Source organism: Aquarana catesbeiana, linkage group LG10 (genome assembly GCF_042186555.1).
Source record: "Aquarana catesbeiana isolate 2022-GZ linkage group LG10, ASM4218655v1, whole genome shotgun sequence".
NCBI lineage: Eukaryota > Metazoa > Chordata > Amphibia > Anura > Ranidae > Aquarana > Aquarana catesbeiana.
The window spans coordinates 47,323,974-47,396,062 of record NC_133333.1 but is presented as its reverse complement, the minus strand read 5'-3'; the positions used below and the strand labels follow the sequence as shown (position 1 = coordinate 47,396,062).

General features: G+C 43.7%; 2 protein-coding genes across 2 annotated transcripts; both read right to left on the bottom strand.

Moving 5' to 3' along the window:
• Nucleotides 1-22,555: 22,555 nt before the first annotated feature.
• On the bottom strand, nucleotides 22,556-27,859 carry LOC141110025 (trypsin-3-like). Its single transcript, XM_073601270.1, has 5 exons — nucleotides 27,684-27,859; nucleotides 26,129-26,294; nucleotides 25,392-25,651; nucleotides 24,358-24,494; nucleotides 22,556-23,047 (listed from the first exon to the last, which is right to left on the bottom strand). Exons 1-5 carry the CDS (start codon nucleotides 27,832-27,834, stop codon nucleotides 22,898-22,900), a joined length of 864 nt encoding a protein of 287 aa, XP_073457371.1. The 5' UTR covers nucleotides 27,835-27,859; the 3' UTR covers nucleotides 22,556-22,897.
• A 9,819-nt stretch (nucleotides 27,860-37,678) lies between these two features.
• APOC2 (apolipoprotein C2) lies at nucleotides 37,679-65,800 on the bottom strand. The gene is made up of 4 exons (XM_073602139.1): nucleotides 65,728-65,800; nucleotides 56,035-56,119; nucleotides 42,676-42,835; nucleotides 37,679-37,930 (listed from the first exon to the last, which is right to left on the bottom strand). The coding sequence occupies exons 2-4, from the start codon at nucleotides 56,087-56,089 to the stop codon at nucleotides 37,843-37,845; spliced, it is 303 nt and encodes a 100-aa protein (XP_073458240.1). The 5' UTR covers nucleotides 56,090-56,119; nucleotides 65,728-65,800; the 3' UTR covers nucleotides 37,679-37,842.
• Nucleotides 65,801-72,089: the final 6,289 nt, after the last annotated feature.

Below are 72,089 nucleotides of genomic sequence, written 5' to 3'. Positions count from 1 at the left end.
GGGAAGAAAAGGACGCAAATTTCGTTTGGGTACAGCATTGCATGACTGCGCAATTAGCAGTTAAAGCGACGCAGTGCCAAATTGGAAAAAGACCTCTGGTCCTTAGGCAGCATAATGGTCCGGGGCTCAAGTGGTTAACCACTTGACGACCGCCTCACGCCGATGTACGTCGGCAAAGTGGCACGGACAGGCAAAATCACGTACATATACGTGATTTGCCTTCCGCGGGTGGGGGGTCCGATCGGACCCCCCCCCGGTGCCCGAGGCGGTCGTCTTTTGTCCAGCGGCGATCCGTGATGAGGGGGAGACCATCCGTTCGTGGCCCCCCCCTCGCGATCGCCGCCGGCCAATGAGAACACTCCTTTGCTGCTGTATGCTAAACAGCAGCAAAGGAAGTGATGTCATCTCCCCTCGGGTCGGTATTTTCCGTTCCGGCCCGAGGAGAGAAGACATCTATGTGAGTGCACAACACACACACACACAGTAGAACATGCCAGGCACACTAAACACCCCGATCCCCCCCCCGATCGCCCCCCGATCCCCCCCCAATCACACCCCCCCCCCCTGTCACAAACTGACACCAGCAGTTTTTTTTTTTTTTTTTTTTTTTTTCTGATTACTGCATAGTGTCAGTTTGTGACAGTTACAGTGTTGGGACAGTTAGTATTACCCCCCTTTAGGTCTAGGGTACCCCCCTAACCCCCCCTAATAAAGTTTTAACCCCTTGATCACCCCCTGTCACCAGTGTCACTAAGCGATCATTTTTCTGATCGCTGTATTAGTGTCGCTGGTGACGCTAGTTAGTGAGGTAAATATTTAGGTTCGCCGTCAGCGTTTTATAGCGTCAGGGACCCCCATATACTACCTAATAAATGTTTTAACCCCTTGATTGCCCCCTAGTTAACCCTTTCACCACTGATCACCGTATAACCGTTACGGATGACGCTGGTTAGTTCGTTTATTTTTTATAGTGTCAGGGCACCCGCCGTTTATTACCGAATAAAGGTTTAGCCCCCCGATCGCCCGGCGGTGATATGCGTCGCCCCAGGCAGCGTCAGATTAGCGCCAGTACCGCTAACACCCACGCATGCAGCATACGCCTCCCTTAGTGGTATAGTATCTGATCGGATCAATATCTGATCCGATCAGATCTATACTAGCGTCCCCAGCAGTTTAGGGTTCCCAAAAACGCAGTGTTAGCGGGATCAGCCCAGATACCTGCTAGCACCTGCGTTTTGTGCCTCCGCCCAGCCCACCCAAGTGCAGTATCGATCGATCACTGTCACTTACAAAACACTAAACGCATAACTGCAGCGTTCGCAGAGTCAGGCCTGATCCCTGCGATCGCTAACAGTTTTTTTGGTAGCATTTTGGTGAACTGGCAAGCACCAGCCCCAGGCGTCAGGTTAGCGACAGTACCGCTAACACCCACGCACGCAGCATACGCCTCCCTTAGTGGTATAGTATCTGAACGGATCAATATCTGATCCGATCAGATCTATACTAGCGTCCCCAGCAGTTTAGGGTTCCCAAAAACGCAGTGTTAGCGGAATCAGCCCAGATACCTGCTAGCACCTGCGTTTTGCCCCTCCGCCTGGCCCAGCCCACCCAAGTGCAGTATCGATCGATCACTGTCACTTACAAAACACTAAACGCATAACTGCAGCGTTCGCAGAGTCAGGCCTGATCCCTGCGATCGCTAACAGTTTTTTTTGTAGCGTTTTGGTGAACTGGCAAGCACCAGCCCCAGGCAGCGTCAGATTAGCGCCAGTACCGCTAACACCCACGCACGCACCGTACACCTCCCTTAGTGGTATAGTATCTGATCGCATCAATATCTGATCCGATCAGATCTATACTAGCGTCACCAGCAGTTTAGGGTTCCCAAAAACGCAGTGTTAGCGGGATCAGCCCAGATACCTGCTAGCACCTGCGTTTTGCCCCTCCGCCCGGCCCGGCCCAGCCCACCCAAGTGCAGTATCGATCGATCACTGACACTTACAAAACACTAAACGCATAACTGCAGCGTTCGCAGAGTCAGGCCTGATCCCTGCGATCGCTAACGTTTTTTGGTAGCGTTTTGGTGAACTGGCAAGCGCCAGCGGCCTAGTACACCCCGGTCGTAGTCAAACCAGCACTGCAGTAACACGTGGTGACGTGGCGAGTCCCATAAGTGCAGTTGAAGCTGGTGAGGTGGCAAGCACAAGTAGTGTCCCGCTGCCACCAAAAAGACAAACACAGGCCCATCGTGCCCATAGTGCCCTTCCTGCTGCATTCGCCAATCCTAATTGGGAACCCACCACTTCTGCAGCGCCCGTACTTCCCCCATTCACATCCCCAACCAAATGCAGTCGGCTGCATGAGTGGCATTTTTATGTCCTCCCGAGTACCCCTACCCAACGATCCCCCAAAAAAGATGTTGTGTCTGCAGTAAGAGCGCGGATATAGGCGTGACACCCGCTATTATTGTCCCTCCTGTCCTGACAATCCTGGTCTTGCATTGGTGAATGTTTTGAACGCTACCATTCACTAGTTGAGTATTAGCGTAGGGTACAGCATTGCACAGACTAGGCACACTTTCACAGGGTCTCCCAAGATGCCATCGCATTTTGAGAGACCCGAACCTGGAACCGGTTACAGTTATAAAAGTTACTTACAAAAAAAAGTGTAAAAAAAAAAAAAAATATGAAATAAAAAAAAAATAGTTGTTGTTTTATTGTTCTCTCTCTCTCTATTCTCTCTCTCTATTGTTCTGCTCTTTTTTACTGTATTCTATTCTGCAATGTTTTATTGTTATTGTTATTGTTATTGTTATTATGTTTTATCATGTTTGTTTTTCAGGTGTGTAATTATTTACACTTTACTGTGCTTTATTGTTAACCATTGTTAACCATTTTTTTGTCTTCAGGTACGCCATTCACGACTTTGAGTGGTTATACCAGAATGATGCCTGCAGGTTTAGGTATCATCTTGGTATCATTCTTTTCAGCCAGCGGTCGGCTTTCATGTAAAAGCAATCCTAGCGGCTAATTAGCCTCTAGACTGCTTTTACAAGCCGTGGGAGGGAATGCCCCCCCCCCCACCGTCTTCCGTGTTTTTCTCTGGCTCTCCTGTCTCAACAGGGAACCTGAGAATGCAGCCGGTGATTCAGCCAGCTGACCATAGAGCTGATCAGAGACCAGAGTGGCTCCAAACATCTCTATGGCCTAAGAAACCGGAAGCTACGAGTATTTCATGACTTAGATTTCGCCGGATGTAAATAGCGCCATTGGGAAATTGGGGAAGCATTTTATCACACCGATCTTGGTGTGGTCAGATGCTTTGAGGGCAGAGGAGAGATCTAGGGTCTAATAGACCACAATTTTTTCAAAAAAGAGTACCTGTCACTACCTATTGCTATCATAGGGGATATTTACATTCCCCGAGATAACAATAAAAATGATTAAAAAAAAAAATATGAAAGGAACAGTTTAAAAGTAAGATTAAAAAAGCAAAAAAATAATAAAGAAAAAAAAAAAAAAAAAAAACCACCCCTGTCGCCCCCTGCTCTCGCGCTAAGGCGAACGCAAGCGGCGGTCTGTCGTCAAACATAAACAGCAATTGCACCATGCATGTGAGGTATCACCGCGAAGGCCAGATCGAGTGCAGTAATTTTTCCAGTAGACCTCCTCTGTAAATCTAAAGTGGTAACCTGTAAAGGCTTTTGAAGGCTTTTAAACATGTATTTATTTTGTTGCCACTGCACGTTTGTGCGCAATTTTAAAGCATGTCATGTTTGGTATCCATGTACTCGGCCTAAGATCATCTTTTTTATTTCATCAAACATTTGGGCAATATAGTGTGTTTTAGTGCATTAAAATGTAAAAAAGTGTGTTTTTTCCCCAAAAAATGCATTTGAAAAATCGCTGCGCAATTACTGTGTGAAAAAAAAAAATGAAACACCCACCATTTTAATCTGTAGGGCATTTGCTTTAAAAAAATATATAATGTTTGGGGGTTCAAAGTAATTTTTTTGCAAAAAAAAAAAACTTTTTCATGTAAACAATAAGTGTCAGAAAGGGCTTTGTCTTCAAGTGGTTAGAAGAGTGGGTGATGTGTGACATAAGCTTCTAAATGTTGTGCATAAAATGCCAGGACAGTTCAAAACCCCCCCAAATGACCCCATTTTGGAAAGTAGACACCCCAAGCTATTTGCTGAGAGGCATGTCGAGTCCATGGAATATTTTATATTGCGACACAAGTTGCGGGAAAGAGACAAATTTTTTTTTTTTTTTTTTTTTTTTTGCACAAAGTTGTCACTAAATTATATATTGCTCAAACATGCCATGGAAATATGTGAAATTACACCCCAAAATACATTCTGCTGCTTCTCCTGAGTACGGGGATACCACATGTGTGAGACTTTTTGGGAGCCTAGCCGCGTACGGGACCCCGAAAACCAAGCACCGCCTTCAGGCTTTCTAAGGGCGTGAATTTTTGATTTCACTCTTCACTGCCTATCACAGTTTCGGAGGCCATGGAATGCCCAGGTGGCACAAAACCCCCCCAAATGACCCCATTTTGGAAAGTAGACACCCCAAGCTATTTGCTGAGAGGTATAGTGAGTATTTTGCAGACCTCACTTTTTGTCACAAAGTTTTGAAAATTGAAAAAAGAAAAAAAAAAATGTTTTTTCTTGTCTTTCTTCATTTTCAAAAACAAATGAGAGCTGCAAAATACTCACCATGCCTTTCAGCAAATAGCTTGGGGTGTCTACTTTCCAAAATGGGGTCATTTGGGGGGGTTTTGTGCCACCTGGGCATTCCATGGCCTCCGAAACTGTGATAGGCAGTGAGGAGTGAAATCAAAAATTTTCACCCTTAGAAATCCTGAAGGCAGTGATTGGTTTTCGGGGTCCAGTACGCGGCTAGGCTCCCAAAAAGTCCCACACATGTGGTATCCCCATACTCAGGAGAAGCAGCTAAATGTATTTTGGGGTGCAATTCCACATATGCCCATGGCCTGTGTGAGCAATATATCATTTAGTGACAACTTTATGAAAAAAAAAAAAAAAAAAAAAAAAAAAAAGTGTCACTTTCCCGCAACTTGTGTCAAAATATAAAATATTCCATGGACTCAATATGCCTCTCAGCAAATAGCTTGGGGTGTCTACTTTCCAAAATGGGGTCATTTTGGGGGGTTTTGTGCCACCTGGGCATTCCATGGCCTCCGAAACTGTGATAGGCAGTGAAGAGTGAAAGCAAAAATTTACACCCTTAGAAATCCTGAAGGCGGTGATTGGTTTTCGGGGCCCCGTACGCGGCTAGGCTCCCAAAAAGTCCCACACATGTGGTATCCCCATACTCAGGAGAAGCAGCTAAATGTATTTTGGGGTGCAATTCCACATAGGCCCATGGCCTGTGTGAGCAATATATCATTTAGTGACGACTTTTTGTAAATATTTTTTTTTTTTTTTTTTTTTTGTCATTTTTCAATCACTTGGGACAAAAAAAATAAATATTCAATGGGTTCAACATGCCTCTCAGCAATTTCCTTGGGGTGTCTACTTTCCAAAATGGGGTCATTTGGGGGGGTTTTGTACTGCCCTGCCATTTTAGCACCTCAAGAAATGACATAGGCAGTCATAAACTAAAAGCTGTGTAAATTCCAGAAAATGTACCCTAGTTTGTAGACGCTATAACTTTTGCGCAAACCAATAAATATACGCTTATTGACATTTTTTTTACCAAAGACATGTGGCCGAATACATTTTGGCCTAAATGTATGACTAAAATTGAGTTTATTGGATTTTTTTTATAACAAAAAGTAGAAAATATCATTTTTTTTCAAAATTTTCGGTCTTTTTCCGTTTATAGCGCAAAAAATAAAAACCGCAGAGGTGATCAAATACCATCAAAAGAAAGCTCTATTTGTGGGAAGAAAAGGACGCAAATTTCGTTTGGGTACAGCATTGCATGACCGCGCAATTAGCAGTTAAAGCGACGCAGTGCCAAATTGGAAAAAGACCTCTGGTCCTTAGGCAGCATAATGGTCCGGGGCTCAAGTGGTTAAGGACCGGGCTTATTTTCCAAACTTGTTGTTTAGTGTAGTTAAAATCATTTTTTTTGCTAGAAAATTACTTAGAACCCCCAAACATTATATAATATATATATTTCTAACACCCTAGAGAATAAAATGGCTGTCATTGCAATACTTTCTGTAACACCGTCTTTGTGCAGCGGTCTTACAAACGCACGTTTTTGGGGAAAAAAATACACTTTTTTGAATTAAAAAATAAGACAACAGTAAAGTTAGCCTAATTTTTTTTATATTGTGAAAGATGATGTTACACCGAGTAAATTGATACCCAACACGTCATGCTTCAAAGTTGCGCCCGCTCGTGGAATGGAGACAAACTTTTACCCCTAAAAATCTCCATATGCGACATTTAAAAAAATTCTACAGGTTGCATGTTTTGAGTTACAGAGGAGGTCTAGGGCTAGAATTATTGCTCTCGCTCTACCGATCGCGGCAATACCTCACATGTGTGGTTTGAATACAGTTTTCATATGCAGGCGCTACTCACGTATGCGTTCGCTTCTGCACGCGAGCTTGGCGGGACGGGGTGCGTTTAAATTTTTATTTTTTTCTTTATTTTACCTTTTATTTTTATTTTGTTTTACACTGTTCTTTTTTTAAAAAAATTTCACCTTTATTCCTAATACAAGGAATGTAAACATTCCTTGTAAGTGCCGGTTCACACAGGGGCGGCACGACTTGCAGGTCGCCTCAGCGAGGCGACCTGCAAACGACTTCTGAGGCGACTTGCAAAACGACTTCTGTATAGAAGTCTATGCAAGTCGCCCCAAGTCGCCCCCAAAGTAGTACAGGAACCTTTTTCTAAGTCGGAGCGACTTGCGTCGCTCCTATTAGAACGGTTCCGTAGCACAGAACGGGAGGCGACTTGTCAGGCGACTAGGTCGCCTGACAAGTCGCCCCTATGTGAACCGAGCCTAAGACTCCTTTCACACCGAGGGTGTTTTGCAGGCGCTATAGCGTTAAAAATAGCGCCTGCAATCCGCCCTGAAACAGCTGCTCCATTGTTTCCAGTGTGAAAGCCCAAGGGCTTTCACACTGGAGCGGTGCGCTGGCAGGATGTCAGGAAAAGTCCTGCCAGCAGCTTCTTTGGAGCGGTGTGTTTACCACTCCTCCACCGCTGCTCCCCATTCAAATCAATGGGGCAGCGCTGTGATACCTCTGGCAAAACGCCGCTATTGCGGTGCATTGCGGGCGGTTTCAACCCTTTCTCGGCCGCTAGCGGGGGTAAAAGCGCCCCGCTAGCGGGTGAAATGCACCGCAAATCCGACGGTAAAATGCTGCTAAAAATAGAAAGGGGTTTAATAGAAAAAAAAGCATGACAGGACCTCTTAAATATGAGATCTGGGGTCAAAAAGACCATAGATCTCATATTTACACTAAAATGCAATAAAAAAAAATATAAAATAAAAAAAATGTTGTTTAAAAAAAAAAGTCCCTTTAAGAGCTATGGGCCCTGCAATGGTATGGAGACGGGTGGGGGCCATCTTCCCCTCACTCAGCTTCATACCACAGATGGGAGCAGACACGGTCGCCCCTGCCGGCGGTGGATGGCACCGTAACACGGTGGGAGGGGGGGGGCCCTCTCCCGCCGCCGATAAAAGTGATCTTGTGGCGAATCCACGGCAGAGACAACTTCTGTCTGAAGAAGAGGATACCAGGGTTATGGCAGCTACCTGCTCCCATAACATGCTGGCTGTTCTCAAAATCAGGACCAGGACTAGGGATTTCATCCCACCCGGATCTCTCAAAAATCCCCGAGCTTCAGGTCCCAAAGTGGACTTTGCAAAACACTGAGGAAACTAAATGGCCAGTTTCCTCTTCATGTTACAAGCTCCCTGGAGCCCCTCAACCCGTCCAGTTGACAATTCTGGGTCACAACCTCCTTCTAGACCCTGGCAGGACAGCGCTCTGCCACAATATATATAATACCGACTCAACTTATAATAGAATGGGGTTCCCAAAGCCATGAAAATTAGGGATTAGAAAATTAGAACCCCCTTCCTTGGGACTTTATAGGCAAGAGCCACATGTAAATAGATCAGAAAATATATTGGAGCACTGGAGAGCGGGGTGAAGCTTGGACGGAGGTTTTCTCCTTTACATATGGATGTCCAATATTAAATGACTTGAGGGTGCTATACCTGGATAAGAAGCCATATTGCGGCTTCGGATAGCGTCAGCCCCTTATATCCACAGACCTTGCAGTTGGCAATCTGCTACATATGATTCCCTGTGATCACCAGGCAGAAGAATATAGGCAAGCTTTTCTTTCTAACACTTCCGTGTGACACCGGTGCTCCTGGTGGGCGCCTATTGGCACCCCCCCTGACAGTGCCTCGTTTATCTGTTTAAGTTGCATGATGGAACATTTGGCATGTAAGACAAAACTATGATTGTACATACTCTTGTCAAATACCCCTGATGAAGGTGCTTGAACCAGAAATGCGTCGGGTACCGGAGAGTAACACATTTTTTATGTCATGCAAACCATGTAACCTGTTGTGTGTTTTTTTGTCTTTTTTGTGCTTTTTTGTAATATGTTTGGATATGTCTTTTTAAACCAATGATCATTTCATGATCGAACGATTTTATGTACATATAATAAATATATTTTCAAATCTATTTACGTGTGGCTGTTGCCTATAAAGTCCCAATGAAGGGGGTTCTTTTTTTCTAATTACATTAGGGATGTGGCAACAACGCACTAGTCTGACACAGTGAAATAGCTTTTTTGTCATGAAAATTAGGAATGGGCGAACGGTTTGGCCTGAGCATAAGTTCGGGTTGAACTTTGGTTGTTCGGACGTTCGGCGAACAACGAACAATATGCATACATATGCCAGTGCACAGGACCAATGATAATGCAATATACGATGCAATTCAAAATACAGCAAGATAAGGATAAAACTGTAATTACTGAAGGTTTTTTAAAAAGTCCATGACAATTAGTCGATGTGGTTAAAATAACTGGAATGTCTCTGTGTAAAAACCGGCGCTGAGGGCAAGCTTTTCAGGTGAGCGAAGTCAGCTCTATAGATAAACATGGTAAAAAGACAAGAGAAAAGCGCCTCTGAGTGCAGGTATTTATTGGTAACAAATGCAAATAATCCACACTTACAGGAAGGTAAGAGAGGAACAACTCAGAAAGGGGACAACTCCTGGATCAGTCTCGGCATCCATAGCGTGGATAAACAATAGAGTAACTCCGTAGGGGTTGCCGCGGTCCCCCGCGAGGAGAAACAACCAGCTGGACTGGATCACTTCTGTAATCCGACAAGGCGCTCGTTGGCGTGTGATGTCACCGGAGTGGAAAGGAACATAACGCCTTTCAGAGCATGTGCGCTGCTTTTTCAAGTGTAGGATGAACGGAGAAGGAAGGAGACTTAAATAGCTCTGCATAATGGGACAAAACACGCTACAGCTAATAAAAGACAACTAATAAACTGGCCCGCTAGTGTAAAAAGCAAAAGTGTAGCTAATTATAAAAATTCCATCAGAAAGCTACTGAATAAATATTTAAAAACGAACCATAAATGGTAATAATGACTATGAATAAAGGATACAAATAAATAGTAACAATGCCTGAAAAGCTAGATTATTATATCATACTGCATAAAAGAAACAACCATATTGAAATATTAATGTATCATATACCAACATAATCTGTCTAGATAATAGATAGTAAATAAAATAATTAAATGATAAAGATAAAAAAGTATTTAAAATATGAGTTAGAATACATTACAACCAAGAAGGAGATATAGCTAATAAAAAACCACTACTGGTGACAATTGATAGTATGTGACGGTAAAAATAATGGGAATGTGAATGGAAATAACAATAAAAAAAATAATAAAATAATAAAAAAACAATAAAAATAATAAAAAATTATAAATAATAATAGTAAAAAAAAATAAATGTTTTATATAAACTGAAAAATATATATATGTATATACATAATAAAATTACATACGTATGCACATATACATACACATATATACCCATGCATACACACATACAAAGTAAAATCATATCTGTATGAGTTCATGCCTAGTAATGTACAGACACATGCAAAAAACTAGAAGGGGGGGGGGAAATAGGGGAAAGGGGGGGTTGGAAGGGATATAAAAGAAGAGACCTAAAAAACACCAAAAAAAGAAGGGAAGTATAGTGAGGTGCTATATTATAGTGATCCCCTGATGAAGTCACGTGATTGGTGACGTCACGCGTAGGGACGGAATGGGCACTTCATACTGACTGAGGCTAACGAGCTCGCCGCTCGTAGGAGATAGGCACCGGTCTGATACTTTTTAATGTGAGTACCTGTATCTGTTTTCAATAAAGCTCTATCCTTTAACATACTACACTATCCGGTACCCCCTTGTCCTTTATTATTGGTTCACCCACATTTGAGGCACGGAGGCGGAGATAGGACCCGCGTTGGTCCAGGACCCCAACTAAAGACCACAGCCAGCTGTAATTTTCTGCGGGTTACCGAGCACCGCCAGGCGTGGAGGCAGGGACAGAACCCGTGCTGTTCAGGACCCCAAGTAAAAGACCACAGCCACCTGCAGTCACGTCTTTGCAGTTGACCTAGCACTGCTAGGTAAGGGGCCACTGCTTACTTTAGTGTGATATATACATGTAGAGGACACAGATTTTATTATTTATTTTTTCCCTGGTACCCCACCTTTATTGTTTTGACCACACTGAACTCTTCTTATTGCACTGTAGAGGACATTATCACTATTGTATTGTGGACGTTATCACTATTATACTTTGTGTTCCTTCACTTATGCACACAGCTGCATGATATTTGGACTTTCTTTTGCAGCAGATTATATAAGAATACATACTGCTGATACACTGTGTGATTCAATAGAGTGTTTTAAGGTCACTCAGCACCATGCACTTTTCATGCGTTTTTGCACGCTCTAACTGAAAGTTTTTACCACATTGAGGTTGCACATTTATTTTGTTGATTGTTAGACTGTATTACAACCGTTCCAGTTCATGTTTGATTATTAATTTGATTGGGTATATGCATTTATTTATTTGCACAGGATTTATCCATTTGTTTATTTCATTCATTGCACGCATTTGGTAGATTTTGTACTTATGGATGTATAATTCGTAATGGGGATATCGGCATGATATTTGGTTGACATTTCTGATACTGATATTCCCCCAACGATTTGGACCATTTTTTACAGCAGTCCTCTACGTAGATAACTTACAGCAGCATTTCTGGTTACCCCCCTGTCTATATTATAGTATTAACTTCTATTTCTTCATTTAACCTATTGGGCGCAAGAGTGTCTAAGGTGTATATCCAAAAGGTTTTGCATTCACATAGCTTAGAGAAGCGTTCAGCTTCAGACAGGTTGCGAGGTATCGATTCTATAACCCACACCTGTAGGCCAGCAGTGGATTGGTTATGGTACTCTAAAAAATGGCGAGGAACACTATGTTCGTCGCAACCTGTCTCCACAAACCGGCGATGTCTACCAAAACGTTGTCGTAGTGGACGGATGGTGCAACCAACATATAATAATTTACATGGACATGTCAGACAATAAACTACATATTCTGTGGAGCAGTTATAGAATCCATCTAGCTGATATGTCTTATCCTTGTTTTGAAAACTCTGTTGTCCGTGTCTTACAAAGACGCAAGTTTTGCATAACAGTTTGTTGCACCTGTACATACCTTTGAGAGGGATAAGGCACAAAGGGTTTTCAGATTTGGTACTTTTTAATTTGCTAGGCGCTATCTTATTTTTCATTGTAGGGGCCCTTCTATAAGTGACCTTGGGTCTATCACTAAAACTAGTATTGAAAAGGGGATCTTGTTTTAAAATGTTCCAATGTTTGAGAATGTATTCCATTTTCTTATATTTGCCGTGGTATCTGGTAATAAAACGCACAGTATCATTTTCGGGCGTTTTTTTGGTCTTAGGTTTTTTGCCTGAAAGAAAGATAGTATAGGCCTGATCTACTAGTTTATCGGGATATCCCTTTTCTAGAAATTTATTTTTGAGGTGCACACTTTGGGAAAAGTAGTCAGAGTCTCTGGTACAATTTTATCTTAATCTACAAAACTGACCTCTAGGGATGTTGTTAACGCACTGCAGGTGATGGCAACTATCAAAATGTAAGTAGGAATTCCCAGCAGTGGGTTTAGTGTAATTGCGTGAAAAAATGCGATTATTATCGTGAAAAAGTTTGAGGTCTAGAAAGGATAGACTTTCTTCATTATGTGCAGATGTAAAAGAGAGACCTAAGTCATTGGTGTTGCAATGAGAGACAAAACCGTCAATTGAGGACGAGGGGCTGTCCCAAATGATGATAATATCATCTATCTGCCATAAAACACCAAATGTTTGGCAAAAGGGTTATTGTTCCATATGAACCAGTTTTCCCACAACCCCATAGTCAAATTGGCATAGGATGGAACAAAATTGGTTTCCATGGCAGTACCATGGGTTTTTAGGTAAAATTCATCCTCAAAATGAAAGTAATTATGTGTTAGGCAGAAGGAGGTGGCTTCCGTAATAAACACAGCTTGTTTAGCGTTAAGTAAAGGATCTGAAGACAAAAAATGTTGGACTGCCGAAAGGCCTATATGATAGGGTATAGACGTATACAATGAATTAACGTCAATAGACAGCCAAGAATAGCAGTCTTGCCATGTATAGGGAGTCAAAAGTTCCATCAAGTGTATGGAGTCATAAAATTGAAGGTTCTGAGCTAAGGGCTGTAGAAAAGAGTCAACATCTATTATCAATAATCTGCTTTTAGGCGATTTCCAAAGTGGTGAAATAGCCTCCCACTCCACAGCCTTGTCTTTTTCTTCTTTTTTAGAGAGGGGCCTACATCGCAAACAACGTCAAAAAAGAAAACACACAGACGAGGATGTAGAGGAGGACGCAATAAATCCAAAGACAAACGCCAAACTACAGAAACAATAAAATTATTCAGTTTATCCTCACACCTATTATCCTCCTATTATTACATTGATTTACATCGCGGGACATTTTTTTTTTAAGGACTTGTCCCAAAGTTGTCATTTTTACTATTTTTGACACTTTTTTTGTGAATTGGTAGGGGTACAATGTACCTGTTACCAATTCACATGGGGGGGCCAGGATCTGGAGGTCCTTTTGTTAAAGGGGGCCTCCAGATTCCGATAAGCCCCCTGCCTGCAGACCCCCACAACCACCGGGCAAGGGTTGTGGGGATGAGGCCCCTGTCCCCATTAACATGGGGACAAGGTGCTTTGCGGGTGACTCCAAAACACCCCCCCATGTTGAGGGCATGTGGCCTGGTATGGTTAAGGAGAGGGGGGTGTACTCGTTCTCTTGCCCCCCCTCTTTTCCTGCGGCCTGGCAGGTTGCGTGCTCGGATAAGGGTCTGGTATGGATTTTGGGGGGACCCCTACACCATTTTTTTTTACATTTTGGTGCAGGGTCCCCTACGCTATTTAAAAAAAAAAAATTGGTGCAGGGTTCCCCTTAATATCCATACCAGACCTGAAGGGCCTGGTATCGATTTTGGGGGGACCCCCATGCAATTTTTTTTTTAATTTTGGTTCGGGGTTTCCCTTAATATTCATACCAGGCCCAAAGGGCCTACCCCTACCCAAAGGGCCTGGTAATGGACTGGGGGGTACCCATGTCGTTTTTTTCAGTTTTATCTATATTGCTGAGACCCAACAATTCATTACAGCCACAAGCAGTTTTAACCACTTGCCGACCAGCCGCCGTCATTATACTGCTGCAGGTTGGTACAATCGCGCGAACCCTCATAGTGGTACGTCAGCTCCTTTAAGTGGGATAGCAGGAGCGCGTGCCCGCTGCATTGCGGGGGGGCTGCCGATGCTCGTGGCCAGCAGTCATGCGCACAAGAGGCAGAACAGGGACGTGTGTGTGTGTGTGTAAACACACAAATCCCTGTTCTGTGAGGAGAGGCAGATCGTGAGTTCCTATAGTCAGTCCCCTCTCCCCACAGTTAGAACACACAGTCAGGGAACACAGTTAACCCCTTGATCGCACCCTAGTGTTAACCCCTTTCCTGCCAGTGACATTTACACAGTAATCACTGCACTTTTATAGCAATGATCGCTGTATAATTGTCAATGGTTTCAAAAATGTGTCAAAAGTGGCTGATGTGTCCGCCATAATGTTGCAGTCCCGATAAAGATCACAGATTGCCGCCATTACTAGTAAAAAAAAAATAATAATAAAAATGCCATAAATCTATCCCCTATTTTGTAGACGCTATAACTTTTTCGTAAACCAATGAATATACGCTTATTGCGATTTTTATTATCAAAATATGTAGAAGAATACATATCGGCCTAAACTGAGAAAAAAAAATAGTTTTTTTTTTTTTTTTTTTTTAAATGGGGACATTTATCATAGCAAAAAGTACAAAATATTGTGTTTTTTCAAAATTGTACCTTTTTGTTTATTTATGGGAAAAAAAGGACGTCAATTTTGTTTGGGTACAGCGTCTCATTGTCCGTTAAAGCGACACAGTCCTGAATCGCAAAAAATGGCCTGGTCACTGAGCAGTCAAATCTTTCGGGGCTGAAGTGGTTAAATTAGATGTGTCATTTTGCTGCGGTACTGTTCTAAACACGGGAAAAATGCACCACTTTACAGGGATACTATAGACACCCCCCAGGCATGATATTTAAAGAAATATTTCGTTTTTTTTGTTTCACCTTCATCATTATTATAATCACTGCTCCCGAAAAAAACGGCCATTTTTAAGGCCCCTTTCACACGATCGGACCGTTCAGATCCGCCTGTCAGTTTTGACGGCGGACCTGAACGGGCGATCCATGTTAGCATATGGAGCGTCGGATGTCAGCGGAGACATGTCCGCTGACATCTGACCCCGTCTGATCCGCTAAAAGCAGATGGATGGCTCTACGTCCAGGTCCGTCGCTATCGGATCGGGTGAGATCTGACAAAAACGGATACGCTGTCCATTTTCGTCCGATCCCTCCATAGGCGGCAGCGGCGCCTGACAAGCCCCTCCCTGCTCAGTGAGCAGAGAGGGACCTGTCATCCGCCGGCTCAGCGGAGATCAACGGACTGATCTCCCGCTGAGCCGGTGGACTGAGGTGGGCTCCGTAGAAACGGAGCCCGCCTCGTGTGAAAGGGGCCTAAAACTTTTTTTGCATTGATACATGTCCCCTGGGGCAGGACCCGGGTCGCCAAAAACTTTTTATGGCAATAACTTGCACATAAGCTTCATCAGCAACGAACACAAATGGGAGACCTTCAACATTGTCCTCTGGAGGTGGCAAGTCCAAGCTGCCATTCTGGAGACGCCTGTAGAACTCCGTCTGGGCGATCACTCCACCATCGGACATCCGACCATTCTTCCCCACGTCCACATACAAGAACTCGTAATTAGCCGACACCACCGCCAACATCACTATACTACTAAACCCTTTGTAATTATAATAGTACGACCCCGAGTTGGGTGGTGGGACGATGTGGACGTGTTTCCCATCAATTGCCCCTCCGCAGTTAGGAAAGTCCCACCGCTGGGCAAAGTGGGAGGCCACAGTCTGCCATTCCTGTGGCGTTGAAGGAAACTGTTGAGGAAAAAACAATAAACATTACTATTTTTTCAAAGATACATGGCAAGCAGATTAGACACAAACATTATGGGGCAACCTCCAGATAGCATTTACTAAGGGGAATTTAACAAGGCCAAAGTATAAGGTACACCTATCATATTCCCCCTCCCCCCTCTCATGGGCCATTTCTAACATTATGGGGGGGGGGGGGGACTCTTGGACAGGTAACCCTCTTCACTTCATTGAGAGATGAATGCCTAAATACAGGGTATTACTTGTAACAGACCCTCCTTAGTTACACTATTGGCAGCCCACTGGACAGGTAAGAAGTGTCATAATACAAAGATATAAATACACACAGTACACATTTGAGGACATTTGGACATTCTGCTATTACCTATCAAGATAATAATAGAATAACAAAACTTTAAACAGTACCATTGGAAAGTATACAGGAAGGCCCTTGCACTACATGCTTTGGGGAATTCATCCATACATCTGACCAGTAAAGAGATGGGTATAGTGTGTATGGGTTTGGCAAAGTCAGCAGATAGATGATTGAGGATAGAGAATTGGGATCAGCTGACTTAGCAGTTGGGGGAGGGAGGGTTAAAAAAAATTGGGGGACACCACAAAAAAAACCCTCTGGCACTCTGCCTGAATTGAAATCAAAAATCACATTTCCAAACATTTTAGGGGGTGTTTGGGGTAAAGCACTACTATAGAGCTGATAAAATACATTGTTAAGTGACTACATGAGGTGAATAGGGATGAGCTCCGGCGTGTTCGCATGGCGCACGTGCCGAGCCCGCCAGGAAGTCGGCACGGGGCAGCGCTAATCACAAGCAGTGAGACATTTCCCGATGTGCGGCTGCAGAGATCGTGAAATGTCTCCCTGCCTGTGATTAGCGCTGCGCCGTGCCGACTTCCTGGCGGGCTCGGCACGTGCGCCATGCGAACACGCCGGAGCTCATCCTTAGAGGTGAATATAGGGCAGGAGACACCATGCTGGGGAGGTTATTGAAGGGCAAATATGTATGAAGGACCTAACATAATAATTACATCACAATCCAGCATGCATGAGGACAAAGGGGACATTCACAGCATATTACAATCATGGTAATTAGGGAATGAGGGAAGAAATACAATATATTATCAAACATTCAATACAATAAAATGTGATATAAAAGGATAAAAATCTTACCTTCATATACTCCTTCTGCAGGACCTGGATGATGGCAGAACAGGTCTCTGGGATGATGATCCCCAGAGCCTGGGGGGAGATGCCTGTCGAGAACTTTAAGTCCTGCAGACTTCTCCCTGTGGCCAAATACCGCAAGGTAGCGACCAACCTCTGCTCCGGAGTGATGGCTTGCCTCATGCAGGTATCCTGCCTGCTAATATAGGGGGTCAGCGAAGCCAACAGACGGTGAAACACGGGGTCCGTCATCCTGAGAGAGTTCCTGAAATCATCAGGATTATTCTCACGGATCTCAGGGAGCAAAGGCATATGACAGAACTGGTCACGCTGAAGCAACCAATTCTTGGTCCATGAACTCCTCCCCACCCTGTTCATGGACTGGACTTGTGTCAAGGTCAGGACCCCAACAGCAAGCCCCCGCACAGCACGAACTCTACGAGGAGTACGCATACGAAACATGGCTAGAAAACAGTCGGCTGCTCAGAACGAAGTAACAGAACGCACTGAAGAACAGCAAGGCCTGTGAAGAGCGACCTGCAAAACAGCAACGAGCGGGCAAGATCGCACAGATACGAACTGACTGCACGCACTGAAGAGCAGATACAAACCCACCAGCACAAACTGAACGGCAGAAAACGATCTGAAAGCCACAAGTCTGAAAAAGCGCGAATCGTCTCTCACCAAACTTTTACTAACATGAGATTAGCAAAAGGAGCCCAAAGGGTGCCGCGCTTGGTTCTGAACCGGCCTTTTCTAGTCTCGTCGTACGTGGTGTACGTCACCGCGTTGTTGGCGATCGGAAATTCCGACAACTTTGTGCGACCGTGTGTATGCAAGACAAGTTTGAGCCAACATCCGTCGGAAAAAATCTTAGGATTTTGTTGTCGGAATGTCCGAACAAAGTCCGACCGTGTGTACGGGCATAACGGGAGGCTTGATATAGAACAATGCAGGTAAGTCTGTCTCTATCACAAGCAAGGGATAGAATGTTCAGTTTGCTTATGTCAGGTGACTGATCAGATCAATCAGCTATCAGGTGAACACAGAAAAGGGAAAAGCAACAGCCAACACTCGGGTGCTGGAATGAGGAACAGGGGCACTAAGGTGTCCTTTTATGAAAGTGCGGTAAAATACCGCTTTTCAGTTCTCAGGCATTCTCAGAGGAGATCGCTCTCCTCTGAGTGCCTGTTTATGAAAGTGTGTAGATCGCTTCTCATGTTGAGTTGAGGAGCGATCTACAAACGCCGGGAACTCCTGAGAATGGCTCCTCTCACTATAATCTCGCGTGATATAGCGGGATTACAGTATGAGGAACCATAAAATACAAAAGTTTAACACAATTCAGCACACATTATTCCCCAACATATTAATAAAATAATAAAGTTAAATTCCCCCTACACAATATACATTAACCTAATTATAAAAAAAACATTGTTTTTATCAATATTTAAAGATCATACATGTCCCTATTTAAATGTGAATGGTGTATAGTAAATGAATGTAATGCACATATGTAATGCAGCTATACACCGTTCATATAAATGCAAAATACATTTATAATCATTAAAAAAATAATTTTAATAAAGTATACAAGTATAAATATTTATTAATAAATTAAAATAAAATATATTTCATTATAGATAAACATAAAAATTGATAAACTGGTGCGATGCGAGAACACTGCGAATCCACTGCGGGTTCGCATGTCTGTTCACACTGCCATATGCGAATCGCTGGGGAGTGTCAATACATTGTTAACGACACCCCCAGATCAGCTTGCATATTGCACTGTGAACTGACAGTTCAGACATGAATCGGATCGCATATGTGTGAACACACATGCGATCCGATTCTGGTCCGAACAGAAAAAAGGGTCCTGTGCGTGTTTGCACCGAATGCGGTGCGATATCAGCCATACTATCTGTACAGCTGATATCGCACCGCACAGACATCGCATGTAATGTGAATGGCAGTGTGCTGCAAATAACATGCGATGCCTGTGCGATGTCCGGCATCGCACAAGTGTGAACTGGGCCTAAAAGTTAACAACACCCCCAAATCAGTTCGCATATCGCAGTGCGATCTGCAAACTCGGACAGTAATCGAATCGCATGGGTGTGAACACCCATGCGATCCGATTCTGCTGTGGACCAAAAAAAGGGTCCTGTAAGAGTTTGGTCCGAGGGCAATGCAAATTTAGCAATACTATCTGTATGGCTGAAATCGCATCGCACAGAGATCGGATGTGATTTTGCACTGCAGTGCGGTGCGAATCACATCCGATCTCGGACACCGCAGCAGTGGGAACTGGCCCTAAATCATATTGCATTTGCACCAAAATGGTACAGGACCCTTTATTTGGTCCGCACTGGAATCGGATCGCATGGGTGTGAACACCCATGCGATCCGATTCCTGCACCATTACATAGTTCGCACTGCGATCTGTGAAATGATCTGGGGGTGTCATTAACTTTACATTGACACCCGCAGTGGTGCGCAGATGTCAATGTAGGTGCGATGTCAAAACCCGCACAGGAATCACGCTGGTTCACGCATCGCACAAGTGTGAACCCAGCCAGAGACGTGAACATCTAAAAAAAAATATATATATATATCTATATCTAGATATATCTAGATATAGCTATATATAGCTATATATATAGCTATATCTAGCTATATCTAGATATATCTAGATATAGATATATATATATATATATGTGTGTGTGTATATATATATATATATATATATATGTGTGTATATATATATATATATATATATATATATATATATATACACTATAAATTCCTATCCTGCTGGTTTTGGGGTGTGTAATGGTGGGGAAGGTGTGCTCTGACTGTTTGATGAAAGAAAGAAGTCAAAAGACTTCTTGCTTTCTCCAGAATATCAGCCAGTTTCAGGCTTCTCACTCTGATTCTCCACTTCTGAAATGGTGAATCAGAAAGTGAGAATTCTGTCACAGATCGCCAGTGAGGTGCTGAGATCGCACCTTCATAAACTGGCCGTTTCTGTGAAGTCAGTTACAAATTCTCACTGTGCTGAGATAATCAGCCGAGAACATGTTCTCCGCTGATTATCTCAGTTTCATAAACTGGTAATGAGCTGGATCAGCGGTGAGACTCGGGATCGCCGCTGATCTCAGTTTCATAAAAGGACACCAATGTGATCATGACAGTATCATCTCTGGTATATGAAGCTGCCCCAGCCGGATGATATGCAAACATATGCGATGCATGTTCAGTGATCTAAATGACGGGACTGCAGCGTCCCATAGAAAAATCTCACCCACCATTTTGTTGGCTTCCGCTGTCCGTACGTGACCATAGGGTTGATACCAAACGGCTCCTCAGATCTCCAACAAGCCGGTCTCAATTCAGGCAATTGAAGCAATCATCCAGGTATGTATTGATTCAGATTTTCCTGGCTGTAGATATGGCTGTTGGATATAGCTCTGATATACACTGGTCCTCAGTGAAGCCCTCCCCCGCTCCGTACAGTGAGGAGTGGAGCCTGGATGGAGGCTACATATGTGTGTTCGCAGGGCCAAGCTGCCAAACACCTTGATGTCGTATTATGTAACATGTCATTAGCAACCATTTATAGCTCAGTGTAATTTTATATTTAAATTAGCTAAACACATTGCAGTGGCATCAAAACAGGAGTACATAGTCTTACAGTTTTTCTTTAGAAAGCAGCCACAGCCTGAGTAGAAAAGCCTAACCTAATGGCAGCATGCTGTAGAGAAGAATCATTTCTCCCTGGGTGGAAGCAGCTGTCTTTCTGTAGTGGTCCAACATATCCCTTCATGTGTCAGACCTAAAACTCTGTTAGGAGAAAAATGTGTGCAGCTTATTGGAGGGATTTAGCTCTAACTCGGCAGAGGGTGTATCAGATCTCTGCAGAGTCAACTTCTTCCACATAGAGAGCAACAGTCCCAACTCTAGAACTTGCTGACTGGGGAACAGGCTTTTCTACTCAAGCTGTGACTGCTATTTAATGAACATGAACCATTAGACTTTCCACATACTCCTGCAATGTATTAGGCTGATTGAACCTAAAAGTTCAATTGTGCTTTAAACAGAAACTGCTATGGTTTAGAGTTGGTTTAATTTGACATTTTTTGGAAATCTGTGGTGAGGAAGCATTGAGAATAAAGTGGTGGCAAACCTCTGAAATGGAAAATGAAAAAGCATATCCTTCTACAGTGTATACTTGCCCCAATCCATAACATTTAGTGTGCATCCTGTCTATTGTCTCCTTCCTCTGCTATATGCATGAGTCAATTCTGACAGGTTGTGCCAACTCTAAGAGATCCAGGGGGGTGGGGAGGGGAGCTCCATCACACAGCCTGTGATTAACAGCCTAAGCTGTTAATATCCTGAGGAAGACTTGGTGATGAAATGCGTCTCGCTGAAATGACGTCATATGCAGGAAACACAAGAAGTACCAGGATTCATGCCTGAAAGATAGGAGCTGGTGTTTATATTGTGTTATCAGAGTAAAATATGTTTTTGATGGTAATACTACACTATGGGAGCATTTTTGTTTTATACAGTATGTCTGTCCTATATTGAGGAGTGGTGGAGGAACAATGGTGGGTTTTGTGGACTACAACTGAAGGAGGAGATTAGGAAGAATGGAGGATTCTGGTTGATCCTATTTTGGAGAATATAGGGTGGGAATCCTAATGGAAAGAATAGGAACCTGGATGTCCTATGAACCATATCTGCATAAATAAGTGGTTATGGACATTTGGTGAGCCTTTTATTTTTAGGTGAAGTGTCACAGACTTGTGGTAATTTTTTCATGATTTGAGCTTGACAGTTTGGAAATTAGGCTCCGATTATTTCTGTTGCATTTTATAATTTATCTGTTGTCTATATGGGAAATTTAACTTGGATGTACGAAGTGTGACAGATATGTGATTTTTTACTGTTGCTATAACATATGTTTTGACTGTGTTACAGCATTTGTTGGGTTTCAGTTTATCATTTGCTTAATATTGATATAGCACTAGTTCACTTATACAGTCATACTGTTCTGTTCTCTTTATTCCACTCTAAACAACAGCTGTATCGCTAAACAGTTACATGGCTGTGGTAAAAATATAACATCTTGGTGACTCAGACTTATCGGTGTTCAGTTATGCACATGAGAGCCCTAAAAACCACAAGAAAAAGAATACTACACAAATAGACAAAAAAACGGACTTTGTAGGCATGGAAACAATGGAGAAGTGAAAAAAAAATAAATTCAAAATATTTATTGAAAAAAGTACAATATATAAACACTATGTTCAAAAAGAGATAAAAAACCCAGAGTACAGCACCCGGCCATCTCCCAGGGGCATACGTGTATATAGTCACTTTCACGCATTGCATACTGTTAAAGGCTGTATTTTATGCTTGCCAGCAGTGCTCAATCTCACCAAGGCTTACTGCTTTTTTGGGATGCTGGACACCTCAGCACCATTGTCCTGATGGTCTCCCCTCCTTTTGTCACAAGACATATGCGGGCCCCAGCTTGAGGATATAAAAGATATAAAAAATTTAAATATTTTCCACCACGGGGATTTTTATACGAGGCCTACCAAATCAAAGACATTGAGACTTGTTCTCTGTTTCTCTTTTGTTACGCCTTTGAACCTTGATCGTGTCCTGAAGAAGCCTCACGCCGAAACGCACAGACGCACAAGGGCTCACTGTACTAATTGTATCAGCTTTATATTTTTTATCTCTTTTTGAACATAGTGTTTATATTTTTCAATAAATATTTTGAATTTAATTTTTTTTTTCACTTCTCCGTTGTTTCCATGCCTACAAAGTCCGTTTTTTTTGGCTACTTGTATAGTATCCTTTTTCTTGTCTACATATTTTCGGATGTGGCATTGTAGTGCTACTTCTTCCCATTTTCCCTAAAAACCACAGTTAGAGCAAAGTAATATAGACACTGAGAAAATGTGCAATGCTTTAATATACATTTGCTTTGGTGTAACGTTGACTTCAGTATTTCTCAATAACATTCTTAATCCAGTCAAAATAGATGCAGACTTTGGTATAGACACCAGGATATCCACTTTGCGCACATCCTTGACCCCAGGAAACCACTCCATACAGCTTTCCATTGCAAACCAGTGGTCCACCAGAATCCCCCTGTTGAAATAGAGATACATCAGTGCACGGCATTACCAAAAGCATAAGGAAATATATGGAATAAACCACCCTCCAGTTTCTAAAAGTATGTATTTACCATTCTACCTCAAAGCCAGAATAAAAAAGTTATAGATGCTGGCACATTTAATTTATAAAAACACTTAAATATCATGTTTTGGTACCAAAATTTGTAGTTTAATTTTAGCTGAACAAGACTCAGTTTTGGCAGGGATGGAGCTGGAAAGTTAGTAGGGCTCGTGATTGTTTACTTGGGTCTCAAAGACCTCCTATACAGATGGCATGTGGGCAAACCTATTATATCACCAAATAGTGGGTATCAATCAAGCAGGAAAAAGGTCCAATTTCAAGTGCCAAATCTAGTCTTATGTAAACACCTGACCATTACTCCCACCTGGCATTTAATACTCCCATCTCCTCTATTGCCTGTTGCACGATCCCAACTTTCATACTTTAAGTCCTCTAGATCCTGTAAACAGCTAATTACCTCAAATCCTTGTCTGCAGCCATACTTTTGGCATGGAAACTGAGGCAAGAACTGTCAGGACCTGGTTCTGAACCTGCACCCTCTGCTGTGTCTGGTGATGTCTCTTCTTGCTGAACTACCTGAGATGCTTACAAGCACCCTGTCTGATCCATTGGGCAGTCCTGCCCTGTGCCTGGTTTCTGCTGAACATTGAGGTCCTTGCTCCTCCAATGAACATCCTACTTAGGCTATGCCTTTGCACTTTCTGTTTGTAAGATTATTGTGCTCTCACCTGCCAATATCTCGCTCTTGTCACTCATGCTGCTTTCCTTGTCTCCGCTACCACTCGTTACCAATCCTTAGCTTGTTCCTGTTGTTCAAGCTTCATTGGTGGCTGCAGCAGTCGGAATTACACTGCCACCAATGAAGCTTGGGAAAAGGGGGTTACAATTACACTGTAACAATGTAACTATAACCCCCTTTCTTCAGCTTCATTGGTGGCAGTGTTAATAATTACATTACTCTTGGGAGGCGATTACATCTCATCTCCGAGTTCTGCACTTGCCTTATACTCGCAGGGAGGAGGGCAGTAACAGAGGCGCAACACTAACAGCCGCAGTGCACAAGTAACAGAACAGTGAGCATCAGACAGACATTACGTAACACAACTTACCTTCTGATCCTGACCAGGCCACCCCTCCTGTCCTGAATGGTAGTTCCACCACTGGTTACAGCAGTCATATAGTCTGCTATGGATTTGTTTACCATCCAAGTAATGCAGTATAATTTATGAATATTGATATTTCTATTTATCTTTAATACTCACCTGGCATGAGTCTTTGCCACCTTCTAGGTAACCAGCACAGAACATATTGTCAGTGATCTTATTTGGATAAGCAGCTTTACAGCTGGAGTCCGACAAAACAGGGAGGTCAAGACACTGTAAAACTTCAGGATACTGTACTAAAAAAAAAAATAATAAATAATAGATAAAAATAAGTAAAACATATTATCAACTATAATGCAGTGTATTTTAAAATATGGGTGATGATCTACACATCAACATTTTTTCATTATCATTTACATTATTTTGGGAGATGAAGAGAGCCATTTTTCTTTTCAATGAGTATTTTAATTAAAATTGCAGTTCCAGCTAAAACAACTTTGCCCCATTTTGCATAGTGTGAATGAGGTTAGAACCTGTGCCAAGCTTGTATTTAGTTAGGTTTGAGTCACCATTTAAGTGATTTCCCCCTCACTTCTTTCCCTGGTGACCACAAAGAAAGTGAAGATTATCTTCCAAAGGGAAACAGACAGCAATAGAGACCTGACAGAATACAGTTGTGCTCATAAGTTTACATACCCTGGCAGAATTTATGATTTCCTGGCCATTTTTCAGAGAATGTGAATGATAACATGAAAACTTTTATTTCACTCATGGTTAGTGTTTGGCTGAAGCCATTTATAAATCAACTGTGTTTACACTTTTTAAATCATAATGACAACAGAAACTACCCAAATGACCCTAATTAAAAGTTTACATACCCTGGTGATTTTGGCCTGATAATATGCGCACAAGTTGCCAAGATGCGGCCAAGAAATTATAAACTCTGCCAGGGTGTGTAAACTTATGAGCACAACTGTATATATAACCTTTACCCATTCAGCTAAAATTGTGGAAAAAATTATAGCAGAGAAAGTGTGAAAAAGAGAAATACATCCTTGCTTTGAAGCCAACCTGTGCTTTGCAGGGCAAATCAAACGTTTTTCTTAAAGTATGTGTAAGCTTTAACTTTTTTTTTTTATATATAAAATTCACAGTTAAAACAAATATTTCTAAATCCAAGAAAATGAATTTACCTCCAGAGGTCTTCAGGTTTCCCCAGCCTGACACCAGGCACTGACTTCCATCAGTTGGACAGGACGTGGCTATTGGGATGGGTTGGACATACTGGTTAAACTGGGCAGGCTCAGCTAGTTTGACCATCATGAAATCATGATCTATGTAATACTGGTTATAGTAGAAGTACTGATAAGCCTTTTCCACCTGGATATGCTGCTCTGTTCCTTCTTGTTTAGTAGTATCATGTTCCCCAAGGTGAGCAACCAGATACTTGGGCCTGTGCAAGTTTGGATATAAGAAAAAAGAGGAACTGTAGATATCAAAGGGTTACTACAAATAATGTGTACAATGGTTTCTGTTAAATATTTCTTACTCCCAGAGAAAGCATCATCTCATCCTGCCATGTTGCAAGGATGTTGATAAGATACTTCCAACTATTACCGTTCATCCCCATCACAAGAGCGGACTCTGAAGAAAAAAATAATAAATGCACATTTTTTTTTACCTGCAAAAAAAATTTTGCATTTATTTATTTTTTTTAGGTGAACTTTTTTAAGGGGAATCATGCACCGAACAGTAGTACAGGGGATTCCCACTGGTCTAACTGTTCAGACAACTACAAATCTAATTGTTATGGCTAGCCCCCTCTGATCATTTTCAGGGATCCAAGCCATTTTGACTTCAGGCCACTGGATGGTTTGTGTTCAGGATTCCCAAATATTACCAATCTACAAAGAAGAATCATAGAACTTACTGCTTATAGCAATGAGCTGCAGATATGATCCACCGTGCTGTGATCAGGGAGCCACCACACCAACGTTGTCCATTATAGGTGAAATAAACCTGCCAAGGTTGGGAATGGAGGGCACACTCATAGCCATTGATGATCTTATCATCATCATCATACCGAGGAGCAGCAGCTTCAAAGGAACCAAAAAGAGTTTACAAATACTTGGTGGAACAGAGACCCAAAATTTGCTGCCAACTTTTGGGAAAATTAAAACTTTACTCCCACTTCCCAAGAGCATAAATTCATTTTCCATTTGCTCCACCACTGCTATATTCAGCCAGCAAGAGCAAACAAAATATTTCCAGGTACTTAAGGTATTGATGCTCATGCACACTGACTCTGTGACCGCACTGGATAAATCACTGACACTAGAACTATCACATGGGCAGAGTTCATAACCGTGGGTCAGCTTTGAATGACTATGTGCATTGACAGGGCAGCTCCTTTTGTTCCCGGTAGCTAAATGGGGTGAATGAAGGGCAAGTTTGTGCTTCTGGCGGAGGGTGGCTGCTGTTGTGAATGCAGCATCACAATAGGCATCATCCAGCCTCCAGCTTTGCAACAGAGATTTGTGTAGACAGGTCTGTGTAGAATGCAGGGCCAGGTCACCAGACATACAAAAGGGGACAAAATGTAGGCCATTCATGCTGAAAAAGTGACATCATCGGACTTCTATGGTCTATAGTACTACGTGCCTGGAGTTCCCCGTTCACCACCATAGTTCTAACTGCAGAGAAAAGAGACCTACCCACCTGTTTTAACTAATTGAGTATTTGAATGATTGAAAATATGTTTGAAAAATATATATTTATGGTGTATATAGTGTATGTATATATATTTATATATACTATCTCTATCCTTGCTAAAGTAATGAAAGGAAGAAATGAAGAGACTCCTAGGGCTTCTAAATATAATAACTTCTATTTTCTCTGGTGGACTTGTCATCTGTTTCTGAGACTCTTAACATAAAAAAATGCTACACTAATAGGGTTTTCAATTTATATTATCTTGTATTTACTCTATTGAATGTGTCATCTGTATCTAAGACTCTAACATCCAATAAATGCTATACTCTCTGCAAAAAAGAACCAGGGTTGCCTGGAACTTGCTTGAAGGTTTCCTTCTACACCTTTCCTTTTCCCATTATTATATATACTTTATATTATTAACAACACCCCCAACTGCCCAGGATTCTGTGAGACTGTCCCAAGATTTAAATAAAAACCCAGGATCCTTCAGGTCCTGGACATGTTCAGAGTGCTGGAATTTGTTCCACTGGCCAGCAGTGGCGTCTCCAGCTTTCAAATTTAGGGGGGGCACATGGGGGGACAGGGACAAAAGTAGGGGGGCAACTATAAAATGTATATATATATATATATATATATATATATATCCTGGGGCCCTTTACTACGACCCCACAACGGGCCCTTTCACATGTTCTGCAGTGAGCAATTATCTTTTCATGTTACAATGCAATCATCTGAGCTGCAACAGAAATTATATGAGATGGTGTATTTACCTGCAAGCCCCAGGAACATCCATATCCAGAGATAGAGCATTGCGAGCTGTTGGTAACACTTCTTGGACGAGTTGAAATGTTTAAAGGACCATGGCCAGATCAAGACAGCATTTATAAAGGTCTGCATTATGAACAGATTGCCCATTTCCATGGCTCATCTCCAGGCACCTGACTTTTCCCATATTAACTGCAAAGATATTTCAGCTAATTCCAAAAAAAAGTGACTGTTAAGTACATTTGTCATAAACTTGTTTGGTTCTCATTTATTTGGGGTAAATTTTTATACATAGAGTTGGAAAATATTTGGTGAAGCAAAGTTAAGCCTGAATCACTTTCCAGTAACTATAATGATACAGATGACATTTTTTTTTTTAATCAATTTATAGCTCCATGGAACATGCTATTTAGATTGTTATTAAAGTCTCATTTTTTTTAATTAAAGAAATAACAAACATGTCATACTTACCTGCTCTATGCAGTTGGTTTTGCAGGGAGCAGCCCAGATCCTCCTCTTCTTGGGTCCCTCTTCACTGCTCCTGGCCCCTCCCTCCTGTTTGAGTGCCCCCACAGCAAGCAGCTTGCTTGGGGGTTCCTGAGCCGAGCTGCAGCTCCGTGTATCCATTCGGACATGGAGCTGTGGTTTAACCCCACCCCCTCTCTCTCCTGATTGGCTAACTGACTTTGACAGCAGCGGGAGCCAAGGGCACTGCTGTGTCTCAGCCAATCAGAAGGAAGAGGTTGGCCGAGGGACTTGTTACGAAAAGTTAATGAACCTAATGAAAATTTGTATTTCGTACAAATCCAAATTGAATTTCGGACACGAATTACGATATACGAATCAATTCTAATACGGAATGGAACGAAATGAAATGAATTTGACGGCGCACATGTCTAGTTATGAAACCACTCTGACTTTCCTGACTGGTATGTTTGCCCTGAAATGGTGTTCCAAAATAATTAAGCCAATGATAGCCAGGAAACTATAATTTTCAGATCAACAATCTCCATATTTCACTTAGTACAGACTACCTTTAAAGTAAACCTATGATTAAAGAAATATTGGGGCTGCCATTGTGGACTTCTTTCTAAATATGTTAGCTGTCTGGTTGTTACTGATATGAAGTAAATATACAGTTCAGAAAATTCAGAAGTCCTGACGTGGCCTGTTTTCTCTGGGACTGGTGACAGTGTGTATGATATGGGTGGCTCAGTGCCTATTAGCAACCAGAGGATTGAGAGGTTGTCTTTTTGACCTCTTGAAGAAGTCACCATGTAGTAGGTGTTCAGGTTCACCCATCCACTGTAAGTACCAAATATTGTTCCAGATAGCAGCTAATTGTGCTGCAAGTTTGAAAATGTCTTGCTAAGCTCTTGCTAGACTTGCCAGGCTTCACAAGTTTGTTGCACAATTGCAGCAAGTCCACATTCCATGACTCCAGATCAACTTTTTTTGCAAACATTCTGCAAGTCTGCCGCAAGTTCTGGTTCAGTTATGTTGTGTAATAGTCATCCCACCACAGGGATCGCTGTGGCTGAATTGTCATCATTGCTCCCTGCTGTGTGTAAGGGTTTTCTTTAATTGGTGCTGGAGCAGCCATAGAATCACTTTGGTAGTGGTGTGCAGAGAGGTGAGTGGTAACCATGAGATCTAATATGGAGTTCAGGGAGGCAGCAATCAAGGAGTGACTAACCTGAATATCCCATTGGTGGAGCATAATTTGGAATGTTTTATTTTTCCTTGTGTTATATGCTGAGATTTAGCAGAAAATGTGTGTATTTAACGAGAGGTGGAAATGGAAACCTCAAAGACTTGGTGCAAGAAACCTGGTAGTTCCACCACCGTATAGAGGACTACAAATGCCAGCGATACAGTAACAATGCAGAATACCACCAGCTATAGGGGGTGTATATAGAGAGCAATGCATTGTATATAGAGAGATGACTGCACTGTGCTTTGTTGTAAAGAGATCCATGTACTGTACTGTATACAGATAGACCCATGCATTGTGCTGTATACAGAGAGATTACTTTCATGGGAAATAGGAAAAGGTGGACAGTTTTGTCATCATCTTTACCAGGCTCACCTCAGAGGCATAACTAGAAACTTCATGGGCCCCGGTGTAAGAAATCATGAAGGCCCCCCCCCCCCAAAAAGCATTGGTGTCAGGGGTGCGTTAATTTAAGGAGCTATGCAGCAAAAATAGACAGACATGCACGAATGACTATCCCTAATTAAAAAAAAATGCAGTGACATGCAATATTGTTGTGAAACAATGATAAAGTGCACTAATTCAAGAAGCTATGCACCAAAATAAACAAATATGTATGAATGACTATCCCTCATTAAACCCTCCCCCAAAAATGCAGTAATATGTGATTAATATGTGAAACCGTGATGAAGTGTGCTAATTCAAGAAGCTAAGCAGCAAAAATTGACAAATATGCATGAATGCCTATCCCTAATTAAAAAAACAAAAAATACAATAATATGCGAAACCGTAATAAAAGTGCTCGAATCAAAAGCAGATATATTATTTTTTATGTAAAATCAGATGAATATCTGCTTTTGATTCGAGCATTTTTATCATTATTTCACATAGTTTTGTATTTTTTGTTTTTTTTAAATTAGGGATAGTCATTTATGCATATGTATCTGTTTTTGCTGTTTAGATTTTTTAATTAGTGCACTTTATCATTGTTTCACAACATTATCGCATATTACTGAATTTTATTTTTGTTGTTGAAATTAGGCATAGTCATTCATGTATATTTGTCTATTTTTGCTGCATAGCTTCTTGAATTAGAGCACCATTTTTTATTATTATTATTACACAATATATATATATATATATATATATATATATATATATATATATATATATATATATATATATATATATATATATATATACACAAATACACAGGGGATCCCATGATGGGTATTGTTGTGTTTTCAGATCGAGGGGCAACAGATGCATAAATACAGAGATTGCAGAGAATAGCCAGCCAGGAATAAAGGTACAGAAGTCGTCAACAGAATGTAAGAGGGAAATGGTAGACATTGCACACAATGTAGGAGGCAAATCTAGCCATTTATAGACCAACCCCAATACAGCACAATAGAGAAACCAGTAGTGGGGGAACCCTCTGCTCATCTCTCTGCTTTACTATCAGGGATATAAGGCATGCCTACACCAGAAAGGTCATGTGACATGAGACCTCTGTAGAGTGAGGTGAGCCTGGTATAGATGGTGACAAAAGTATCCACCTTTTCCTATTTCCCATGAAGGGGATCTCTCAGTATACAGTAAAATGTATGGGTCTCTCTGCATACAGCACAATAAATGGATCTCCCTGTATACAGTATGGTACATGGATCTCTTTACAACACAGTACAGTGCACTCATCTCTCTCTCTATACAATTATAGCACCCTGGGGTTTAGTCAGGTAACTCCTCACCAAATTCCTTGTCAGGAGTAGCTACTGTAGTTAATTACTAGGGATCCATTGACTTCTCCCTAAGTATGGCCTGGTTGTACTAGGTTGAGAAGGACAACGCAAGGTCAGGTTATGAGTATATGGGGTATCTCAGCCAATAGGCAGGGATTTTGTTGAATCCCTTGGCCTGCTGGGAGAGCCTATATATTTGGGTTAGGTCAGGTGATCCACGTTCTTGTGTGCCACCCAGACTGCCGTCGATGTGGATGTGTGTCCTCCCCCCCCACCCCCCGGGCTGCTAGGCCGGAGATTGGGCCTATCTTGGGGGCATTAGGCTGCCAGGCTGTGTGAGGGCCTATCCAGAAGTAAGAGGGCAGCGCAGGGTTGGGACTGCGGCTTGCAGTCCAACCAAAAGTGATGGTTCTGCCAGCCGAAGAATCTGTCACTGATCGGAGGTAGAAGGGAAGCTGTCGCCATGAAAGGACCTATCGCCTTTACCAGGGACCACAGTGAGTAACTGAAGCAAGTACCGGAGCAGTATTCTCACCGAATGGGCACGGTGGAGAATCGGGAAACTTCAGGCACTGATCAAGTCAGGGACCCAACCAGTGGAGCTGACGCTTGCAGAGCAGCCTTGTGTGTCACGCTAGGGACCGAGCCGGTCATCAGGGGTGAAGCTTGAAGGTATCCGAAGTACCAAGCTAGGGACCCAGCAAGGAAGTGTGGGTGACGCTTGAGGGAGATACCACCCTCAAAAGCCATGAGGAGCTCATGGGATTCAGAGTTAGTGAATCAGAGGGTCCAGTGAGAGACCAGGAGCTCAAGGGGCTGAAGAACTACAAGGAGAAGTTATAGTACAGCTGAGAGAACTGTTACTTTGAGCTGGGAATTGTTTAAATACTGTTACCATAAGAGACAGCAATCCTCACGTGCAGGAAGGAGTGGCACCTTGCTGGGGCCTTTCCCTGGACAGCTGTTCACCTTTTGAAGTCTCGGAGTCTGCCATCAGAAATTGCAACTACTTAAGGGTGTCCTGGCCCTAACCCCCTTTCCCCTACAAAATATAAAAAGGACTGTCAAAGAAATAAACATCTTTTACATCCAAAAAGTGTCTGGCGCCCAATGACTTTTACCACCTTTGCGTCCACTATGCCTCACAACCCACCCCTCATTGAAGGATTTCAGTTATGTTTGTCCTTGAAGGTTCCCATTAGACTGGAAGAGGTCAGAGATTCTGCTACACAATGCATGGCTCTCTATATTCACCCCCTATAGCTGGTGGTATTCTGCATTGTTACTGTATTGCTGGCATTTGTAGTCCTCTATGCAGTGGTGGAACTACCAGGTTTCTTGCACCGAGTCTTTGAGGTTTCTATTTCCACCTCTCTTTAAATATACACATTTTCTGTTACATCTCAGCATATAAACAAGTAAAAATAATACATTCCAAACTGTGCTCCACCAATGGGATATTAGGGTTAGTTACTCCTTGATGTCTACCTCCCTGAACTCCATATCAGATCTCATGGTTACCACTCACCTCTCTGCACGCCGCTCCCAAAGTGATTCTATGGCTGTCCCAGCACAAATTTAGGCCTGGTTCACACCTATACAGGTTGCAGTTTGCACATTCCAGGTGCATTTTGAGCTTGTCAATACACATTTTTGATCCATTGAAGTCTATGGAGCCAAAAACCAGAAAAAAGCCCCTGGCCCTTTCAATAAAATGCACAGATGTGAACATGACCCATAGGAAACCATGCTGAATGGACTGTAGTGTGTTTCTGCAAAACTGAAAATGCACTAAAAAATGCATAGGTGTGAACCAGGCCTAAAGAAAAAACCTTACACGCAGCAGGGAGCAATGATGAAAATTCAGCCACAGTGACTATACCTCCCAACATTTTGAGATAGGAATGAGGGACACCTACTAACAAATTTATGTAGGCATAGGACACGCCCCCTTAAAGGAGAATTAACCAAAAAAAAGGTTAATTAAATCCACAAGGACTTTTTTTATTTTTTATATTGGCTTTTAAAATGTACAAATGCAGCAATTTAGAAATTTGGTGAAAGGTTTAGGACTGGGAAACACTTTTTGAAAGATAAAAAGTGCTTTTTAACTATATAGATCAGACCAAAATGAGGGACAAATGAGGAGGAAAGAGGGACAGAGGGACATTGTTCCAAATCAGGGACAGTCCCTTGAAATCAGGGACAGTTGGGAGGTATGACAGTGACCCCTGTGGTGGGATGACTATTATACAACATAACTGAACCAGAACTTGCAGAATGTTTGCAAAGAAGGTTGATCTGGAGTCATGCAATGCAGACTTGCTGCAATTGTGCAACAAACTTGTGAAACCTAGCAAGTCTAGCAATAGCTTAGCAAGTCATTTTCAAACTTCCAGCACAATTACTTGCTATCTGGGTTGTTTCATAGAAACAAATAATTTTTGTATGATAGAATAATTATTTTATGCAATGACACAGGGTTTATCATTATATGTGATTGTTGGATTGAATTATTTCACATGTGTACAGTAAAGGATTAGGTTAATAGCAGTGGGTTCACTATCACCAGGTTGTGGGATTATAGATTTACGCTTCTTGCTTGCTTTTTTCTTGCCAAAAGAGACTTGCATAAATCTGGCTGTAGACTTGTGGGGCTCTTGCTGTAGACTCACCACTGCAATTTCGCTCTTGCTAGAGACTTGCCACGCAAATTTGCTACAAATTGGAAGTGTCAACTAGAACTTGTGCTTCAAGTGCTCTGCAAGTCTACAACTTGCCAGGGAAGATGTGTAGTAATTTAACAAGACTTACAATTCAATACTGCCACAAATCTGTGGCAAGTTATACTTGCTATCTGGGGTACCACTGAGAATAAACATTCCAGTAAACAGAACTTATATTATTCAACAAGAGGAAGTTGAGTGGACTCCATTCCCTCCAAATGTACCATAAAGATGGCCGTCATCAGGAGTCATTAATACACAAAGTGCAGGGGTTAGGAGTAAGTAACACACAGGTCAGACTCTGCCTTATCTTCTCATTTTTCCAGACCACTTTGGTTTTCTTCTGCTCCAACTTAGCATAATTTTTTTGTTTTCAGTCACGTGGCAGGCTGGCAAAGGGGAAGGTTACAGTGTCCGTTGCTGAGGAGGTGTAGTCTGCACTCTTTTAGTGCTGCCTGCATCCTGGCAACCAAGGACATTAGGCAATGTGAGCTGTCTGTCCAAGGATGCCACACAGTGTGAGCGCCTGCATCCTAGCAACCACTAGGTGGCATGAGCCTCATGACCTCCATCTCTCACATCTAGAATTTATTTATTATGGGTTGCACCACTTCCCTGGAATACTTTCCTTCAGTTTATCATTAAATTCTTTAAATGTGCCATAAAAACAAATCTCTTTAGGAAATCATATGATGTTTCCCAGTCTCTTTCCTCATATTTTTCATGTGGCGATTGTGCATACTTTGTCATTCACTTCTCCCCTTCTTGGATTTATTTACTAATCCCAAACAACTTTTCCAGTTGAGTTCTAGCTGTCCATAAGTCATAATGTAAATGTTCAACCACCGAGTGGTGTAAGCCGCTTGCAAAGGTTGCTAGGCAGTGTAAGTCATCTGTTTCCTAGCAATCAAGGGTGCTGGGCATCCATTTGCTAAATATGGGTGGTCCTGGCAGTGTGCACTGTGCACCATAAACTTGAAGCCTGCACTATATATACAATAAATATACCAGACCCCCACACAGTGTGCACTACATACACCTGACCCATGTGCTATGTACATTACCCACTTCTGGACCCTTTACTCTATATGTTACATTCTCTTGACACCTGAACTCTGTGCATTATATACACCTGACCCCATGTACGTTACATACTCCTGAAACCTGCACTATTAAGATTGCATACTAATGACCCTGCACTATTTGTTACATAATCCTGAACCTGGCACTCTGCGTGTTATCTACTCCTGACCCTTGCACTATCTATGCTGGGATGCTTGTAACATACTACTCACCTCTGCACCCTATATGCTGAGCTGTACAAATATATTTACTGGTTTATCTAATTTGTAATTTTGGCAAGCCTTTCTTCTTATAAATGGAAAAACGTACTCACCCCAGACATAAAACCTTTAGATTTTTAACAGCTCTGCAGAAGACAGCACATGATGCTGCAGCCAAGAGAGACCATAATCGCAAATGTGAGAGGTGGAAGGAGGGTGTTTTGGTGGTGGCATAGCTGACTGCTTTAGGAGGGGGGATCATTATGTAGCACCCTGATCCTAAACAGGGCTGCTCATGAATTTTGTTTGTTAGGTGGTAACTAGCCTGGCTAATTGTTAAGGTGATCCACTGACTTTTGCACTAAGCCTGGATTTGGTGCACCTCGCTCTTCTGTCATTAGGTGGCATTGCCGCCTGTTGCCTTAGAATGAGAAAGGCATAGTGAGTTTGGGTTAGGAGTGGATAGGTTGTCCCAGCCAATTGGTAGGAGTCTCTTTGGCCCAATGGACTGCTGGGAGAGCCTATTTATTCGAGAGGTGTCAGGTGATCAGGGTTCTGTGCCACCCGGATGGCTGTCTGGGTGGACGTGTGTTGTATTATCCCGGTTGTTAGGCCAGAAGCCTAGCCAGGGAGTACCTGGCTGCTAGGCTCTCTGAGGCCTATCCAGGACTGTGAGAAGCAGTGCGGGGTTGGGGTTTCGAGTCGGGAGCCTAACCAAGTTGCAGAGGTTCAGCCGGTAAGCTCCAGGGTAGCAGGGACTGATAATATAAGTGATAATAATAATAAACTTTATTTTATATAACACCTTTATATTACATCCATCGACATCCGATCCTATCCACTAAAAACAGACTGATGGGGGTTCTGTTCCCTATCGGTCTGGCAGATTGGATCAGATGACAGTTGGATGTACACGGACAGGCGGTTTATTTACATCCGACCGCCAATAGAGGAAAGCAGGCTGTGTCTGTGTCCGCTCTGCATATGTGGAGTGGACACGGACCTGTCATCTGCATGCTCAGCGGGGCTCATAGAACAGATTCCCTGCTGAACAGGCAGATCTGCTGGAAGTTTATTGGTTACTATGCACAGCTGCACCAGATTTTGCACTCTCCAGTTGAACTACTTGCCGAACACCCACCACATATGTACTGCGGCAAGGTGGCTAGGCTGCGCAAATCGCCATACCACTTCGATTGGCTCCCCCCCGCCCCCACTGGCCAATCAGTGGATCCGGCGTAATCGGTGTCCGCCGGCCGCACGCGATCGTTCCCCGCACAGATAGAACGGGGATCTGCCGAAGTAAACAAGGCAGATCTCCGTTCTGTAAGGGGATGGCACTGAGATCTGTCTTCTTGCTAAGCAGGAAGATGGATCTGTGTGTTTCCCCAGTCACACATACAGTTAGTAATCACAAACAGGGAACACATTTAACCCCTTGATCGCCCCTGATGTTAACCCCTTCCCTGCCAGTGTCATTAGTACAATGTCAGTGCATATTTTTAGCACTGATCACTGTATTAATGTCACTGGTTCCCAAAAAAGTGTCAAAAATGTCAGTCAGGTGTCCGATCTGTCCGCCGCAATGTCGTAGTCCTGCTAAAAATCGCTGATCGCCACCATTACTAGTAAAAAATAAAAATAATAATAATAATAAAAAAGCCATAAATTTATCCCCTATTTTGTAGACGCTATAACTTTTGCGCAAGCCAATCAATATACACTTATTGTTTGTTTTTTTTACCAAAAAAATGTGGAAGAATATATATTGGCCTAAACTGATGAATAAATTCGCTTTTTTTAAATATACAGTGGAATCTTGGTTTTTGAAAGATGAGCAACTTTTAAAAAAAAATTCTGACTCGGTTTGCGAGTGTTGTCTCGCAAAACGAGCAGAATTTAAGCTAATGAGGTGTGAAGTACTGCATTTGGCCAGAGGTGCAGGGGTGCCGGTGACACTCAGAACGGTTCGGAGCTGTTCGGAAATACCCGGAAACACTCGGAAATACTCTGTTCCTGAGTGTTTCTGAGCCTTTCCAAGGCTTTCCGAGTTCAGCCGAGCTGTCCCCGAGTATTTCCAAGGCTCTCTGGCGCCCCCCCACCTCTGGCCACATGCGGCATTGCATGCAATAGAAGTCAATGCGGAACAAATTATCTATTATTTTTTTGTTTATAGCGCAAAAAATAAAAATTACAGAAGTGATCAAATACCACCAAAAGAAAGCTCTATTTGTGGGGAAAAAAAGGACATCAATTTTGTTTGGGTACAACATCGCACAACCATGCAATTGTCAGTTAAATTAACGCCGTGTCGTATCTAAAAAAAAATGTCCGGGTCATTAAGGGGGTAAATCCTTCCTGGGCTGAAGTGGTTAAATAAACCCTCCTCTATATTCACACAAATGGTCCTTCCAATACTGATAATGAACAGTCAGGCCAGAATGGCTCCACCTATAATCAAGTCTCCGTGAGACTGTGAATGTAGAATATGTAAAGCGCTGCGAGAATTGTTGGCACTATAATAAAAGAGGATCATTTTGGTGCAATTAATGCTTTATTTTTTTGTTCTTGAATAATAAGGATAGTAAACATTGCAGTTAGAAGATCAGGGAGATCAAGTTGCTGAAAAAGAAATGGTCATATTAATGCCTCAGCCTCTCTTCTTCATCACTTTTGAATTGCAGAAAGCATTCTCTTCATCATTGGCTGCCGGCCAGGTGATATACCTGGTCAGCGAGGACGCCGTAATAGATGGTCACCTTCTTTGTCGTCTGGTCATAAATTTCCCTGGGAACAAAATGTCAACATTTAAGATATATTCAATACTGTGTAATCGCAAGCTATGTCTATATTTTACATCAGCATAAATCCCTTTATCCCCTTTTTAAACATTTTAGACAAGCTTTTCTTTGGGGGTGTAGCAGCCTTCCAGGCACAACTGCTCACCTTATTGTGACAGGTATGTAGGAGTTTGTGAGTGGCCCTGAACACAGACAGGGTGTATCTAGGACTGCTCACTTACCTCTGCATGACTGACACATTAGTACAGACAGCTGTGTCTATACAGCCGCTGTGTCCCCATGAGAAACATGTACGCAGCTCCAGCTGCATAAACAAGGCACTTGTTCGTGTTGTATGGGAACAAGTTTGTTCAGTCAAGGGGGTTTAATGCTAAGCACATTTTTTTAGTAACCATATCAATTAGTTATTTTCTATCTTCTAATAGTAAACATTCTATAAGACTGTTAAAGAATACATTAACAGCAAAATAATATTCAGTCCTACAGTGCCTTGAAAAAGTATTCATACCCCTTGAAATTTTTCACATTTTGTTATGTTACAACCAAAAATGTAAATGTATTTTATTGAGATTTTTATATGATAGATAATACATAATACATGAAGTGGATGGAAAATGAGAAATGGTTCTCAACATTTAAAAAAAAAAAAAATATATATATATATATATATATATATATATATATATATATATATATAATATGAAAAGTGTGGCGTGCATTTGTATTCAGCCCCCCTGAGTCAATACTTTGTATTACCACCTTTCACTGCAATTACAGCTGCAAGTCATAGTTCAAGCTCTATCAGATTGGATGGAGAGCGTTTGTGAACAGCAATTTTCAAGTCTTGCCACAGATTCTCAATTGGATGCTGACACCACCATGTTTCACAGTGGGGATGGTGTGTTCAGGGTGATGTGCAGTGTTAGTTAGTGAAGTTCGCCAGAGCACCTTCTTCCACATGTTTGTTGTGTCCCCCACATGGCTTTTCACAAACTGCAAACAGGATTTCTTATGGATTTTTTTCAAAAATGTTTTTCTTCTTGCCACTCTTCCATAATTTGTGATTTGTGGAGTGGACAACTAATAGTTGTCCTGTGGACAGATTGTCCCATGTGAGCTGTGGATCTCTGCACCTCCTCCAGAGTTACCATGGGCCTCTTGGCTGCTTCTCTGATTAATGCTCTCCTTGCCCGGCCTGTCAGCTTAGGTGAACGGCCATGTCTTGGTTGGTTTGCAGTTGTGCCATACTTTCTATTTTTTGGTGATGGATTGAACAGTTCTCCGTGAGATGTTCAAAGCTTGGGATATTTTTGTATAACCTAACCCTGCTTTAAACAGTTCCCGACTAGCCGCCGCAGTTATAGTGTGGCAGAATGACTCCCCTCGTAGCTGTACGTCGGCCCTTTAAGACTCTGTAGGAGGTGCGCGTGCCTGCAGCGTGTGCCCGGAGCCGATGCAAGTGCCCGGCGGGCGTGATGACCGCCGGACACCCGCAATCGCTTGTGACAGAGAGAGAACCGGATTTGTGTGTGTAAACACACAAATCCCGGTTCTCTCAGGGGAGAGGAGAGAGATTGTGTTCATACTAAGTATGAACACCGATCTCTCTCCTCCCCTAGTCAGTCCCATCCCCCCCACAGTTAGAACACACCTAGGGAACACAGTTAATCCCTTGATCGCCCCCTAGTGTTAACCCCTTCCCTGTCAGTGACATTTATACAGTAATCAGTGCATTTTTATAGCACTGATCGTTGTATAATTGTCAATGGTCCCAAAAATGTGTCAAAAGTGTCCAATTTGTCCACCACAACATCGCAGTCCCAATAAAATTCGCAGATCACCGCCATTACTGGTAAAAAAAAAAAATAATAATAATAAAAATGCCATAAATCTATCCCCTATTTTGTAGACGCTATAACCAAATCAATCAATATACGCTTATTGCGATTTTTTTTTTACCAAAAATATGTAGAAGAATACACATCGGCCTAAAATGAGGAAAATATTGGGATATATATTATAGCAAAAAGTAAAAGATATTGTGTTTTTTTTTGTTTTTTTTTTTAAATTGTCGCTCTTCTTTTGTTTATAGCACAAAAAATAAAAACCGCAGAGGTGATCAAATACCACCAAAAGAAAGTTCTATTTGTGGGAAAAAAAGGACGTCAATTTTGTTTGGGTACAACGTTGCACGACCGCGCAATTGTCAGTCAAAGCGACGCAGTGCCATAACGCAAAAAAATGGCCTGGTCATTAAGCAGCCAAATCTTCTGGGGCTGAAGTGGTTAGACTTCTCCACAACTTTATCCCTGACCTGTCTGGTGTGTTTTTTGGCCTTCATGATGCTGTTTGTTCACTAAGGTTCTCTAACAAACCTCTAAGGGCTTCACAGAACAGCTGTATTTATACTGGGATTAAATGACAGACAGGTGGACTCTGTTTACTAATTAGGGGACTTCTGAAGGCAATTGGTTCCACTAGATTTTAGTTAGGGATATCAGAGTAAAGGGGGCTGAATACAACTGCAAGCCACACTTTTCACATATTTATTTGTATAAAATTTTGAAAACCATTTATAATTTTCCTTCCACCTTGCAATTTTGTGCCACGGTCTGCCCTTGCACACTGGGGCGGGGGGCGGCGTCGGCGGTAAAACTCCGCTATTATTAGCGGCGTTTTACCGTCGGTATGCGGCCGCTAGCGGGGCGGTTTTACCCCCCGCTAGCGGCCGAGAAAGGGTTAAATACCACCGCAAAGCGCCTCTGCAGAGGCGCTTTGCCGGCGGTATAGCCGCGCTGTCCCATTGATTTCAATGGGCAGGAGCGGTAAGGGAGCGGTATACACACCGCTCCGAAGATGCTGCTAGCAGGACTTTTTTTACCGTCCTGCCAGCGCATCGCTCCAGTGTGCAAGCCCTCGGGGCTTTCACACTGGAATGAAAGCAGCAGCACTTTCGGGGCGGTTTGCAGGCGCTATTATTAGCGCAATAGCGCCTGCAAACCGCCCCAGTGTGCAAGGGCTCTTTGTGTTGGTCTATCACATAAAATCCCAATAAAATACATTTACATTTTTGGTTGTAACATGACAAAATGTGGAAAATGTTAGGGTATGAATACTTTTTCAAGGCACTGTACATATTATCATTATAGATGAGTCGAACATACCTGGGTCCAGGGGCAGGGGCACCAAATATTACTGAGGTCCGAATGCTGAATCCTAACCCCCATTGAAGTTAATAGAAGCCCAATTTTAGAAACCAGTAACTGCTTTTTAGCCTAGAAACTAGCAAAGGATTGCCAAACAACTGGCACAGGGGCTGGGCACTGCCCTGGGGGACATGTACCAAAGCCTCTCAAAAATTTAAAAAATAAGTTTGGTGATTCTGATAAGCCTCCCGCCCACAGACCCCCACAGAGACCCTTGTCATCTTCAACAAAACGGCAAAGTGCTTTTCTAGAAGGGTCCCCCATTGCAAGGCATCCTCCCCATGTGTAAGACATGTGGCCTGCTTGGATAAAAGTCTGATATATATTTTGGGGGGCCCTAACCTTTTATTTATTTATTTTGCTTGTTAAACATCTATACCAGACTCAAAGGATCTAGTAAAGAATGGGGGGAGACTAATGGGGGGAGACTTAGACTTTTTTTTTTTACACTATCCTTGCCCCTAATACAGCTGAAAGCTTAATGGGCTGGGTGGGGATACATCCCTTGTTTGTAAGAACACTGGCTTCCTAACAACAAGGAGCCCTGAGCAGCAAGCTGGCCATACCAGCTGCTGATGAAATTTGTGCAGATTATCACACTGGATAAAACACTATTTAAGTTCCAATAAATTTTTGGTCCTTCTACGTGGTTTCCCACTGCAAGCCTTGATGAAGAGGTGTTTTGGGCCCTTAAAAAACGTTGGCTACTACTTTCATTTTCTCCCTGACCCTCACTGGAATAAAATTGTATCTGGACCATTGAACAGTGATGTGGCACTTGAAATATTATTTTTGCTTTGTTGCACACAGAAACCAAAGAAACTGTAGAGATCCTCTAGGGCAGTGGTCATCAGCCCTGTAGTGAGGGCCCACTAACAGGCCAGGTTTGCAAGATAACTGAAATAGATCACAGGTGATATAATTTGCTGCTCAGTGATTGCAGTATTCTAGTCGGCATCTCCCCCAAGGTAATACATAAAACCTGGTCTGTTAGTGGGCGCTGAGGACAGGGTTGATGACCACTGCTCTAGGGTATAGAAGCTTCCTGCCTGGTAACCACATCACCTATTGTACAGTACATGATTTAAATACTATTGGATAGCAAGGCCAGTAGGATGTTCTTGTGGGTTCAGTGCTATCCTTCCACTTTCCCAAGTTTCAAGGGTTGGGGTCAGACAAAGAACATATAGCTAAATGAGATCAAATATATATTCCTACTATATATAAGATCACATGGAAGTATTTATATTTGAAATGTCAACCCCCTCATGTTAGATGTTGTCTACTAAATCAAAAGTACATATTGTCTGATGAGAAAATGAGTTAGGAGCAACATCTACGGAACTCTATTAAATGATAGATTTAGAATTAGTTTACATTTGCAGTTGGGAGGCAAGAAAAACAAGCAGTTGAGTCAAGTTTTTACCACCCCTAAGCCCCCATCCCCGAGCTGCAAATGCAGCCATACAGAGGTATGCACATGCTGGAGCTACAAATGTGTGCTTTTTTTCTCATTTATACCTACATAATTTTGTCAGGAACGCCAGTCTCTTTTAATTTATCATACACTCCCTCTGCTACAGAGCTGATGCTGCCAAATGCTGATTGGAAATATCCTTGTGCTTTTTCCAGAATGCCAGGCTCCTCTTCAGCTTCTCGTTTATGGACCCTGTAACTCTCAATTCCTAAAGATGGAAAATAAACAGTATGGTAAAGCCCAATTGAATGTTCAGTTTAAATCGGTGCAATATATTACAGATGCATCAAAACAAAAAGCATGCTAATTCTTACAGTTTGCTTACTTTAGTAGGCACTGCTACTACAGTGATTGCTGCTTGCGTCCAGGTGCCATGTTGCTTATTGAACACACGCGTTTGCTCTCTCGGCACAGGCGCCATTCAGAGAACACTTTCCATTTTCTCAATGAATGCAAAGTGCCATCTCTACTGTGTCCAGTCAGAAAATACATATGAGAAAATGCAAAGTGTTCCCTAAGTGCTGAACAAGCAAATTCCTGTGATCACAATGCAGCAGGGCAGCACAGTGGTGCTTGTGGAGATGTCAGGGCTGGGCTCAGCCTTTCCTTCTTAGAGCTGGCCACTCAGCTGTCGGCTAATTGCCAGCTCCTATCTCTCCAAAGTTACCCAGCTGTTGATGATATCCTGCTTGTCACTCCTGCCTAATTAAGCTGTTCAGCCCAGTGGATCTCTGCCTTCACCTTGGTCAACATCACAGAGACATTCTCCTGCATTCCTGTTTAAAGACTTGCTTTGCTGACATCACTTCTGGCTCCAGATCCTGCTTGCTGTTCCACTACATTGATCCCTGACTTCTGGCTTGGCTGACTATCCGTTCCCGTTACTGAACTTTGGCTATGTTTTGACTACGTTTGTTCTTTTACTTTTATTATTAAACAAGTGTGATTTAACTGTACTTGTGTCTCGGTCTGATTTCATGGTTCCTGACAGGAGATCACTGTAATATTCTATGGGAATCCCACAGGTATGGCACATACATACTTATGTTCCACTGGGTATTGTTATTGGAAATGCAAAACTTTTTTTGCCCACAAGATGACAGGAGTTTCTGCTTTATTTTGGCCACAGAACTAATACAGGTGCCCAGAGCATTGTGGGAATTGCAGTCTCAAAAGAGAAGCCTGCATACAGTTAAACTGGGGTCACAACTACGTCACATAATGACCAGCAAAAAAAGGGAGGAACGAGGGAGTTAAAGAAAAGCCCAGGAAGAAAATGGGCAGTTGGGGAGAGACTCACCAACCGGAAGGGTGAATGAGAGAGCTGTGTTGAATTTGACCAGGTAGGGCTTGGCTGTACTTCATTTAGCAGGGCCAAACCAGCGGTCTAAGGATAACTGTTGAGTCGAATGCTGAGCTTCTGAGAGGATCTAAGGTAGTTCAGTCACTATCCAGAATTGTCACGAGTTGCACCTGTCTGGACTATGCTCTGCATAGTGCTCTAAGTGCACCAACTTGGGGAACTATGTAAAGGGAGTGTTCCAGCATCCAGAAACTGCTGCTATAGGACTGGGTGAGACCGATCGGACCCATTTAACAGCTTAAGTAACTAGTGACTCCCCTTTGCAAATCAGACTCAGAAGTACCGTCTCACCTACTCTCTGGTTCCTCTAAAGGGAGATACAGTACTCAATTGCCGCCCTTCCCCACCAGCAGCAGGAGACCCCAAGGCTAAACACAATTTCCACTGTTTTGCTTCCAGACTGCTAACTTTGTCTATACCCCTTTCCACACTGCAAGTGATGCATAGAAACCTGAACTTAACTCCCTCAAATCCCCTGTTCACAGTGCATTTACAACTTCATGCATGCACCTACATTGCCCTGCCACTTTTAAAGGGGTACATCTACTAAAGATAACCTCAACTACATGTCCCTGAACTTGTCATTGCTTAAAACACAACAGTTTATGTGCGCCAACATTAAGGGGCCCCACCTGAGCCGGCAGAAGCTAACCTTCAGAACTGTCCAGAGTTTGTGGCCTACCTGGAAGCAAAATTGGATTGAGAGAAGTGTGGCAAACTCTCAAGCCTAAGCCTAGTCCCTCTGGTCCATAGACTTCAAATGAGCTAGCTTATCTCATACTTGGTTAACCCTATTTTTTCACTTGAGGCATAATTTCTTTAGCGGAGGGCTACTGTTTATGCTTAGTACTGCAGTACATACCAGATTCACTCCTAGGGTTACCTGGATTACTGTATTGTATCGGTGATCACACTGATTTCCTATGTGTTAATGCTGAACTATTGATTTGCTGTGTTGCTTTTCTACTTTGGTTTTGTCAGTACAGACTATTTATCTTACTACAACTTTTGTGTGCCATCCTTGTGTAACCGTTGAGAGTCCCCAGCCGAGGTAATTTGGTGGTGTCACTAAAAGTGAGGATTCGGCCAGGGAACAAACAGAGGACCCAGTAACAACAGCGGCTCCTACAAGGGTAGCACTGCACTTACGTTCGTTTAGGCTTAATTGATATAACTACAGTATTTATCGGCATATAACACGCACAGGCGTATAACACGCACCTTCATTTTAGGAGGGAAGTTTCAGGAAAAAAACTTACATTTTAAATAAAGAACTTTGAAGCAAAATAAGGGTCAGTGCCCATCAATGCAGCCTCACCATTGCCCATCTGCAGCCTCACTATTGCCCATCTGCAGCCTGATCAATGCCATCTGCAGCCTCACAATTGCCCATCAATGCAGCCTGATCAATACCTATCTACTGCCTCACAATTGCCCATCATTGCAGCTTGATCAATGCCCATATGCAGCCTCACCATTGCCATGAATGCAGCCTGATCAGTGCCCATCTGCAGCCTCACCTCAGATTACTGCTCCTCCGAGGGGACAGGGAGGGGGGTGGGACGAGCGCCGTCAGATTACATACAGCGGGAATCTCCTGTTCTCCTTTCAAATTCCCTCAGGTTCCCTCTTCTAATGTATAGAGCTTTTTCCTTCCATATTATCTCGTTTAGGGTTTTTGCCTACTCCTCTGCCGTAGGGGGCGAAACTGATTGCCATCTTTGCGTAATCAGCTTCCGGGCTTGATACAAACACCTTAAAACCGCAGTTTTTAGAGTTACCTCCTCCACTCCCCATACTCTATATCCGAGGATGCATAGTCTGACGTCTATTTCCAAGGCTGTCCCAAACGTGCCATTAATAGCTTCTACTACCCCCGTCCAATACCGGACTAGTTTGGGACATCTCCAGACCATATGTATCAAATCACCCACCTCACCGCATCTAGGGCAATTAGCATCTAGTCTTAGACCAAATCTAAATAATTTTTTGGGGGTGTAATATGCTCTATGTATCAACATTAGATGGGAGGCTCTCTGTGAGGGAGAAACCGATACCACCTGACCCATCTCCAGGATTTTTCTCCACTGTACATCCGTTAATTTCCCGATATCCTCCTCCCATCCTTCCCTGCATCCAAGATGTTCTGGCCTTACAGTACTTTTGCTACACAGTTGCGCATATATTTCTGAGATAAATCCCTTTGCGATTTGACCACTTTCTGGAGCAGTGGTGCGTTATTCCATACTAGAGGGCGTGTCCTAAACTGAGCGCTCAAAGCATATCTCATTTGTAGATATCTAAAAAATGTTTGTCTTGGAATCCCGTTTTCAATTTGAAGTTCCCCAAAAGACTTTAATACATTCCCTTTATATAACTGGGACAGTCTATTTATACCCCATCTTTCCCATTCTTTAAACTCCCCCATGGCCACCACCTCCTGTAAGTTTCTATTGTGCCACAAGGGGGCATACTCTGTAAACCCATCATATCCCATTAAGCTTTTTGTTGCCTTCCATACCATTGTTATCATCCTAATTGTGGGGTTACTACTGGCGAAGGAGTCTGCCTCTAATGCCTCCACCACTGTCTTATGTGGCGCCTCCAGAGTCAACAAGCCCCTGTCGGCATTTCCGCCTCTTATGTGCTGCAGTTGTGCCGCCAGAAAGTAGCACCTTGGGTGGGAGAGTGCCAGTCCCCCCTCCTTGGCTGGCAATTGTAGACTCTGGAGGCCAATCCTGGCCTTACCCCTCCTCCACACCAGCTCCCTGAATAACGTATCGATTTTCTTAAACCATTTTTTATTCAACCACAACGGTGTGTTATGTAACAGATACAGTAACTGGGGCATCCAAACCATTTTAATTAGGTTGCATCTCCCAGCTACTGTTAGGGGCAATCGGTTCCAAATATCTATTTTGCACTTAAATTTGAACAATAAACCCTAACTCATCTCACTAGTAGCCAGCACTATGAAATAATTCATTCTCAAAGACCACAAAGATCAGAACAATGACTCTGAAATTGGGTTTCAGACCGTCAGACTCTAATAGGAATGAGATGGTGGTTTTGCTGAATATGGTCATGTCCATATTTTGTCAATGACATCACTTGGGAGACCCCACCCCTTTTTGTACATTTTATTACAGGGCCTGGGAGCTGTCATTTGTGGCAAGAAAGTGACAGGACGAGACGCATTGGTTTGTTGGCCTGATAATAGGGGAGGGAGAAAACACATGTCCCACTTTCTCTATCCTGATAAGTGAGACTGAATGTTCGGATAAGGGTCTGGTATGGTTTTTGGGGGGAACTCATCCTTTGGGAAATCTCTGGCCACTTTTTTTACCAACAGAATGAGCAGGTGTGATTTATCTGCAATTTTTTTACTTGGTAAATGTCAACTTTGCTGTAGTAGGTTGTATACATCGTACACATACGCCACATTGCAGGTAGATTAAGTTCCCCCAGGCAGATTTTTTTTACGGAATTGTGTATTTTGTTTTCTTTTTTTTTTTTTTTTTTTACGTTAAGCATTAAGAAATTGCTGTTCCCTGCCAAATAGAATTTTTTTAAATGTTTTTCGTGCGGTACATGTTGATTAGGATAGTACCCAACCCCTATGCCATTTGCTTGACAATTCGTTATTATTATTCCCTATTAGCCTAAGAAATTACTATTACTGATGTATTAAGATTTGGTTTCAATTCACTTAATTGGAGTTTGAATTGTTCGGTGAGCCCATCCTGAACCAAACACAGGTACATTTGGCTCACCACTAGTTTCTTTCAGCTTAGAAATATACACTGGTTATTTATATCAGAATGCGGCCAGAATGTGCCTGGTGCTTCAGCAGGATCTGCTACTGGCACAGCCGATGACTGATCAATGTACCAGCCCGCTTTCGGTATCATGTGATCGCTGTGACAAATCACAGCAGATCACATGAAAATTGTACACAATGGATGACTTCCTTTCATGCCATTCATTGTGTACAATTATGTTGCTAGCTGTGATTGGTTCACAGTAATCACATTATACAGACAAGGCCAATTACAGCCCATTTGTACCATGTAATTAGCTGTGGCCAATCACAGCTAATCACAACAATACACACTGAATGAATCGGTTTCATTCAGTACAAATGGTTGCTTATACCAGTGAAATTCACTGATATAAGCCATCATAATGTGTAAAAAAAATGTAAAAAAAATTCTGATCTATTCGACAGAGTGGTACAGTGTTACTATGGTAACACTCTAATGTAAACAAAAATACACGGAAATAAAAACAAGAAAAATATTTATTACAATTTTTTTTTTCATACTGTCACCAGTGTCGTTGATCACTGCCAAACCAGTTATATGATGAGGCTGTACTGCACTGGTGAAAGTATGTAAAATGCAATTTTTTTTCTTTCATTTTTTTTCCCCACTTTAATTTAATTTCTTCATTTTCTAAAAAATTGTGACAAAAAATGACAACTTCAAACAACTTGCCATGCCTCTTACTAAACACCTTGGCCTGTCTACTTTCCAAAAAGGGGGTTACTTTGGGGGATATTTGTACAGTCCAGGCATTGGCAAGGCTCAATAAATGAGATCAATTTTCAGATATACAGGTACATCTCATAAAATTAGATTATCATCAAAAAGTTAATTTATTACAGTAATTAATTTCAAAAAGTGAAACTCATGTATTTTATGTAGCACCCTCTAGTTAGGTAGATGCTAGAGTGAAGATTTTTCTGGAGAGTAGGAGTTTTTATTCTGGGCTGGGAGTGGCTCAGGGCAGGGCTGGGTGACTCACAGGTAGCATCACTGTCACCTCACTGTCACCTCCCTCTAATTTCTTTCTTTCTAGAAAGTTCTGGAGAGAGAGGAGGAGAGGAGAGGTGGAGTTCCCTGGGGTATTCTAAGGAGCCCTGACCAATCCCCAACTTGGATTGGCAGGGGGCATGCCTCCTTAAATACCCAGGGTCAGCCCAGCTGGGGAGGAGTTGTCAGTTGGAAGGGCTGGAGTGAGAGAGAGTGGAGGCTGTCGGGGCCCACGGGGAGCTCCCCAGTCTGGAGGGGGGGTGACCCTGGGCTGGGGCTCGGGTGCATCCAGGAGGAGTGAAGAGATCCTGGAAGTAGAGGCACATGAGAGAGCAAGGAGAGGACAGCGGGAGAGAACAATGCTAAGAGACTCCAGGGAGGACAACTGGTCGCAGCCAGGAGGGCTGGTGAGTGGAGCACAGTCGGGAGGACCTGAGAGAACTGGGAGATTGAAGTTTGAGATGGGTGCAGAACCAGAAGAGAGGACTGTGGGAAGGGCAGGGGAGAGAGGTCATTGTAGCCAGGCTGGCTGGCAGGGCCTGAAGAGAGCTATCTGGGATTGGTAGCTGAGCAGAGGACAGTTAACACCTGAACCATTTCTACACCACAGGGGCCGGAGGTCCCTGCCTGCAAAAGGCAGTCCATTGAGGCTTAGCTGAGTCATTGTCAGGCCTAACCATGCGGTGTCTGCAGGAGTAACAATCTGCAGCAAGGGAAATGCTGGTGGATTAACAGTCTGCAGCAAGTGAAGTGCTGGAGGAGTGAAGGATAAGAGGTCTTAAGCAAGAGTTTGTGCTGGAGAGAAGACTGGAGTGTACATACTAGAGTGTATATAGAGATCCTGAGCAAGTTGTGCTGAATATTCCCGGGCATCCCACAATTTTCCATTACCATCCAAGTTTAATCCTCTCAAAAATAAAAAACAACAACCGAGCTTATAGACTGTTCCATGTCTCTCAGTGTCTGAGAGATAGATGTTGGGCTGGGCAAGGTGACAGGTGAACCACAACATTTAGCAACCCCTACGGGGGTACATTTATATAGCTGCATTACACACGGAGTAATATATTTCAAGCATTTCTTTCTTTTAATTTTGATAATTATGGCTTACAGCTAGTGAAAACCCAAAATTCAGTATCTCAGAAAATTAGAATATTACATAGACCAATACAAAAAAGGATTTTTAGTACAGATATGTTGGCTTACTGAAAAGTATGTCCATGTACAGTAAAGTATGCACTTAATACTTAGTCGGGGCTCCTTTTGCATGAATTACTGCATCAATGCAGCGTGGCATGGAGGCGGTCAGCCTGTGGCACTGCTGAGGTCAGGGCCGTCTTTATTATTGATTGGACCTTGGGCAAACATTTTCATGGGCCCCTTCTCTCCATGGAATTTCGTTCTCCATCTGCTATGAGACATACAATAAATAGCAGCTAGACTCAAAATCAGTTTACTGAATCAGATCACGCAGCGATTGTGATCGGTTGTCAGAGGTTACAGTGTATCATTACCGCTCACTGACTGGCTGCTAGAGGTTACAGCACTCATTAAGGCTCACTGATTATTTGCTAGAAGTTACAGCACATGACTTCTGCTTGTTGATTGGTTGCTAGAGATTACTGTACATCAATACTGCTCACTGATTGCTAGAGATTACTGCATATCCTTACCGCTCAATGATTGGTTGCATGAGGTTAGTGCATATCATTACTGCTCACTGATTGGTTGCCAAAGGTTATAGCAAATTATCTCCTCACTGCCTGCACACCATGGACTGGGGAGGTGAGGGGACTCATCAATAGACAGAAAATGCCTAAGGTTCCTAGGACTTCTTGGATCAATGGCAATGCTTAAGGAGGGGGATGTGATCAGTGGCAATGCTGGGGGGTTGATGGGATCAGTGGCAGTGGTAGGGGGGATGGGATTAGTTAGTTAGGCAGTACACTGGCAAATTATGAATCATATAGAGCAAAGCTGGAAATCTTTGGCAAGTAAAGTATATACTGCAGTGAGGGATTTTACACTGACACCAATGTAATGGAGAAATTTCAATGACCACCAATGTGAAGGGGGTTTTACACTGACCACCAATGTGAGGGGGAATTTACAATGACCACCATGTACCAGAAGATTATACACCACCCACCAATATAAAGAGGTATTTCTACACTGACACCAATGTAATAGCAGCATTTACACCAACCACCAGTGTAAGGAGGCATATACAATGACCTACAATGTTAGGGGGAATTTACACTGACCACAAATATAAAGGGGGATTTACACTGACCACCAGTGTAAGGGCAATTCTGCACTTACCACCAATGTGAAGGAAAATGTACACTGATCACCAATGTAATGAAGAATTTACACTGACAACCAATGTAATGGGGATTTTACATCAACAACCAATAAAGAGGGATTTCTACACTGGCCATCAATGTAAAGGGGGCTTCATGGACCACTAATGTAAGGGAGGATTTGAAACTTACCACAAATGCACATTTGGATTTTATTTACTGATTACCAATATAAAGAGGAATTTCTACACTGACCACTAATGTAATGGGGATTTACACTGACCACTAATGTAATAGGAGCATTCACAGTAACCACCAATCTAAAGAGGGACCTTCACACTGGCCACTAGTGTGAATGAACGGATTGTACTCCAAGCACCAATGTAATGAGAAGATTTACACTGACCACCAATATAACTGAGACATTTAGCCTGCATTCACATTTGTGTGTTAATTGTTAATGAAACCTTACGCATCTGCTGAGATGTGTGTATTCACATGCACCAAAATTCAGGGTGCTCTGGCACCTTGTTATTTGGAAAAAGTGTTTCACCCAGTGGTGGAACTACCGCCATAGCGACCCAGGCGGGCGCTATGGGGCCCGCAGCCGAGTAGGGCCTGGCGAGTCGGCGTGTGAGTGGGCGGCGGGTGGGCCGCCGAGCTGCCCGGCGGCTCACCCGCTCGGCGCTCGTACAGTCACACTGACTGTGCGAGTGGACTCAGCTGGGAGGCTCGGCGGGGGGAGGGATGGACGGGAAGCTGCCAGCTGGGAGGCTCGTCGGGGGGGGAGGGATGGACGGGAAGCTGCCAGCTGGCAGGCTCGGTGGGGGGGAGGGATGGACGGAAAGCTGCCAGCTGGGAGGCTCGGTGGGTGGACTGGCCAATCAGTGGGTGGAGGAGCAGAGAGATGACATAATCTCTCACCGCCCGGCGCCCGCCCTGCATCCTGGCAGTTCCGCCCTCACTCACTGTGCAGGCAGCAGAGAGATTACTTTATCTCTCTGCTGCCTGACTCAGACTGGGACACAGGAAGTGACCATCTCCATTCCCCACCTTAGCAGGAAAGTGACTATCTGCAACTTGTGGCAGGTGACGTGGCAAGTGGACAATCCGCAACTTGTGGCAAGTGACAATCCGCAATGGGTGGCAGGTGGACAATCTGCAACTTGTGGCAAGTGACAATCCACAACTTGTGGCAGGTGACGTGGCAAGTGACAATCCACAGCTTGTGGCAGGTGACGTGGCAAGTGACAATCCGCAACTTGTGGCAGGTGATGTGGCAAGTGAACAATCCGCAATGTGTGACGGTGACGTGGCAAGTGACAATCCACAACTTGTGGCAGGTGATAGTGGACAATTTGCAACGTGTGGCAGGTGACGTGGCAAGTGACAATCCGCAACTTGTGGCAAGTGATAATCTGCAACATGTGACAAGTGACAATCTGCATCTGGTGGCATGCGATGTGGCAAGTGACACACTCAGGGCTCCCACTGATTCTGTATTATGGTGAGTTGAACTATTTCATTTTCTATAACAATGTAATAATAGAAATAATGTGTTTCAATCATCCTGATACTATAATAACCATGGTGCCGTGATGATTGAAGCGCCAACATCAGCCATTTCCCTGATAAATTGCCCCAAAAAAAATGTATTTTCTGGCAGTGCCCCTCCCGAGACTAGACTCTGGATCCACCCCTGGGTGAGGGGGGGCCCATACAACATTTTGCTATGGGGCCCTGTGATTTCTAGTTACACCCCTGGTTTCACCTCCACTTTGCTTACCTTTTCAGAACAGGCAGATGTTAGGTTTAATGACCACATTTGTAGGCAAGATTTTCCAGCATGCCCCTTTACCTCCCCAGTGGGCGGCATTCAGCAGAAGGGATGGTGAATATGACCTCAGGGGGGCATAATATACATATGAATGCCGCCTCAATTTACATATTAATGATTAATGCCATTTGTCCGTGGCTATTTACATATCAATGTTACCTCTATTTACATATTATTGCAGGTTATTGACATATAAACACAGGGTCTGCAGGTGAGTCATCTGTACATGGCAATAGGACAGAGCTGAGCAGCATTAGTAACAGAGCTTCACACTGAGATATTGCGACACAGCACAGGACTAAAATGTCAAGGGACATAATAATTAAACAGGGATAATTGGCAAGTATGAGGCAGCTGTTTTGGGCCCCACAACAATGATGGGGCACAGGGCAGCTAACCCTTTTGCCCAGTTTTAAAAACGGTCCTGGCTGAAGTGTTGTGGAAGCCCAGGTTGCTTTGATAGCGGCCTTCAGCTTGTCTGCATTGTTGGGTCTGGTGTCTCTCATCTTCCTCTTGAGAATACCCCACAGATTCTCTATGGGGTTTAGGTCAGGTGAGTTTGCTGGTCAACCAAGCACAGTGATACCATGATCATTAAACCAGGTATTGGTACTTTTGGCAGTGTGGACAGGTGACAAGTCCTGCTGGAAAATTAAATCAGCATCTCCTTAAAGCTGGTCAGCAGAGGGAAGTATGAAGTGCTCTAGAATTTTCCACTAGAGGGCTGCCCTGACTTTGGACTTGATAAAACACAATGGACCAACACCAGATGATATGGCTCCCCAAATCATCACAGACTGTGAAAAATGTTGCATTTAATTTGGAAATCAAGGTTCCGGAGTCTGGAGGAAGAGTGGAGAGGCACGGAATCCAAGTTGCATGAGGTCCAGTGAAAAGTTTAAAAGTTTCCTCAATAATGATTCGGGGGGGCATGTCATCTGCTGGTGTTGGTTCATTGTGTTTTATCAAGTCCTAAGTCAGCGGATCCCTCTACTAGGAAATTCTAGAGCACTTCATGCTTCCCTCTGCCGACCAGCTTTATGAAGATGTTGATTTCATTTTCCAGCAGGACTATCAATGTGACTATCAATTATCACTGTGCTTGATTGGCCAGCAAACTTGCCTGACCTTAACCCCATAGAGAGTCTGTGGGGTATTGTCAGGAGAAAGATGAGAGACACCAGACCCAGCAATGCAGAGGAGCTAAAGGCCACTATCAAAGCAACCTGGGCTTCCATAACACCTCAGCAGTGCCACAGGCTGATCGCCTCCATGCCACGCCACATTGATGCATTAATTCATGCAAAAGGAGCCCTGACCAAGTATTGAGTGCATACTATACTGTACATGGACATACATTACAGTAAGCCAACATTTCTATGTTAAAAAATGTGGGGTTTTCCCTAGCATATTCATCAAAATTAAAAGAAAGAAATGCTTGAAATATATCACTCTGCGTGTAACACATCTATATAAAATATGAGTTTAACTTTTTTGAATTGAATTACTGAAATAATTTAACTTTTTGAGGATATTATAATTTTATGAGATGCACCTGTTTATACCATAGTTTGTGGCCTCTATAACTTTTACAGACTAAATAATATATACTGTTTTGGGTTATTTTCACCAGAGAATTTTAGCAGTATACAGTTTGGCCTAAAGTTATAAAGAAAGGTTATTTGTTTGCAAAATGTTATAACAGAAACTAAAAAAAAAAAAAAAAAACACATTTTCTGTCTTTTTTCATTTATTTACCAAAAAAAAAAAAAAAACAGTGGATGATTAATTACAACCAAAAGAAAGTTTTATTTGTGTGAAAAGTAAATATAAAAAATTCATATGGGTACAGTGTTGCATGGCCACGCAATTGTCATTCAAAGTGCAACAGCGCTGAAAGCTGAAAATTGGCCTGGGTAGGAAGGTGGTTAATGTGCCCAGTATTGAAGTGATTAAAATAAATTTTTCCATAATGCCTATAGCTACAGAGTTGAGAGCTTGTTTTAACCGCTTCAGCCCCAGAAGATTTTACCCCCTTCCTGACCAGAGCACTTTTTGCGATTCGACACTGCGTCGATTTAACTGACAATTGCACAGCCATACGACGTTACACCCAAACAAAATTGAAGTCCTTTTTTTCCCACAAATAGAGCTTTTTTTGGTTGTATTTGATCACCTCTGCGGTTTTTATTTTTTGCGCTATAAACAAAAAGAGAGCGACAAGTTTGAAAAAAAAGCAATATTTTTTACTTTTTGCTATAATAAATATCCCCCAAAAATATATAAAAAAACAAATTTTTTCCTCAGTTTAGGCCGATATGTATTCTTCTACATTTTTTTGGTAAAAAAAATCGCAATAAGTGTATATTGATTGGTTTGTACAAAAGTTATAGATTCTACAAAATAGGAGATAGTTTTATGGTATTTTTATTATAAATATATTTTTTACTAGTAATGGCGGCGATCCGCGATTTTTATCGTGACTGCGACAATATGGCGGACACATGGGACACTTTTGACACTATTTTGGGACCATTGTCATTTATACAGCGATCAGTGCTATAAAAATACACTGATTACTGTGTAAACGACACTGGCAGGGAGGGGGTTAAACACTAGGGGGCGATCAAGGGGTTAAGTGTATCCTAGGGAGTGATTCTAACTGTGAGGGGGATGAGCTACCTAGGACATGACAACGATCACTGCTCCCTATGTCACAAGGCAGAACGGGGAAATGCCTTGTTTACATGGGTATCTCTCCGTTCTGTGGCTCCGTGACATGATCGCCGGGACACCGGCGGACATCGAGTCCGCGGGTCCCACGGGCACAGTCACGCTGTACGCGGCGGGCGCGCACGCCTGCTAGCCCCGCCAATTAAAGGGGATGTACAGGTATGCCCAATTGCCCACCGCTGCCATTGTGCCGACGTATATCGGTGTGCAGCAGTCGGCAAGTGGTTAAAGTGCTTTTACTGCTTGTTCATTATACTCTAGTGTGCATAGTCTGTGCACCGGTTTGCATTAACTCCCTAATAACCATCTTATCCGAAAAGAGGGACAGCCTGGAGTAGTTATGGCAGAGGTACTGACCTGAGCTGAGGAGTACAACAAGTAAAGAAATCGCTACGACTTGTGTTAGCCTCATAGTTTTGAGTTAGGATGTCCACAGCAGGTCCTGTGAGAAAAGTTTAAAGCATTGTATGTTACAAATAAAAAAATGTACGTCAAAAACTTTTTCTGTTTTGAGTCTTACCCACCACACCACCACTCCCAGGTTTTATCAAAAATAAATGCTGTAGTTTTACATTTCATTTGTAGAAGTCTATCTGCTTGTGAGATTTGACATTGCAATTTAACCAAAAATATACACTCACCAGTTACACCTTTTCGATTGCTTGATAACATAAATTGCTAATCAGCCAATCACATGGCAGCAACTCAATGCATTTAGGCATCTAGACGTGGTGAAGATGACTTGCTGATGTTCAAACCGAGTATCAGAAAGGGGAAGAAAGAGGATTTAAGTGACTTCGATAGTGACATGGTTGTTGGTGCCAGACGGGCTGGTCTGAGTTTTTCAAAAACTGCTGATCTACTGGGATTTTCACGAACAACCATCTCTAGGATTTACAGAGAATGGTCCAAAAAAAGAGAAAATATCTAGTGAGCGGCAGTTGTGTGGACAAAAATGCCTTATTGATGTCTGAGGAGAATGGGCAGACTGGTTTAAGATGATAGAAAGGCAACAGTAACTTGAAGCAGATGGGCTACAACAGCAGAAGACCACACCGGGTACCACTCCTGTCAGCTAAGAACAGGAAACTGAGGCTATAATTCACACAGGCTCACCAAAATTGGACAATAGAATATTGGAAAAATGTTGCCTGGTCTGGAAAAATATCGATTTCAGCTGCGACATTCAGATGGTAGGGTCAGAATTTGGCATAAACAACATGAAAGCATGGATCCATCCTGCCTTGTATCAACGTTTCAGGCTGGTGGTGTAATGGCGTGGGGATATTTTCTTGGCACACTTTGAGCCCCTTAGTATGAATTGAGCATCATTTAAACACCACGGCCCACCAGAGTATTGTTGCTGACCATGTCCATCCCTTTATGACTACAGTGTACCCATCTTCTGATGGCTCCTTCCAGCAGGACAATGCACCATGTCACAAAGCTCAAATTATCTCAAACTGGTTTCTTAAACATGACAATGAGTTCAGTGTACTTCAATAGCCTCCATGGTCACCTGATCTCAATCCAATAGAGCACTTTTGGGATGTGGTGGAATGGGGGATTTGCATCATGGATGTGGAGCCAACAAATCTGCAGCAACTGTGTGATGCTATCATGTCATTATGGACCAAAATCTCTGAGGAATGTTTCCAACACCTTGTTGAATCTATACCATGAAGAATTAAGTTCTGAAGGCAAAAGAGGGTCCAACCCGGTGCTTGCAGGGTGTACCTAATAAAGTGGCTGTTGAGTGTAAAACATTCTATAATAGTCCTCTATAAGTCCATGAAACTCTGTAAAGAATATCAGAACTCTTCTGCTGGCTACAAAGGAGATGCAGGGGGTGAGGTGTTTTTGGGCTTACCATATACTAGATTTCCATCTTAAATTTTTAAAGTTCTAAAACTGACCTAAGACATTAAAAAAAGGACCTAATTTTGTCTTCTAGGCCACCTAGAAGTTCCTTCACATCCCTTTCTTGAGGTTTTAGAGCTTCCTGGAAGCTCCAAAGGAAAAGCAAGGCAAGGAGGATTCAGTATACATATGACAGATCAAAAATTGGAAGCCCAGCACCCTCCACACTTGTATCCCTCTAGGTATCTGCTTTTAACTCCTTAGGTCAGTTTTAAATCCATAAGGCAGATATACATTTAATAGGCCTACACTCAGGCAACCTTATCAATCAAACAGCGGAGAACACTTCAGTTGTACAGAACAGTATATGAGCATACCTCTTAACTTTTTGAGATGGGAACAAGAGTCACCTATTAGTAAAACTATGTAGGCATGGGATACACCCCCTGTCATGCCCCTTACAGGAGGATTATACAAAAAAAAAATTGGCCAAACCCATAAGTGCTTTTTTTTTTTTTTACCACTACTATTCCTTTTTGAAATTTACCAATGCAGAAATTTAGAATTTGGGTGAAAGGTTTAGAACTAGGAAGCACTTTTTGGAAGATAAAAAGCGCATTTTATATACAACAATATAGATCAGACCAAAATGAGGGACAAATGAAAGGGAAAGGGGGACTTTTTTCCAAATCAGGGACAGTCCCTCAAAATCAGTGACAGTTAAGCTACTTTCACACTGGGGCGGACGTCGGAGGTAAAGCGGTGCTATTTTTAGCGCCGCTTTACCGTCGTTTTAGCTGCGAAAAAGGGTTAAAACCGCCTGCAAAGTGCCGGTGCAGCAGGGCTTCCCCATTGTTTTCAATGGGCAGGGGCGCTTTAGGAGCAGTGTATACACCACTCCTACAGTGCTGCAAAGATGTGGTTTGCAGGACTTTTTTTACTGTCCTGCAAGTGCATCGCTCCAGTGTGAAAGTACTCGGGCTTTCACACTGGAGAGACAGGAGAGGTTCTTTACAGGCGCTATATTTAGTGCTGTAGAGCCTGTAAAGCACCTCAGTGTGAAAGTAGCCTTAAGAGCTATGTATGAGTGGTCCACTTTTTAATCCACTGTACAGTCTCTGTGGAACAGATCATCCTGTATTTTTGTTTTGAGACCCACCCTCTAAAAATACAATCAATTTAATCCAGGATTCATAAGCAAGGGTAAGTGTGCCTATCTTGATGGGCTCATGTGAGATAAAATACTGGATGGTGCCTAGGCACTCTTGATTTGTATTAGAGGTCTGCCTTGTGCTGAGTTGCATGGTCAGCATGTGTACCCCATTCATGCCTGGAAAGAGAGTGCTTGAGATACTTTTGTCTTGTGGCTCCTAGGGTTTTCCTGAGGCTATGAAAGCTGCTATCACTTGTCACTTAGAATGAGCTCACCTCTTTAGAGACAGGCTTGGCCTGGCAGTATTCAGCATCTGTGCTTCCATATAGCTGCTACAGGCCTTACAGTAGTAGGCCTTGCAGCTCACATTGGCACAAGCCCATTACCACAAGACATTCCTAATAGAGGTTAGGAAAAGAAAGAGTCTAGAAGGCCTTTTTTACTGCTTTACTAAAAAATCAGTCCATATATGCATGCTTATGGTCATCATGGTCCCAGATCATGGCACATTGCTTAGTTGCAAACAAAAGCATACCTTCCAACTTTTTGAGCTGAGAATGAGGGACACCTATCAGCAAAAGTATGCAGGCATAGGACACACCCCTTGCCACGCCCCCTTAATGGAGAATTGTACAAAAAAAGATTGGTTAAACCCACACGTGCTTTTTTTTACCACTACTATTCCTTTATATTGGCTTTTGGAATTTACAAATGTAGCAATTTAGAAATCAGATGAAAGGTTTAGCACTGGAAAATACTTTTTGATGGATAAAAAGTGCATTTTATATACAACTATATAGATCAGACCAAAATGAGGGACAAATGAGGAGGAATGAGGGACAGAGGGACATTGCTCCAAATCAGGACAGTCCCTCGAAATTAGGGACAGTTGGGAGCTATGCAAAAGCATTAGATAGGTAAGGGAAGAAAGAGAGAGAGAGTGATTGTCAACAAGCAGCTCATTCCCTTTGGGGATTTCCGGAGTCCCACATCCCATATGTGATATGGGTAATCCCATTGTCCTGTTCCTCTTCTTGCTTGCTTCTCCTCCCAGGTAAAGCTACAGAATATGGGTCTTGAAAGATGATATCTTTATCCACTTAAGCCCCGTACCATTTGGTTGCCCAAAGACCGCACTTTGTACGATTCAGCACTGCTGCACTTTTTGCGATTCGGCACTGCGTTGCTTTAACTGACAAGTGCGCGGTCATGCGACGTGGCTCCCAAACAAAATTTACGTCCTTTTTTTCCCCACAAATAGAGCTTTCTTTTGCTGATATTTAATCACCTCTGCGGTTTTTATTTTTTGCGCTATAAACAAAAAAATAGCGACAATTTTGAAAAAAACGCACTATTTTTTACTTTTTGCTATAATAAATATCCCCAAAAAATATATAAAAAAACATTTTTTCCCCCAGTTTAGGCCGATACGTATTCTTCTACATATTTTTGGTAAAAAAATCACAATAAGCGTTTATTGGTTTGCGTAAAAGTTATAGCGTCTACAAAATAGGGGATAGTTTTATGGCATTTTTATTAATTATTTTTTTTTACTAGTAATGGCGGCGATCAGCGTTTTTTATCGTGACTGCGACATTATGGCGGATAGATCGGACACTTTTGGAGCGATTTTGGGACCATTCACAATTTTACAGCGATCAGTGCAATTAAAAATGCATTGATTACTGTGTAAATGTGACTGGCAGTGAAGGGGTTAACCACTAGGTGGCGCTGTAGGGGTTAAGTGTGTCCTAGGGAGTGATTCTAACTGTGGGGGGAGGGGCTATGTGTGACACGACACTGATCACTGCTCCCGATTACAGGGAGCTGTGATCAGTGTCAGTGTCATTAGGCAGAACTGGGAAATGCTTGTTTACATCAGCATTTCCCCGTTCTTTCTCTCCGTGAGACGATCGTGGGTATCCCCGTGGACATCGAGTCTGCGGGACCCACGATCACACTCACGGAGAGAAAGAACGGGGAAATGCTGCACGGAGGTCGTGGCAGGTGCGCGCCGCAAACCGCTTCTTAAAGGGCAACGTACAGGTACATTAATCTGCCTGTATGTGCCCTACTGCCGACATATATCGGCGTGAGCCGGTTGGCAAGCGGTTAAAGTCTTGGTGCTCACACTGCTTCCTATGACTAAAGCTGGGCATAGATGAATTAACTCTCAGCCGGTTCAGCGGGGACCAGCTGAGATTTGATCTATCTATGAACAGGTTGGTTATACCCAAGTCGTTCCATCAATCGACTGGGATACCACCAGCCTATTGGATTTTTTTTTATATGTCATCACTGCCTGTGGTTATAGCTCACCACCAGCAAAACACAATAGCACTGTGGGAGGAATTCCATCAGTGTTGATGGGAGACTTTATTGAGGGGCACTGACTGGCAGCTATTGGGCACTGATTGGCACATCTGATGGGGGCTGTGCTGATTATCAGCACAGACCCCCCTCTGACAGGGAGAGCTTTCCCTGTCAGCGCGAACCGAGGAATGCCGTTTACCGGTTCACGCGATGATCAGCTGTGATTGGTCACAGCTGATCACGTGGTAAGAAGCCTCTGTCAGAGGCTCCTTACCATGATCGGAGATGCAGCGCGTCACAATGACACACCGCACCCGCGACCGACGTGCTGCGCACCCTCGCGTTCGCCGCGCCGCATGACCCTTGGGTGCGCGCCAGCATGTTATCCTGCTGGACTTCATATGACGCACAATCAGGATAACAGAACCACTTCCCGGCCATCATTCTGCTATAGGCTGGGCAGGAAGTGGTTAATGCAGTCCTCAATCCTTCCAGACCTTGTGTAACGCACTCTATCACAGTTTGTGCAAAACCATTTGTAATGGAAGCTTTTTATACTTTTTGTTTAAATGATTGTGCTGGGGTTTGTGTCTGTGAGACTCTTGCTTGTGGCACAGCAATCAAAGCATATTTTATAGGTACAAGGAAGCCCGGGCTTTGTTTAACCATGCACATTAAGCCCTTCCCACTGCTATGCATTCAGCCACACCCATTTTTGCTACACAGGTCACTTAATCCCTCAAGTGTCCCTCATTCTGAAGTTCAAAAATTGGGGGGTAGGAAGTTGTGCGAACAGGGATACCCATGGTTCAAATTTTGGAATTTGAACCCTGTATGGCAGCCTTAAAATGAAATGGTGGGACCTGTCGGACCTTGCAGTCAAGCTAAGCATGCAGAGACAGCAGCAGATATAAGGCAGAGACATGCTTTGAAGACGTATTTGGTCACTGTTCTTGAAGCCTTATGGAAATCCAAACCACCCAAATTAACACTGAAATTTTCTCATTCAATCCCTGAAATTGAATTCAAATTTAACTGCATCTGAAATTTGGGATCAACTCATCAATGAGTCTCTGCAACGTATTTTTGATAATATTTATCTACAAAGTGTTCAACCACCTCTATTGTTCAACCACAATGTCATTTACCTTTTTAGCGAGTCAAATGCTTGGGCAGTGGAATTGACTTTAAAGGTCAACTTCATTATAAAATAAGTATTGACCACAGGGCTGGGAATTTTGCACAGAACTCAGAAAATCTTATGGTACGCAACACTAGGATGCCACCATGTGCTAGAATTCACACAAAGCTAATATAATGCGTGAACCTGTTTACAAAATAGATGCCGCAGAGTTATTTTCCCATTTGATTTTGTCAGAAATATACTTTCTCTGCTGATTGCATCACCTTTGGGATCCTCGTTGGATAGCCTTCTCATTAAGTGATAACGATCGTTTAGAATACTAAGGTAAGGTTTTTCTATTACATCTGGTCAGTACAAAGTTCTTACCAGCTCATTATTCCATAGATTAACAGTGTTATCTCAGTTGTTCTGTTTATTGGGAACACAAGTGTCAAATGTTTACAGAGCAAATGATTAGGATGGATTCCAGAAAAATGATTACTCAGCTTTTTTAGATCAATACTGCAGGGCATGTTTTTATAACCTACCAAAGATTCCACCGTTTGCAAAAAAAATTATAATTGCGCATTATAGCCCCCTCTCCTCTTCTGGGAGAGTCTAATCACTGTAAAATTTGTTAACTGCGCATATAATGTTACGAAAAGGTATTGGTTAAAAGTAATGGTATGGGGACAGGGTCTCGTTAAAGGAGAAGTACAGCCAAAGCTCGCTTGCCTGTACTAATGTGGATCACAGGAGTGCAGTTCGTTCTGCACGCCTGTGACCAGGGGTGGACTGACCATTGAGCAACTCGGGCACTGCCCGAGGGCCCTGGGCCACTAGGGGGCCCCATCAGGGTTGCCAGCCTCAGTAAAACCAGGGACAGTATGTATAAATCTGTGTTTTTTTTGCATCTGTCTGTGTATACTGTGTGTACATGTATGTGTATACTGTGTGATTGTATACTGTGTGTGTGTGTGTGTATACTGTGTGGCCCCATAATCTCTGATTGCCTGGGGGCCCCATAATCTCCTATTGCCTGGGGGCCCCATGAGTTATCAGTCCGCCCCTGCCTGTGACCCATTTTCAGCAAACAGCAGGCTGAAGCCCGCTGTCAGCTGATGTCACAGAGCCAGTCCAAGCTCAGACAAGATCGTGACAATGAAGTCGGTATACGCCCACATGCCTGGACCAGCACTCGGCTCAGCCTCTCAGTGAGCCGCTGGGAGCCTTAGCTAGCTGCTCCTGCCCCCTCCACAGCCCAGCATGCCAGTCAGTGAGCGTGGGGGGGGGTTAGAGCAGAGAGCAGTGGATGACAGCCAGCAGCTCTCTGGTCAGGGAGCTGTGAGAACTGAGCGATTGGCGGTGTTAGAGCCAGCGGGGGACTGATGCTGCATCCACCTAGGTAAGTATGATTTAAAAAAGTGTTTTAGTTTGGCCCAAACCCCATTACTCCCATCCTTTAAATGCCTCCTAGTCCAGTGTACTGTCCCATAAACTGGTAAAGTTGGGGTGGGTCCCCTGAGTGAAAGTGAAAAGCTATTTCACCCATTATCCTCCTTGATGGATATGCCCAGCTATTCTCAACCTGTAGGGACAACTACCATCATAACTGTAGGAAGCACAGTGGCTTAGGTAGATCATACATTTTACTTTTTTTTTCTTCCAACCAGCTGGTTGAACAAAAAAAAAGAAAAGACTAAATTCCCCTATTCACATGAATGGGGAAAACACTCCTGCTGTGCTATTGTGTTCTAACAGCGGGAAGGTTTGTGAGAACACAATGATCAGCGTTGCCAACTATAGCTGGCGGCACTAATTGTTCCTGAAAAACCCGACAGGCTGGTTGTACACAAGTCGATCACTAGATCAACTTGTGTACAACTATGGTGCCCGTACATTGATTGAAATCCGTCCAGTCCCTGCTGAACCAGCTGCATTTCAATCCCTGTTTGGCCAGCTTTAATGGTTAGCAGCACTAGGGTTATTGGTTTGAATCCTAACCAGGAAACTACCTTTATGGAGTTTGTATGTTCTCCTTGGGCTTGTGTGGTTTCCCCTGGGTATTCCAGTTTCCTACCACACTCCAAATACATAATGGCAGGTTATTTGGCTTCTGTCTAAATTGGCCCTAGTATGTGGTATTAAGGACCATAGAGTCTAAGCTCATTGAGGGCAGGGACTGATGTGAATACATAAAATGTTGCATTAATTGTTGGTGCTATGTAGATACTTATAAATAAACCAATAAAACTACACAAAAATAAAAGAACGGTAGAACATTGCACCCTGTTTAAACTCCCTTTGGCCTTTGTTCTAGGCATGCCCTGTACATACGACTGGTTTTCCCGTCGGAATAAACTCTGAAGGTTTTTCCGATAGAGTTCCGACGGAATTTCGCTGAATCTGTCTTGCGTACACACGATCACACCAAAGTCTGACCGTCAAGAACGCGGTGACGTACAACACGTACGACGGGACTAGAAAAAGGAAGTTCAATAGCCAGTAGCCAATAGCTTCCGTCTCGTACTTCCTTCAGAGCATGCATCGTTTTTGGTATGTCGGAACAGCATACAGACAAGCGGGTTTCCCGATAGGAATCTTTATTTAAACATGCGGTTAGGGTGGCAAAAACACGCAGTTAAGTAGCATTTTTGTCACCCACCAACTGCTCCCCCTGTAAGCTGCAATAGCGCACAGGAGTATTTACATGCTGCGGTCACAATGCTTCACACCTGCGGCAAAGTTTACCTGACATGTAGTGGTCAGGGGGCAAATACGAAAGTCCTGCAAATTCCCCACAATGCACGTGGTTGTGCCATGTTGGGTGGGAAAAATGGGGTGAAAACAAGCGGTGAGGAGGAGTCACATGGCTTTCTCAACCGCCTGTCTGTAGTCTCTGAAGTGTGATCTGAACGCAAATTGGGCTTCAGAGGAAAGGAAGATTGAGACACACGTCTAAATCTACCCTTAGAAATTTAGAATGTTGTTAATATTGTATATAGTGTGTGTTGGTATGAGTGAGAGAGATGCAGTACCTGTCCTGGAAAATGAATGCATAGCATTATTAGACCAATATGGCCACAACTATGGAAACCGTATTAAATTAAAGGGCTACCATTACTAACCTCAATTATTAGATGCCGGATTGCTTTTGGCTTCAATACAAGTCACAAACCAGGAAAAATTGTGAAGAGTAAGGTTAGAATTCCTGATCTGTTTACTTTCAGCTGGGTAAGTGGCTTAGAAAATACTGAAGCGACTGAATCAGCATAACAGCCAGAAAACTATCATTTTCAGTAGGAGAGGTTAGCAATGGTTGCTCCAATATTCTCTCTTATAATTTTCTTTAAAAGCCCTACACCTCCCATAAGTGGTCCCATTTACGGTACGGTCTCACTATATAGAGATATAGAAAAATGTGGTCTCTGGTTAAACCTTAATCAGTCAATTGTTCAGATATAGGCAGCACATAAGCATAACTCAAATACGAAAATATATAATCCAGTGTATAAATGTTGCTATTATTTGATTCATCTAGTGCTTTACAAATGCTGTGCAATAGCTCTGGTCTCCCCAGTCTCTATTCTTCCATCCTTACCTTGTCGGTGTTCTCGATGGCTGACTGGGCTCCAGGGTCACTTAATTTTATACTCTTCCTGATGTGTTGTCAGGGCAGAAGTCCATGCAAACAGTGAGCTCAGTGTTCAGAGGTCAGAAGAGTGGGACCTGAATCTGCTAGAACGTGTAGCCTCTGTTTATTGTGTACCTTGTAGATGCTGCACTAGGTGTGCCCTGTGTAGCGTATAGATCATTTTAGACTAAGAGGAACCATAAAGGTATCACTACGTTACAGAAACCCCGTCACCAGACCATTCATTCAACATAAATCTTTCCATTAAATTATATGTGCAAGCAATGCAATGTATGCATGTTATTTACCTGTTAAAGTCTCCCATGTGAAGACAGCCAAAAGCCCTGAAACTACTGGGTGCTGCCATCTTGGATGTGATATCAGTAGCCAGGGCTGCCGATAAGGCGGTACTGGCAGTCCACCCATACCCGGCCCCATTGGGTTAGCAGGGAGGCCTGGCAGAGGCTGTCTCTAACTCTCCCCTCTTAGCCCAGGTTCACATCTATGTGGCTCTGCGACCATGTTTTTCTCAGGCACTGCAGCCTGCCCATTTAAATGGGCTGCCATGCTTTCAGAAACGCAGGGCAAAGGTCCCTGCACCATTTCTGGAATAGCAGCCCACACAGGAACCTGTGCAATGCAATTCCCAATGTGGGTGCGATTTCCAGTGTGTGCAGAATTGCAATAGGATTAATGGCATCCGCATGCATCCAGCGGGTGGCTATTGCTGTCAATACAAGTGCGGACCCGCAGCAGGAACCACCCACACCGATGTGAACCTAGCTTTAGATTGTTCCCTGGGGCTCTTCAATATCTCCTCCAAGTGCCCTGTGCAAACACTATTGGGACCAGAAGCCAAGGGGCACTTAACAGCTTCTTCCACAGCAGCTGGAGGTGGCAGGTGCTGCCTCCTTGCAAAGGTGGTTGCTTGAGTTTGCTTGATCCAGCAGCTGAAGATAGGGCAGAAGAAGGAGCAGAGATAGCAGCTCTGTAGCTCTTCCATCTACGGGCCTGAGGTAAGTGACTGACTGCCCTGACATAACATAATGCCCACTGAGTGCCTACCTCTACATACTGCTTACTGACTGCCCTGCCACTACATACTACTCACTGACTGTCCACCACTACATACTGCCCTACCCTGCCACTACATACTACTCATTGACTGCCCTGCCACTAGATACTGCTCACTAATCACATTACCCCTACATACTGCTGACTGACTGCCTACCATTATATACTGCTCTACCCTGCCACTACATACTACTTATTGACTGCCTTGCCACTATATACTGCTTACTGACTGCTACTTTTTGAGTGCCCTGCAGAGGCGTAACTAGAATCTTCAGGGCCCCGGTGCAAGAAACCATGAAGGGCTCCCACCAGTGGCATTGCTAGGTCTACAAAAGATCTCGGGCTAGAGCCAATAGCAGCTAAGTAAGGAAAGTCATACACTTTGGCGGGCATACACATATATATAATATATATGTATATGTGTGTGTATATATATATATATTTTTTTTTTTTTTACATATCTGAATGCGGATTCCCCACTTACATCAGGGTCCCCAGGGATCCACCACCTACATCAGGGTCCCCAGAGAGCCTCCCTCCTTACATAAGGGTCCCCCCAATTACATCAGGGTACCCAGAGAGCCCCACTTACATCAGGGTTCCCAGGGAGCCCCCCCTTACATCAGGGTCCCCAGAGAGCCCCCCCTTACATCAGGGTCCCCAGAGAGCCTCGCTTTACATCAGGGTTCTTAGAGAGCCTCCCCCTATATTATGGTCCAAAGAGAATCCCCCTTACATCAGGGTCCCCAGGGAGCCCTCCTTACATTAGGGTCCCCAGAGAGCCCCCCCTACATTAGGGTCCCTAGAGAGCCTCCCCTTACATCAGGGTCCCAAGTGAGCCTCCCTACTTATATTAGGGTCCTCAGAGCCCCCCTCATTACATCAGGGTCCCCAGAGAGCTTCCCTTAACTTCAAGGTCCCCAGAGAGCCCCTCCTTACATCAGGGTCCCCAGAGAGCCTCCCCCTACATTAGGGTCCCTAGAAAGCTTACCCTTACATCAGGGTCCCCAGAGAGCCTCCCCCTACATTAGGGTCCCTAGAAAGCTTACCCTTACATAAGGGACCCCAGAGAGCCACCCCCTACATTAGGGTCCCCAGAGATCCTCCCCTTACATCAGGGTCCCCAGAGAGCCTCCCCTTACATCAGGGTCCCCAGAGAGCCTCCCCCTTACATCAGTGTCCCCAGGGAGCCTCCCCCTTACATCAGTGTCCCCAGGGAGCCCTCCTTACATCAGGGTCCCTAGAGAGCCTCCCCTTATATCAGGTTCCCCAAAGAGCCTCCCCCTATTTTAGGGTCCCCAGAGAGACTCCCTCCTTACATCAGGGTTCCCAGGGCCCCCCCCTTACATCAGGGTCCCCAGAGAGCCCCACTTACATCAGGGTCCCCAGAGAGCCCCCCCATACATCAGGGTCCCCAGAGAGCCCCCTTACATCAGGGTCCCCAGGGAGCCCCTCTTACATCAGGGTCCCCAGAGAGCCCCCTCCTTACATCAGGGTCCCCAGAGAGCCTCTCTTACATCAGGGTCCCCAAAAAGACCCTCCTTACATCAGGGTCCCCAGAGAGCCTCCCCTTACATCAGGGTCCCCCGAGAGCCCCCTCCTTACATCAGGGTCCGCAGAGAGCCCCCCCATACATCAGGGTCCCCAGAGAGCCCCCCCATACATCAGGGTCCCCAGAGAGCCCCCCCATACATCAGGGTCCCCAGAGAGCCCCCCCATACGTCAGGGTCCCCAGAGAGCCCCCCCATACGTCAGGGTCCCCAGAGAGCCCCCTCCTTACGTCAGGGTCCCCAGAGAGCCCCCTCCTTATGTCAGGGTCCCCAGAGAGCCCCCCTCCTTACGTCAGGGTCCCCAGAGAGCCCCCCTCCTTACGTCAGGGTCCCCAGAGAGCCCTCTCCTTACGTCAGGGTCCCCAGAGAGCCTCCCCTTACATTAGGGTCCCCAGAGAGCCTCCCTCCTTACATCAGGGTCCCCAGAGAGCCCCCCCCATATATCAGGGTCCCCAGAGAGCCTCCTCTTACATCAGGGTCCCCAGAGAGCCCCCCCATACATCAGGGTCCCCAGACAGCCCCCCCCCTTACATCAGGGTCCCCAGAGAGCCCCTCCTTACATCAGGGTCCCCAGAGAGCGTCCCCATACATCAGGGTCCCCAGAGAGCGTCCCCATACATCAGGGTCCCCAGAGAGCGTCCCCATACATCAGGGTCCCCAGAGAGCCCCCCCATACATCAGGGTCCCTAGAGAGCCTCCCCTTACATCAGGGTCCCCGGAGAGCCCCTCCTTACATCAGGGTCCCCAGACAGCCCCCTCCTTACGTCAGGGCCCCAAGAGAGCCCCTCCTTAAGTCAGGGTCCCCAGACAGCCTCCTCCTTATGTCAGGGTCCCCAGAAAACCCCTTCTTACATCAGGGTCCCCAGAGAGCCCCCCCCCACATCAGGGTCCCCAGACTGCTGACCCCCCCCCCTCCTCCAAGAGGTTCCCCATGTACCTGGCTGGTGGAGGTGGGAGGCGGCGATCAGCAGCTGTATGGTGGCCACAGGCAGGGAATCTCCATGTGGCTTGTAGTTCTTCTCCTGAGTGTATACAGTGGAGAGGGGAGGGGCCTCTAACCCAGGCATGTATCAGCAGCAGTGTACAAGCAGAGCCGACTCACTGAAAGTGAAACTGATACCTGCTCGGGTCAGAGGCCCCTCCCCTCTTCTCTCCACTGTATACACTGACACTGGGAAGAACTACAAGCTGCAGGGAGATCCCACCGCCCACAGGAACAATAGAGCTGCCGATCGCTGCCTCCCACCTCCCCCCACTGCATTCCAAACGGCAAGCCAAAGGTGCAGGGGGAGATGCCGGGTCTTGGGCCCCCCCCCACAGCGGCAGAATGGCAGGGCCCAGTCGCAAGTGCGACTGCAGCGACCCCCTATAGTTCCGCCACTGCTGCCCTGCCACTACATACTGCTCACTGGTCACCCTACCACTACATACTGCTCACTGGTCACCCTAAGACTACATTCTGCTCACTGACTGCCTAATATTATAAACTGCTCTACCCTGCCACCAGTGGCATTGGGAAGGGGATAAGCGGGGCTATAGCCCCGAGTATGCCCCCAAAAAGCCCCGGGTCTCGTATTGTTTATTCAGAATTATTATCCCCGAGTCCCAAGGCCTGGGGTTGGCTGGGAACTCGGGGGCTATACCAGGCCAGACAAGCCGCCTGCCCTGGTGCCACTTTGCAGGGCCGATCCTGGGGGGTGCACAAGCTGCCTCTGAAGGGAAGGGGGGGGGGACCCCGCTGGATTACACAGAGCGGGGATTTTCCGCTTACCCGACATGGCAAAGTCCCACCTCCTGGACTGGCTCCTATGATAACCATCACACTGGTCCAATGCTGGGATGTGTGATGTCCATCATAGGAGCCGATCCAGGAGGCAGGACTTAGTGTGACACTGCGGCCACACCGGGTAAGCAGGAGATCCCCGCTCTGTGTAAACCGGTGGCTCTCCTCTCCCAATGCACTGGCAAGGCTGCATTGATGGGCACTGGGGAGGCTTAGCTGATGGGCACTGATCAGGCTGCATTGATGGGCACAGGTAAGGCTACATTGATGAGCACTGATCAGGCTGTATTGATGGGCACTGATCAGTCTGAAGTGATGGGCACTGATCAGGCTACATTGATGAGCACAGTTAAGGCTGAGCTGATGAGCACTGATCAGACTACATTGATGAGCACAGGTAAGGCTGAGCTGATGGGCACTGATCAGGCTGCATTGATGGGCATTGGTGAGGCTGTGCTGATGGGTACTGATGAAGCTGCATTGATGGGCACTGGTGAGGCTGCATTGATGGCCACAGGTAAGGCTGCACTGATGGACACTGATGAGGCTGCATTGATGGCCACAGGTAAGGCTGCACTGATGAGGCTGCATTGCTTGGGCACTGGTGAAGCTGCATTGAAGGGCACTGGTGAGGCAGCATTGATGGGCACTGGTAAGCCAGGCAGCAACCAGCAAGTGAGCCTACCCCCCCCCCCATGATGTCGGACTTGGGCTGGACTTACTTGGGATGTGGGAGGGGTTGTCAAATTTGCCTTCGGGCTTAAGCCCCTCGTCTTTTTCCCACCTAGCAACACCCCTGCCACTAAATACTACTTATTGACTGTCCTGCCACTATATACTGCTCACTGACTGCCTACCATTATATACCCTGCCAACGCATGCTACTCAATGACTGTCCTGCCACTACATGCTGCTCACCAGCCACCCAGTGTACCCATCTTCTGATGACTATTTCCAGCATGATAATGCACCATGTCACAAAGCTCAGATCATCTCACCACTGGTTTCCTGAACATGACAATGAGGTCACTGTACTCCAATGGCCTCCACAGTCACCAGATCTCAATCCAATAGATCATCTTTGGCATGTGGTGGAACGGGAGATTTGCATCATGAATGTGCAGCCAACGAATCTGCAGCAACTTCTAAAACCGTGACTTTGAAGGATGCTTATCAATAGTTTGCCTTTTCAACTTTAGCTTAAGAAAAATCACAGATCTGGGTTTGAGTTAAACTGGCCATAGATGGACTGAAATGTAATCCACCTTTGGCCATCCCCTCTAACGACTGAGCTCTGTTGAATGGGAGGCACATTTCAAGTGAATAAAAATCATTTATGGCAAAGAAAAAACACTACGTAAAGATTTAAAATACTTTTCTGGGCTTTTACCTGCAATGTTTTATGTCAAATATCTTTTTGCTTAAAAGTTTTAAAGAGTAAAAGAAGTGTAAAAACAAACATAAAATGTCATACATCAAGATAACATGTATTACAGCGTATAGAAAGGGTCATATGTCAGCTTATCAGTTCCCAGCAGTGCAGCTTCATTAGTGGGGCTTGTTGTCAATGCCCATCAGTGCTACCTCATCAGTGCCTGGCAGTGCAGTCTCATCAGTGCAAATCATTGTAGTCTCAGCAGTGTACATCAGTGCAACTTCATCAGTGCCCATTAGTGCAGTCTCATTAGTGCACAAATGTTGGAAGAAAAATGACTTATTTGCAAAATTGTATAACAGAAACTATAAAACCTTTTGTTCAAAATTGTTTGGCTTTTTTCGTTTATTTAACAAAAATAAAATTGTTATTTTCTACCAAAGAAATGTAGCAGAATACATTTTGGCCTAAGTCTATGAAGAAAGATTATTTATTTGCACATTTTTTAAATAGAAAATAAGAAAAAAAAGTTTTGTTTTTTTTCTGC

Bases quoted from the DNA above. Each gene is read 5' to 3' on its own strand.
- LOC141110025 (XM_073601270.1), bottom strand. From the start codon at position 27,834: ATGGAAATGGGCAATCTGTTCATAATGCAGACCTTTATAAATGCTGTC. The intron at 26,295-27,683 runs GTAAATACACCA...GTTCCTTTGAAG, and splicing joins GATGTTCCTGGGGCTTGCAG to CTGCTGCTCCTCGGTATGAT. The intron at 23,048-24,357 runs GTGAGTATTAAA...CTATTTCAACAG, and splicing joins GTGGCAAAGACTCATGCCAG to GGGGATTCTGGTGGACCACT.
- APOC2 (XM_073602139.1), bottom strand. From the start codon at position 56,089: ATGAGGCTAACACAAGTCGTAGCGATTTCTTTACTTGTTGTACTCCTC. The intron at 42,836-56,034 runs GTCAGTACCTCT...TTCCATCTTTAG, and splicing joins TGTTGTACTCCTCAGCTCAG to GAATTGAGAGTTACAGGGTC. The intron at 37,931-42,675 runs GTAGGTATAAAT...TTTTGTTCCCAG, and splicing joins GGCGTTCCTGACAAAATTAT to GGAAATTTATGACCAGACGA.